This window comes from Pristis pectinata, chromosome 15, assembly GCF_009764475.1.
Source record: "Pristis pectinata isolate sPriPec2 chromosome 15, sPriPec2.1.pri, whole genome shotgun sequence".
Classification (NCBI taxonomy): Eukaryota; Metazoa; Chordata; class Chondrichthyes; order Rhinopristiformes; family Pristidae; genus Pristis; species Pristis pectinata.
In genome coordinates this window covers 45,329,386-45,400,813 of record NC_067419.1, presented here as the reverse complement: position 1 = coordinate 45,400,813, position 71,428 = coordinate 45,329,386, and the positions used below count along the sequence as shown (strand labels likewise).

Below are 71,428 nucleotides of genomic sequence, written 5' to 3'. Positions count from 1 at the left end.
AGGACACTTGGGAAAACTGCCCAGTTCTTCTGGGTTCCTTTACATTCACTCAACCATCAACATAACCTCACAGCTGAGAGGTCGGACATCTGATAGTGCAGCACTCTCTCTCAGTGTCACAGAGTCATACAGCTTGGAAACAGGCCCTTCAGCCCAACCGGTCCATACTAACCAAGATTTCCATCTAAGCTAGTTTTATTTGCCTATGTTTGACCCATATCCCTCCAAACCTTTCCCATCCATGGACCTGTCCAAATTTCTTTTAAATGTTGTTAATGTACCTGCCTCAACCACTTCCTCTGGCAGCTCGTTCCACATACAGACCACCAACTGGGTGAAAAAGTTGCCCCTCAGGTTCCTATTAAATCTTTCCCCTCTCACTTTAAACCTAATCCTTGATTCCACCACTTTAGGAAAAAGACTATGTGCATTCACCCTATCCATGCCCCTCATGATTTTATACACCTCTATAAGGACACCCCTCAGTCTTCTATGCTCCAAGGAATAAAGTCCTAGCCTGCCGAATCTCTCCCTATAAACCCAGTCCCTCGAGTCCTGGCAACATCCTCGTGAAACCCCTCTGCACTCTTTCCAGCTCAATGGCATCTTTCCTACAGCAGGGTGACCAAAACTGAACACAATATTCCAAGTGCGGCTTCGCCAACGTCTCGTAGAACTGCAACATAACGTCCCAACTTCTCGACTCAATGCCCTGATGAAGGCCAGCGTGCCACATCATGTGCAGTGTTAGTCTCCTTATTTAAGGAAAGGTGTTAATGCATCAGAAGTGGCTCAGAGAAGGTTTACTGGACTGATAGTTGGAATGGGTGGCTTGTCTCATAGGAAAGGCTGACAGACCAGTCATGTGTCTGCCGGAGTTCAGAAGAGTGGGTGGGAACTTTATTGAAAGGCAGAGATCTTGGCAGGGTGAATGTGGAGAGAAATTCTCCCTCTTGTGGGAGGATCTACAACTACAGTTGATTATTTAAAATCGGGAGTCGCCCATTTTGGACAGGGTTGGGGTGAATTATCTTCCCCCTCAGAGGGTTGTCTTTGGGACCCTCTTCCTCAAACGGAAGTGGAGGCAAGTCTCTGAAGACTGTTAAGACAAAGGTGGTTAGATACTTGTTAAGTAAGGGGTGAAAGTTTCCTGGGGCGGGCAGAAATGCAGAGTTGAGGTTACAATCAGATCAGTGATAATCTTTTTGAGTGGCAGAGTAGGCTTGGAGGGCCCAGTGCTTTCCCCCGCACCTAATTCCGAGGTTTATATGTGAGTGATGATGCTTTTCACCTGCTGCCTTTGTAGTCATTCAGTCACACAGCACGGAAATGGGCCCTTCAGCCCATCGAGTCCATTCTGACTATCAAGCACCCATTTCCACTAATCCCATTTTAATCTCCCCACATTCCCATCAACAACCACCCCTCCCCCCCCCAAGATTGTACCCCTCACCCACACACCAGAGACAATTTACAGCAGCCAATTAACCTACCAACCTGCATGTTTTTGGGATATGGCAGGAAACTGGAGCATCCGGGGGGGGGGGGAGCGGGCGGAACCCATGCAGTCACAGGGAGGACGTGCAAACTCCACACAGACAGCAGAGGAGGTCAGGATTGAACCCAGGTCTCTGGAGCTGTGAGGCAGCTGCTCTACTCGTGGACAAAGTGGATGAGGCAGGTACATTAACAACATTTAAAAAACACTTGGACAGGTCCACGGATAGGAAAGGTTTAGTGAGGTATTGGTATTGGTATTGGTTTATTATTGTCACTTGTACCGAGGTACAGTGAAAAACTTGTCTTACGTACCATAGAAACCATAGAAAAATACAGCACAATACAGGCCCTTTGGCTCACCATGTTGTGCCGACCTTTAAACCATGCCTAAGTCTATCTAACCCCTTCCTCCCACATATCCCCCTATTTTAAATTCCTCCATATGCTTATCTAACAATCTCTTGAACTTGACCAACGTATCTGCCTCCCACCATCATACAGGTCAATTCATTACACAGTGCAGTTACATTGGGTTAGTACAGAGTGCATTGAGGTAGTGCAGGTAAAAACAATAACAGTACAGAGTAAAGTGTCACAGCTACAGAGAAAGTGCAGTGCAATAAGGTGCAAGGTCACAACAAGGTAGATCGTGAGGTCAGAGTCCATCTCATCGCATAAGGGAACCGTTCAATAGTTTTATCACAGTGGGATAGAAACTGTCCTTAAGCCTGGTGGTACGTGCCCTCAGGCTCCTGTATCCTCTAACCGATGGAAGAGGACAGAAGAGAGAATGACCCGGGTAGGTGGGGTCTTTGATTATGCCGGCTGCTTCACCAAGACAATGAGAGGTAAAGACAGAGTCCACGGAGGGGAGGCTGGTTTCCATGACACGCTGGGCTGTGACCACAACTCTGTGAAGTTTCTTGCGGTCCTGGGCAGAGCAGTTGCCGTACCAAGCCGTGGTGCATCCAGATAGGATGCTTTCTATGGTGCATCGATAAAAGTTGGTGAGTGTCAAAAGAGACATGCCGAATTTCTTTAGCCTCCTGAGGAAGTAGAGGCGCTGATGAGCTTTCCTGGCCGAGGCAGCTATGTGATTTGACGTAAATGCGGGAAATTGGGACTAGCTCAGATGGGCATCTTGGTCAACATTGAACAGTTGGGTGGAAAAGCCTGTTTCCTTCCTGTTCCAATTTAAGACTCTATGTGGTGTCAACAATGCCCTATATAACTGAAACATAACCTCTCATTTTTGTATTCAATCCCCGAGCAATAAATGATAACATTCTGCGAGCTTTCTTAATTACATACTGAACTGCCTGGTACGGAGGTTCCAATGCACAGGATCGCAAGCGGGTGCAGAGGGTTGTAGACTCAGCCAGCTCCATCACGGGCACAACCCACCCCACCATCGAGGACATCTTCAAGGGGCGGTGCCTCAATCACTCAGGACCTTCACCACCCAGGACATACCCTCTATATTATTACATGTTATTATGTAGTTATAATAAAGAACTACAGTTCCCAGTAGGCAATGCAAGGGGTCACAGGTGGGAACAGGAAGTGGCTGTTAAAAGAGAGGGAAAGCAAGCCAGTCTGGTGTTGGTTAATAAAATGTTCAGATGTAAGAACAAACATAACACCCTCTTCACGTTACTACCATCGGGGAGGAGGTACAAGAGCCTGAAGACCCACACTCAACAATTCAGGAACAGCTTCTTCCCCTCCACCATCAGTTTTCTGAACAGTCCATGAGCATCATCTCGTTATTCCTTTTTTTTTGCACTATTTATTTACTTTTGTAACTTACAGTAATTTTATGTCTTTACACTATACTGCTGCCGCAAAACAAATTTCATGTCGTAAAAGTCAGTGATAATAAATCTGATTCTGATTCTGCAGACTAGCATTGTGAATCATACGCTAGAACACCCAGATCCCTCTGCATCGCAGAGCTCTGCAACTTTCACCGTTGAGATAATATACTACTTTTATTGCCAAATTGGACAATCTGATATTTTTTCCACAAATTACTCCATTTGTCAGATGTTTGCCCACTTACTAAGCCTATCTATATCCCTTTGTAGCCTCCGTAAATCCTTGGGAATATACTGCCATTCCTTCATTGGCATAGGGCCTAAATCCTGGAACTCCCCACTCAACTGCTCTCTGGAAGCAGCGTCACCGCACACACTGCAAAGTTCAGGGAGGTAGCTCACAACAACCTGTTGAAGGGCCAAAAAAGGATAGGCAATAAATGCTGGCCTTGTCATTGATGCAACTTCCAATGAATCCATAAATATCAATATACATGGGGGGCAAACCAACGTGACTGAGTTCTAAAATCATCAGATGTCGGTCAGGGAGGAGGAGAGAGGAAGAGTAAACTGTGCTGAAGAGTTGGAAGATAAGATATCTTTATTAGTCACATGTACATCAAAACACACAGTGAAATGTATCTTTTGCATAGAGTGTTCTGGGAGCCGCCCGAAAGTGTCACCACGCTTCCGGTGCCAAGATAGCATGCCTACAACTTCCTAACCCGTACGTCTTTGGAATGTGGGAGGAAACCGGAGCACCCGGAGGAAACCCACGCAGACACGGGGAGAACGTACAAACTGCTTATGGACAGTGGCCAGAATTGAACCCGGGTCGCTGGCACCGTAATAGCGTTACGCTAACCACTACACTACCTGCCAGATGAGACCCAGTCCAGATGAAGGGTCTCGACCTGAAACGTCGGCTGTCCATTTCCCTCCATAGATGCTGCCTGACCCGCTGAGTTCCTCCAACAGATTGTGTGTTGCTCCAGATTCCAGCTTCTGTGGTCTCTGGTGACTCCGTTAAGATAAACACAGGCTGGCAAAGATTTTGAATGAATCCCTCATCCAACTATTCACAAGGGAAGGCAGAAGTAAAATTTCAGCTATTCAAGGTAAAATTAATGACTCCTATAAGAATTAGGGCAGAAATTCCAGGCTCCCAGCTCACAAAACAATAAATCCCCAGTGAGAATCATCTCTTAAATGGATGCAAGCACCTCCAGCTACATAACTCTTCCATCAACTCTGCAATCCTGGTCTCCGGACCACCCATCATTTCCCTTGTCCCAGCACTGATATGGAACGAGAGCCTTCAGCTGCCATGGGCTTCCACTCTGGGACTCCCTCTTCAACCCTCTCTGTCAGGAGGATGGAACCCAACGCAGGAGTTCTGGTACGGCAACTGCTGTGCTCTGCACCAACAGAACCTACAGAGAGCAGTGACCACTGCCCAGTCCGTCACAGGCTCGTCACTTCCACCCAGTCCATCAGTGGGTGGACTGAGTGGATTATGTTGGCTCCTTTTCCAAGGCAGAGAGAAGTGTAGACAGAGTCCATGAAGGGGAGGCTGGTTTCCGTGCATTGCATGAGGAAGGCTGACAGTATCGTCAAGGATTCCTGGCACTCTGGGCCATTCCTTTTTCCCTCTTCTGCCTTCTGGGAGAAGATACGGGAGTTTGAAAGCCCTGATGTCCAGACTCAAGGACAGCTTCTTCCCCACTGCTGTCGGATTTCTGAACCAATCACCTCTACCACATCCCCTTCCCGGTGGCGCTGCCATATTCTCAGACACTTAAACCTACCTCGCTCGGTTATTGATATTGGCATTGGTTTATGATTGTCACACATACAGAGGTACAGTGAAAAACTTAGTTCTGCAAGCCATCCACACAGATCATTTCAAAACATTAGTACTTTGAGGTAGTATAAGGGCAAAGCAATGAGAGAATGCAGAATATAGTGTTAAAGTTACAGAGAAAGTGCAGTGCAGGTAAGACAATAAGGTGTAAGGGCCACGATGAGGTAGATTGTGAGGCCAAGAGTTCACCTTTATGGTACAAGAGATACCACAATGGGTATACTGCCTTGGCGAAGCAGCCGGCATAATCAAAGACCCACCCACCCACCCGGGTCATTCTCTCTGTTCTCGTCTTCCATCAGGTAGAAGATACAGGAGCCTGAGGGCACATACCACCAGGCTCAACGACAGCTTCTATCCCACTGTGATAAGACTATTAAACGGTTCCCTTATACGATGAGATGGACTCTGACCTCACGATCTACCTTGTTGTGACCTTGCACCTTATTGCACTGCACTTTCTCTGTAGCTGTGACACTTTACTCTGTACTGTTATTGTTTTTACCTGTACTACCTCAATGCACTCTGTACTAACTCACTGTAACTGCACTGTGTAATGAATTGACCTGTACGATCGGTATGCAAGACAAGTTCTTCACTGGACCAATACCAATAAGAGGGCCATTCAAGAGTCTTATAACAGCAGGATAAAAGCTGTCCTTGAGCCTGGTGGTCTGTGCTTTCAAGCTTTTGTATCTTCTACCTGATGGGAGGGGGGTGAAGAGAAAATGTCCGGGGTGGGAGGCATCCTGGATTATGTTGGCTCCTTTTCCAAGGCAGAGAGAAGTGTAGACAGAGTCCATGAAGGGGAGGCTGGTTTCCATGATGTGCTGAGATATGTCTGCAGTTTCTTGAGGTCCCGGGCAGAGCGGTTGCCATACCAGTACCACACCATACCAAGAAATTGCAGAGAGTTGAGAACACAGCCCAGTCCATCACAAAAACCAGCCTCCCCTCCAGTGACTCCATCTACACTTCCAGCTGCCTCGGGAAAACAGCCGACACATTCAAAGACCCCTCCCACTCTGGTCATTCTCTCTCCTCCCCCCTTCCACCGAGAAGAAGATACAAAAGCTTGAAAACACGTACCACCAGGCTCAAGGACAACTTCTATCCCGCCATTGTGCGACTCTTGTACAATAAAGACGAACTCCTGACCTCACAATTAACCTCATTGTAGCCCTTACACCTCATTGTCTGCCTGCACTGCACTTTCTCTGTAACTTTAACACTTTATTCTGCATTCTGTTATTGCTTTTCCTTCGGTACGCTCTCGATGTACTTATGTATGGAATGATCGGTCTGGATGACAGGCAAACAAAAGCTTTTCACCCTATCTCAGTACATGCAACAATAATAACCCAATTACCATTCCAGTTTGTGGGATCTCACTGTGCACAAGTTGGCTGCTGCATTCCCTGTCCTACTGCATTCTCTGCTTTGAGTACCTCATTAGATATACATTGGATGTTCCAAAAAAAAACAGGGAGAATAATACAAAGAAATAATATGTTCTTCTATTCTTAATTTTGCTCTTGATACCTTTTGCCCTCAGTTGAAGTGATGGAGGCTGTGGGTTTGAGAGAGGTTCCTGAAGAATCTCTGGCAGGTAATTGGAGATGGTACACACTGCAGGGACTCCTGATGTTTAGCTTGGTAAATCCATCTCCAGATTTTCAAGTGCCTAAGTGTCTGGTGCTGTGATAAGAGCACTGGTGTGTTATTCAAGATAATGTATACAGCTTGACTGAATCCGCAGATAAAAATCACTGGCTGGCATTGTGCAGCTGAAATGACAAAGCAAACAGACAACCGTCCTTTGTGAAGTAGACATTGGTTCCAGTGTCCCTACATGGCGGAAGTTGCCTTGTTTAACACGTTTCATACAGGCAGCTGCGATCTCTTTCCTGGAGCTAGCTCACTTGGAATCACAGATGTTGGGGACCAATCTTCTGTCTCATTCAGGAGTTAAGGAGGGCAATGACCAGCCAGCCCTAGGCTTTGCTGTCAGAGGAATAAACAAAATGCTGGCAGAACTCAATGGGTCAGCCAGCAGCTGTGGAGGGAAATAAGATGAGATATCTTTATTAGTCACATGTACATCGAAACACACAGTGAAATGCATCTTTTGCGTAGAGTGTTCTGGGGGCAGCCCACAAGTGTCGCCACACTTCCGGCGCCAACATAGCATGCCCACAACTTCCTAACCTGTACGTCTTTGGAATGTGGGAGGAAACCGGAGCACCCGGAGGAAACCCACACAGACATGGGGAGAACGTACAAACTCCTTACGGACAGCGGCTGGAATTGAACCCGGGTCGCTGGCGCTGTAATAGCGTTACGCTAACCGCTACACTACCATGCCTGCCCTCAACTCCACGCAGAGGGTGGTGTGTACATGGAAGAGCTGCTGGAGGAAGTGGTTGAGGTGGGTACAATAACAATATTTAAAAGATACTTGGACAGGTACATAGATAGGAAAGGTTTAGAGGGATATGAGCCAAATGTGGGCAAATGGGACTACCTTCGATGGGCATCTTGGTCGGCATGGACCTGTTGGGCCGAAGGGCCTGTTTCCGTGCTGTATTACTCTGTGATTCATGGTGGCAAGAAAGATTGACAGAAGTGTCAGGGCCGTGACATATCTCTTATATTGTGAGCACAACTAGTAAAGCAGCTTGGAATATGAAAGAGAGAGACACAGGAGACTTCAAATGCTGGAATCTGGAGCAACACACAAAGCGCTGGGGGAACTCAGCGGGTCAGGCAGCATCCGTGGAGGGAAATGGACAGTCGATATTTTGGGTCAAGACCCTTCATCAGGCTGAAACGTTGACTGTCCATTTCCCTCCATAGATGCTGCCTGACCCATTGAGTTCCTCCAGCACTTCATGTGGAATGTGAAAGATACGGTTAAACATGTGTCTTCCTTTGACTTCAGTCAATGGGCAGTGAAAATCTGGGACTCTCCCCCTCAATTGGCTGTTAAGGCTGAAGGGACCAATTGAGTGTTTCAGAACTGGCATTGATAAAACCTTGGAGAAACCAGAGGCTGCAGATGCTGGAACTTGGAGCAAATAAAAACAAACTGCTGGAGGGACTCAGCAGGTCAGGCAGCATCTGTGGAGGGAAATGGACAGTCAATGTTTCAGGTCAAGGCCCTTCTTCTAAACTATTAAATCTTTATTTGGCAAGAACATTAAACAGCAAGGCTTGTCAGTGAACTTAAGATGGAGATTGGTGATGGATTTTTGGATATTGGTATTGGTTTATTATTGTCACTTGTACTGAGGTGCAGTGAAAAACTTGTCTTGCATACCGATCGTACAGGTCAATTCATTACATAGTGCAGTTACATTGAGTCAGTACAGAGTGCATTGAGGTAGTACAGGTAAAAACAATAACAGTACAGAGAAAAGTGTCACAGGTACAGAGAAAGTGCAGTGCAATAACGTGCAAGGTCACAACAAGGTAGATCGTGAGGTCAGAGTCCATCTCATCGTATAATTTGATTATGCTGGCTGCTTCATCAAGACAGCAAGAGGTAAAGACAGAGTCCAAGAAGGGAAGGCTGGTTTCTGTGATTTGATGGGCTATGTCCACAACTCTCTGCAACATCTTCGAGTCCTGGGCAGAGCAGTTGCCATACCAAGCGTGATACATCCAGATAGGATGCTTTCTATGGTGCATCGATAAAAGTTGGTGAGAGTTAAAGGGAACAAACCGAATTTCTTTTGGTTTTTAGAGTTCTTTCGGTTCTTTCGGATATTAGAGGAAACAGACAACATGGGATAACTGTAGGGTAATCACAATGAGGGTACATGATCTGCTGTGATCTTACTGAACTATCCTACTCCTCCTTCAAGTTCTTATGTTCTTATCTGTGGTCTAATTGAAGGCAGAACACTTGATATGAAGAATGGCCTCATCAGTTGACTCCAAGCTTTAGGCTGGATCTGAGACTTCTACGTTGTACGATGTTGTATTTTCACCTGCTGGTGCCATCATACTGAATTAGTACATGGTCCTCATCAACAAATTTAATGATTGGAGGTGCTCCTGTTGATCAGACAGGCACCCTACTGTTGCAACCTGTTTGAAATGTATTAGGTGATACTTAAAAATGTCTTTAAAATTGGCTATGTAGTGTCATAATGGGATATGAGATTCTGAAATTTATTCTAACAGCTGGATGGAATTGAAATTGCCTGAATTGAATATACAGATGTTAAATACAACCAATTACAGATAAGACTCATTTTCTAATTTTCAGACGCCATCCTTGTGTGTAAATGGACAAGTCATAAGTACTGTGATAATAAGAACCACAACTGCAAAGAAGGCCTGTTGATGACGAATTTTTACTTTGTTTAACTGCAGCTTCTCTACACAGCTACTTCAGTTCTAACCCATTAATGTGCTCTGTTTAAGAGCGCAAAGCTGGAAGTACATCACATAGAACATAGAACATTACAGCACAGTACAGGCCCTTTGGCCCACAATGTTGTGCCAACATTTTATCCTGCTCTAAGATCTATAAAACCCTTCCCTCCCACGTAGCCCCCTATTTCTCTATCATTCATGTGTCTATCTAAGAGTCTCTTAAACGTCCCTGATGTATCTGCCCCCACAACCTCTGCCGGCAGTGCGTTCCACACACCCACCACTCTCTGCGTAAAAAACTTACCCTGACATCCCCCTTATACCTTCCTCCAATCACCTTAAAATTATGCCCCCTCACGTTAGCAATTGTCGCCCTGGGAAAAAGTCTCTGACTGTCCACTCGATCTATGCCTCTTATCATCTTGTGCACCTCTATCAAGTCTCCTCGCATCCTCCTTCTCTCCAAAGAGAAAAGCCTCAGCTCACTCAACCTATCCTCATAAGACATGCTCTCCAATCCAGGCAGCATCCTGGTAAATCTCCTCTGCACCCTCTCTAAAGCTTCCACATCCTTCCTATAATGAGGCGACCAGAACTGAACACAATTCTCCAAGTGTGGTCTGACCAGAGTTCTACAGAGCTGCAATGTTACATGGTGGGATTTCATATCTGTTTTACTTGTCAGTGCCTGGCTTTGAAGCCAGCAGTGAAGCAATGGTGCTTCTCTGTTGACCAACAGAACGTAAGAAAATGGAGCAGGATTAGGCTATTCAGCTCCTTGAAACTGCTCCTTTTAATTCATTTTTTTGTGATCTGGCATCACTGCCAAGGGCAGTACTTATTGCCCATCATTTGAACTGCTCTACATAGACCAGAGTGAGTAAGATATTACCCTCTGAAAGACATTAGTGAACTAGGTTTGATAAGATCAAGGAACTCAGTGGGTCAGGTATTGGTATTGGTTTATTATTGTCACTTGTACCGAGGTACAGTGAAAAACTTGTCTTGCATGCCGATCGTACAGGTCAATTCATTATGCAATGCAGTTACATTGGGTTAGTACAGAGTTCATTGAGGTAGTACAGGTAAAAACAATAACAGTACAGAGTAAAGTGTCACAGCTACAGAGAAAGTGCAGTGCAATAAGGTGCAAGGTCACAACAAAGTAGATTGTGAGGTCAGAGTCCATTTCGTCATATAAGGGAACCGTTCAATAGTCTTATCACAGTGGGGTAGGTAGCATCCATTGTAGGGAAATAGACAGTCAACGTTTCGGGTCGAGACCTTTCCCAGTCCCGATGAAGGGTCTTAACCCAAGACATCAACTGTCCATTTCCTCCCACAGAATCTGCCCAACCCGCTGAGTTCCTGCAGCAGTTTGTGTGTGTTGCTCCAGACTTCAAGCATCTGCAGTCTCTTCTGTCTCTATCTTGATAAGATCAAGTTCCCTCTCCTAAACTCCAGTGGATACAAGACCAACCTGTCTGATCTTTCCTAATAAGACAAATCACAATTTCCGGCTACGTCTAATAAGCTCTTCTGAATAACTTCCAGTGCATTGAATATATCTCCTAAAGTAAAGGAGCCACTACTATACACAGTACCATGGATGTGCTCTCACCAATGCCTTATACAAACAAAGTACAATCTCCCTACTTCAGCTTCTGTACAAATGCAAGCATTGTCTTCTTTTTATTTTTCTTTATCATTCTCTTTCTTCCGCCCCTCTTCTTATTTTTCCTTTTAGAGTCATAGACTCATCGAGCAATACAGCACGGATACAGGCCCTTCAGCCCAACCAGTCTATGCCGACCATGGTCCCCACCCAGCTAGTCCCAATGTCCCTTTCATCTCTCACTTTCTCGACAGTTCTACGCAGTAACTCATTGTCATTATCTCTCAGAGAAGTAAGTGGGAATCTATTGATTATAGCACTGATTCCAGACTTCAGCGAGATTCACCTGTATTTCCGACACCGTCATTTTCCTTCCAAAAGAGCAATGGATTTTTGACAACATCTGTTCTCAATCTCTGTGTAAATGTCACTGGCTCCCGCAATTACTGAAGCTTTATTGTTAATTGAAAAGTAGAGGAAAACAGCAGCATAACTTGTAGCAGAATAAGAAATGTCAATTATATTTTCAGCTTCTCGTTAAAAAGGGAAAAGTAATTACATTTACCTTCATGCACTATTATCTGTGGTGCATATATTCGCAGAACCATTATGTTCAATGAGAAACGTCTTGCTCTCCTGAAAAGGCTGATGCGCTTTAGTAGTGAGTAGGCTGTCAAAAAAAATTAAAGTTGTTATTTTTATGGAATATTTCAAAACAATCAGAAGAAAGATCCATAAATAAACACACTATGGGAATAGCATTCTGTGGCAGGGAACAGATGCATTTGCACACTGTGTGGCTTTGCTTTCTATTCGTTCTGTCATTCAGTCTAATGATCTGATTGTAACCAAATACCCAAACACCCCCTGTAACCTCCCAAATACCCCCTGTAACCTCCCAAATACCCCCATAACCTCCCACCTCCTTGCTCATCAAGAATCTATCCACCTCCTCCTTAAAAATATCCAAAGACTCTTCTTCCACTTAGAACATAGAACACTGCAGCACAGTACATGCCCTTTGGCCCAAAATGTTGTGCCGACATTTTATCCTACTCCAAGATCTATCTAACCCTTCCCTCCCACATAGCCCCCTATTTTTCTGTCATTCATGTGTCTAAGAGTCTTTTAAATGTCCCTAATGTATCTGCCCCCACCACCTCTGCCAGCAGTGTGTTCCACGCACCCACCACTCTCTGTGCAAAAAAAACTTATCCCTGACATACCCCTTATATCTTCCTCCAATCACCTTAAAATTATGTCCCCTCGTGTGAGCCATTTTTGCCCTGGGAAAAAGTCTCTGACTGTCCACTCGATCTATGCCTCTTATCATCTTGTACACCTCTATCAAGTCACCTCTCATCCTCCTTCTCTCCAAAGAGAAAAGCCCTAGCTCGCTCAACCTATCCTCACAAGACATGCTCTCCAATCCAGGCAGCATCCTGGTAGACCTCCTCTGCACCCTCTCTAAAGCTTCCACATCCTTCCTATAATGAGGCGACCCGAACTTCCGAGAGTTCCTTATCTTTGTCTTAAATGCGTTACCCGTTTTTTTAAAAAAGCAGATTCCTTGTTCTACGTTCTTCCGCAAGGACACCAGACAAAATCTGAGACTGTGACGCATGAGATACCAAAGCAAGTGATCAAAAAACGGACGTCAGTTTTGAAGAGCCAATTTGAAGGTAAGAGAGATGGACTGGTCCAGGGAAGGAATTCCAGAGCTTAGGACCTTGTCAGCTGAAGCCATGACTGGCAGTGATGGAATAATTAACTATTTCTGGGGACGATGAAGGTGAGACCGTGCATTTTAAAATCTAGAATTTTAAAATGTTTTACTTCTTAGGCAGTCACTCGGAATTAAAGGTGACTTACTTCCACACAGGTTCAGGGGGTTTTTGAGGTCGATGTTGGAACCACAGGTGGGGCAGGAGATGTCTGATGGGATGGGTGGGTAGTTTGTGAGGTGCCCAGGGTTTCTGTGTTCTCCCAGTGCCATGGACTCCAGGTTCTCAATACATCCCAAACACTCTCTCCACTTTAAGCTGTCATCGCCAGAAACTCCCGTGAGTCAGTGGGGATGCTGCATTTCGTCAAGGAGGTTTGGAGCACTTGCAGTAAAGTGGTTGGTGCTTAAATACAAGCCACTCAGTTCAAGGGAAGTCAGGAGTGGGCAATAAATGCTGGTCTTGCCATCGATGCCCATACCCCAATAAATGAATTAATTCAGACGACATATCATCCCCAACACACACTGCCCTCGGGACGGCTGCGGTGGAGAGGAGACGGTCACCCACCTCTGTGGATTTGCTGAGAGGGTGCGGAGACGGATGTAAGGGTCTGTGTCCCGGTTCATCCCCAGCAACTGCGTGACAGAGGACTCTCTGATCTACAGGCTGTTCCCGGGGACACACACCGAGACAGACATCAAGTGCTGCTGGAAGGTCATCAACTCGGTGAAGGACGCCCTTTGGTCTGCCTGAAACCTGTTGGTCTTCCAGCACAGCGAGATGTCCGTCAGGGAATGCTGCCGACTGGTGTAGTCCAGGCCGCAGGAGTACGTGCTGAGGGACACACTGAAGCTCGGTGCAGCCAATGCAAAGGCTCTGTGAGGAAGGACCACAGTCTGGGCTCCTTCCGCTACCACACACGGAGGGGCTGCGTTGGATGGGGAAGCCCCTCAAGCAATGAAAGGGTGCATCACCCCAGTGGGGCACATAAGTGACAATGGTGCTATGGTTTTCAAAAATAAGCTAACTGAATGTATTGACGATGAATGTAAAAGTTTTGCACTGTTTCTTCTTTTGTATATATTTTACATTAAGAATAAAGTTTATTTGTGAAATTAAAAAAAGCCCAACAAACTAATTAATTAACATACAAGGAGAGGAGAGTTCATCCACATTCCTTTGAGGAGCAGGCATGTATTTTCCTACATTGCAAACTCTTCCAGAGTGCTGGCATTCAGAGACTGCATTCATATCCCTGGAGTAACCTCCCTGCCAGGAGGGTCTGTCCATGGTCACCCTCACACACAACAAACGTGCCTCCTGCAGACAAAGCTCTTCTCCAGCCTGATGCAATTGTCTGTCACACTCCCTGCAGCTGGGAGTGTTGCTTGGACAGTGGCACGTCCCCGTTAGAACCGGCTGCTGGCATCGCAGCTGCCATGTTACGGTGTTAACTGCGAGAACTGGTGTCACATCAAGAGAGACTGAAGCTGACAATTTCAGTTCCAGGGATACCTGACAACTCTGGACAGACTTGGGTTGTTTTCTCTGAAGCGTCGGAGGCTGAGGGGACACCTGATAGAGGTCTATCAAATGATGAGAGGCTTACATAGGGTAGGTAGTCAAAATCTTTTTCCCAGGGTGGAAATGTCAAACACTAGAGGGGATAGCTTTAAGGTGAGAGGGGGAAAATTCAACGGAGATGGGTGAGGCACTTTTTTTTATACAGAGAGTGGTAGGTGCCTGGAACACGCTGCTGGGGGAAGTAGTGGATGCAGATACGGTAGTAACATTTAAGAGGCTTTTAGACAGGCACAAGAACATGCCGGGGATGGAGGGATATGGACCATGTGCAGGCAGATGGGACTGGTGTATATTGGTATCATGTACAGCACAGATGTTGTGGACTGAAGGGCCTGTTCTTGTGCTTTACTCTTCTATGACACTGTTTATAATCAGTTATAGAGTCATACAGTACAGAAACAGGTCCTTCAGCCCAACTGGTCCTTGTTAACCAAAATGCCCATCCAAGCTAGTCCCATTTGCCTGCATTTGGCCTGTAACCTTCTAAACCTTCCCAATCCGTGTACCTGTCCAACTGTCTTTTAAAAGTTGCTATTGTGCCTGCCTCAACCACTTCCTCTGACAGCTCGTTCCATAAACCTACCACTCTTCGTGTAAAAAAAGTTGCCCCTCAGGTTCCAATTAAATCTCACGCCTCTCACCTTAAACCTACTCCCTCTAGTTCTTGATTCCCCAACCCCGGGAAAAAAGACTGAGTGAATTCACCTTATCTATGCCTGTTTTGTGAAACTTAAGTTTGAAGTTCTCTCTTCCTGTGACTTAGAACATCGAACATAGTACGGCATAGGAACAGACCCTTCAGCCCACAATAGCTGTACTAATACACATAATGCTTAAAAAAAATGGGGTAGAAAAATCTTTGGTATCATGGTGTTTATTCATATTTCCTTACAATGTTGAAGGCAGCCATTTCCCATTGTCCAAAGCAGCTCAGAGCAATTCCATTCCCTGCTAATTTTTGACATTTTCCCCATTAGTCCTCCTGCATTTAGGTAGGTAGGTAGGTAGGTAGGTAGGTAGGTAGGTAGGTAGGTAGGTAGGTAGGTAGAGAGAGAGAGTACGGGGAGAACGTACAAACTCCTTACAGACAGCAGCTGGAATTGAACCCAGGTCTCTGGCACTGTTATAGTGTTATGCTAACCGCCTGCCTATCGTGCATTTGGCATTATGGGTATGGGTATTTTGAGAGTCACATCAGAGGGTAGCTGAGAGTTAACAATTCTGGACTGCAAAAAAAAAGGCCAGACCACGTAACAGAGGCAGATTTCCCTTTACCAACAGATTTCAGTGTAGCAGATGGATTTTAACAGCCAGACAGTAATTCTACAATCAGCTTTACTAAAACCAGCTTAAATCGGTACCATGGTAGGATTTGAACTGATATCTCCAGATCATTGGTCCCAGCTATTGGTCGTTTGTGCTACCACACATTGGATTGGAATGAGGTGTGTTCTTTCTGCTTGGGCTGCAGTAGTGTATCAAGTCCAAACAATCCCAAGTTAGATGGAAAAAACCAGAGAGCCAACAAAGAGAAAAAAGTTAGGACACACATTGAGAATTATACATAAAGCATCATAAGGGCTGGTATGTAAACTGGAAAACATTGTGGTGTGCCTTTGTTTTATTTATTCTTCATTCTTGGTGCAGTGGCATTACCAGCTGGACTGGCATTTATCGCTCATCCTTAATTGCCCTGAAATAAAAATATAGGGAGTTGCTGGGGCACAGCAGAGGACAATTAGAACCTCATTCAGCAAGGGAATGGAATCTTGTTAAGACCCAAACTGGATTTGGAAGGCAAGTTTGTTAAAAAAGGAGTTGAGTTATTTAAGTCACAATTCAAATGCTCAAACTGCTCTCGTGGGATTTGAAATCGTGTCATGTTAGATTATTAAGCAATGGATTACCAGTTCAGGGACATAACCACGAAACTACCTTGCTCTAATTGCGTTATGATAAAGGAGACTTTGTACCTGACATTGGTGCTGATCTCAGTCTCTGCACTCTCCTCTGGAGATGTTACATACTGCAGAATCTACAAGAAAGGCCAGTCAACTTAGCACTTCATCAATTCCCAACCGAGGCAGTGCTTAATCTTATGATTGCTTCACCTAAATCTGATTTTTAAGACGGTATCTACCCATCTGCAGAAATACCGATACTCGGCGTGCAAGTGTGTTCCTCAGGGAGGTTAGGACCAATGTTACCAAGGACGAAGCCCCAACTTCCAGGATACTACCCCCACTATTAAATTGGCCCTTGTAATGGAGTTGAAAATTCAGAAGACTCAGCTTCTCTCCTTTCTTGGGAAGATCTCTCTCTCTCTCTCTCTCTCTCTCTCCCCCCCCCCCCTCCCTCTCTCTCCTCACCCAGATCTGATGATCTCCAGCCTGAAACATTAACTATTTCTCTTCCCACAGACGCTGCCTGACCTGCTGAATGTTTCCAGCATTTTCTGTATTTCAAATTTCCAACACCTGCAGCTTTTTGATTCTTGTTCCACAACACATTTAAAACACAGCATAAAGAGTATCTTGTTGTTTGTGTAGTAATTTACATAAAAGTAAACTGAACAGTTCGTCTAGATTGGGAGAGCTGTTTGAATAGGCAGTAGTCTTGGCTAATTGGGTGGCACTATCATCTGAGTCATTCGATACAGATTCCCTTCACTTCCAGCACAGTATTTATACCACTACCTGCATTATGTTTCTGGTCAACACTGAACCACCAGAATATTAATGTGGATGACCAAAATTGGTTAGACTCTCTCTTGAGGTCACAGTATTTATGTGGCTAAGCTTCGTCAACGGTGACCTCCAGCTTGTTGATAGTGGAGGATTCGGTGGTGGTAATGCCATCGAATATCAAAGGGAGATGGTTAGACTCTCTCTTGTTGGAGGTAATCATTGCCATTTATTGGTATTCAGTTATTATTGTCACATGTACCGAGATACAGTGAAAGGCTTTTGTTTGCGTGCCATCCAGACACAAGTAAATCGAGGTAGTACAAAAGGAAAACAGAATGCAGAAAATAGTGTGTTTTTCAGGCTACTCTCCCAGTGAACATGGATTCCTTCATTACCTCAAGAGAAGACAGGTACACAGGCATACCTAATCTGTGAGATTCTCTAATTTATTTCATTAGCTGCATGTTGTAAGAACTCACAAAGTGGCTGGGGAATTAGAATCTTAGAAAATTCACGACCCAGAAAGAGGCCCTTTGACCCAACAATTCATCCTTGTAAATCTCCTCTGCAACCTCTCCAATGTAATCACTTCTTTCCGGTAATGTGGTCACAAGATTTGTATACAGCACTCAAGCTGTGGTCTAACTGGCCTTGCATACTACTCTAGCATAACTTCCCTGTTCTTATATTCTATGCCTCGGCTAATAAAGGAAAGCCTCCTAACTGTCTTTGTAACTACTTTATTGACCTGTCCAGCTGCCTTTAAGAAGTTGTGGACAAAGTTCCAAGATTGCACTGCCCCTCCACACCTCTCAAAGCCCTCCTATTCCTTTGAGCATTCTCTTACCTTGTTGCTTCTTCCGAAATGCATAGCTCACACTTCCCTGGATTATACTTCACTTGCCTCCCAACTGACGAGACCATTTATATCTTCCATATTTCAAAAGGACATAAAAGATGGCCATTCAGCCTATCGAATCTATGGCAGCAAGCAGAACAATCTCATTGCCCACAGATTACCCAATACGTTGATGTAATCATGAAGAAGGCACATCAGTGGCTCTACTTCATCAGGAGCTTGATGAGATTCGGTACGTCACCAAAGACTCTTACTAATTTCTACAGATGTACGGTGGAGAGCATTCTGACCGGTTGCATCACCGCCTGGTATGGAGCTTCCAATGCACAGGAACGTAGGAGGCTGCAGAGGGTTGTAGACTCAGCCAGCTCCATCATAGACACAACCCTCCTCAGCATTGAGGACATTTTCAAGAGGCGGTACCTCAAGAAGGTGACATCCATCACTAAGGACCCTCACTATCCGGGACATGCCCTCTTCTTGTTACTACCATCAGGGAGGAGGTACAGGAGCCTGAAGACCCACACTTAACGATTCAGGAACAGCTCCTTCCCCTCCGCCATTAGATTTCTGAATGGTCCATGAACACTACCTCGTTATTCCTTATTTATCTTTGTACTTCATATTAATTTTATGTCTTTGCACTGTACTCCTGCAGTAAAATTTCACGTCATCTAGGTCAGTGAAAATAAATCTGATTCTGATTCTGAAATGTTTCCCATAACTTCTCACCACATCATTTCTTCCACAATAGGGCCAATTTCCCATGGCAATTAACCCCCTAACCCATGTGCATTTGGGATGTGGGAGGAAACCCACACAATCCCATGCAAACTCCACACAGCACAGACATGAAAAACATAAGTTAGCGTAAACTTAACACATTAACATAACCTACCTTTATGCTAACTTATGTTTGTCGTGCTGCAAAAAGCTAATTTTCATGGCATTTATACCCTGTGTATGTATGCTCGTGACAATAAACTTGAACCAGAGGTCAAAATCAAACCCAGGTCGCTGGAAGTGTACTAGCTGCACCACTGTGCTGCTCTTCCTGAATAAAGCTTTCCTCCTCTCTCTCAGCCACACAGCCAGCCTTTGCATCATCTGCAGTCTTCTTTATTAAGTATAAATTGTTAATATCTATTGCAATTCACCCACATAATCATTGTAACTGCCGTTCAATGTCTTTCAATATGTTCTGAGAGCCATAATACAGGACAATATTAGTTCAGAATCTTTCTTACTGTGTAACTAAGTTGAAATGACCTCTTTTGTACTCTTTGCCTTTCTAAGCAGCAGCCATGTAGTACCTCTCCTGGAATGAAGAATCAGATTATTAATTTATTAGAACACAAGAATATAGGAAGCAGGCAACAACGTTCATCTCATTACTGTCCAGCTCTTCTATCAGGATCAAACCTGACTATTTTTATTTCTGAGCTAAACAAATCTATATTCCTCTCCTCTTTGCTGGATTAGGAATTGATTCAATTCCTTCTCAATGGCCTCAATTAAACCAACAGCTCTTGCATTAGGTGGTAAGGTACCCCATGCATCAATAATCCAAGGCAGACAGAAGTTCTGCTCCAGGCTAAATTTAGCTTCTGGTTCTTTCACTTATAATAAAGACCTTTTTTGCTCTTAGCTCGGGTGGATTTGGTTTCTTTCCACGGTCGAGCGTGGTGCTGAATAACCAGGATTGTAGAGCGTCGAATGTGAACTGGTGCCCAGTCAATTACCCAAACACGTTTTTGCATTATGTTCAAGGGATCATTTTAACTGCATCCATTGCAGGAGAGGCTGTTGAGTTTGGGTCAGGTTCCTGTTTTACAATGCTCAGAGGGCTTTCCAACAGGTCAGAATCAGAATTATTATCACTGATTTAGATGATGTGAAATTTGTTGTTTTGCGGCAGCAGTACAGTGCAAAGACATAAAATTACCATAAATTACAAAAATAAGTAAATAGTGCAAAAACAAGGAATAATGAGGTAGTGTTCATGGATTCATGGACCGTTCAGAAATCCGATGGCGGAAGGGAAGAAGCTGTTCCTGAATCGTTCGGTGTGGGTCTTCAGGCTCCTGTACCTCCTCCCCAACGGTAGTAACGAGAAGCGGGCATGTCACAGATGCTGGTAGTCCTTCGTGATGGATGACGCCTTCTTGAGGCACCACCTCTTGAAGATGTCCTCAATAGTGGGGCAGGTTGTGCCTGCAATGGCTGAGTCTACAACCCTCTTGCAACCCTGTGCATTGGAGCCTCCACACTGGTCAAGACTAAAGACTAGTCCCCAGAGAGGAAAGGACAGGATGGCTGCCCAAAGTGTTAGCAGATCAAAGCCAAGAGGAATGGGTCCCATCAAGGATGGATTATCCAACAGGTTCAATTTCTCACATTTCCCTATTACATAGGAGGCCATTTGGCCCATCCAGTATATGCAAGCCCTATCAGTCCCATTCCCTACTTATTTCTGTGTAACCTACTCTTCTCACATGCTCCACCCGGATTTGCCTACCACCTGCCTACACTAAGGGGTCATTTACATTGAACCTACCCACACATCTTTAGGATGTGGGAGGTAAATGGAGCAGCCAGGGGAAACCCACCCACAACAGACCACATTGGGGATCAGGGCTGAACCCACCCAATGTAAATTTGCTTCAAGATCGAAAGAAACATAGCAAGATGGCTTTTTTGTTTGACAACGGCTCGTGTGTTTCTGCATGAGGCGGTAGAGAGATGGCAATGCTCTGCAGAGCTTCCAGTGATGTTGTAACAGTAGATATTGACAATATCCAGATACTGCAGGCATACAGAGCAAAATGCAACTTAAAACGTAACCTGACCGTGGAGCAGAGATGTGTCGGGGAACTATCTCAACCTTCCACATAACAGAAGGCTCTCATCCCTGGAACCATTCCAGCTATTCCTTACATACTCTCTACAAACTCTTCATGTCCTTTCTATGGTGCAGTAGGCAGAAATGGGCACAATGCTACAACTGAGACCTGATTTTTTTTTATTAATAACTTACTGTATTTTTTTTAAGTTATTCACTTTTTGGTATGTGGGCATTGCTGGCAAGACCAATATTTATTGCGTATGCTTGACCTCACAATCTACCTTGTCATGGCCTTGCACCTTACTGTCTGCCTGCACTGCACTTTCTCTGTAACTGTAACTCCTTATTTTGCATTCTGTTATTGAAGGCAACATCCACGATCAAGGATCCCCACCATCTGGGCCATGCCATCTTCTCGCAACTACCATCGGGCAGGAGGTACAGAAGCCTGACGTCCCACACCACCAGGTTGAAGAACAGCTACTTCCCTTCAACCATTCAGTTCTTGAACCAACCGGCACAACCCTACTCATTACAGTTCAGCAACACTATGACCACTTTGCACTAAAATTAACTTTTTTTTGTTCTAATTGTGTTCTTTCTTGTAAAAATTGTGTATAATTTAAGTTTTTTCTTGTGAATGCTGCTTATCTGATGCTCTGTGCCTGTGATGCTGCTGCAAGTGAGTTTTTCATTGCACCTATGCACACATGGACTTGTGTAGATGACAATAAACTTGAGTTTGTCTTATTATCTCACCGCACTGATGTGATGAAATGATCTGTATGGATGGTATGCAAAACAAAGTTTTTCACTGTACCTTGGTACATGTGACAATAATAAACCAATTTACCATCCCCAATTGCCCTTGATAAAGTGGTGATGAGCTGCCTTCTTCAGCTGCTGCAGTCTTCTGGTGAAGGTTCTCCCACTGTGCTGTAGGGGAGAGAGTTCCAGGATTCAGGTCCAACAGTGAAGAAAAAAATGACAATATATTTCTGGGTCATGATGGTGTGTGACTTTGAAGCAGCAGAATTCAGTCCAGATGAAGGGTTTCAAACCGAAACGGCGACTGTCCACAGATGCTGCCTGACCTGCAGATTTCCTCCAGCATTTCGTGTATCGCTGCAGTATTCAAAGTCTGAATTAAATTCCCTAAATTTCAAGCCCATCTCTTATCCATCTACATCTGGATTTTGACAGAGAATACGCAAGCAGCAGATCTGTGTTGGTACATGAATATTTTAAAAAGGTTCTGAGCCTCTGATTTAGCTTGCTTTGCAAGTCCTGGGAAACAGAGCAGTTGAAGAGAGAAAGTAATTGTCTCTCCAACACTGGCTGTGAGTCACGTGCAGGGGGAGTGGCACTTTCCCTGATAACCCCATCAGATCGATGAGAAGAAACAAGAGGCTGCAGTGAATAGTGGACACGGCCCGCATCAGAGGCACAGCCCTCCCCACCACTGATGGCATCTACAAGAGGCACTGCCTCAAGAAGGTGGCAACTATCATCAAGGATCCCCACCATATGGGTCATGCCATCTTCTCACAGCTCCCATCGGGCAGGAGGTACAGAAGCCTGAAGTCCCACACCACCAGGTTCAGGAACAGCTACTTCCCTTCAACCATTTGATTCTTGAACCAACCTGCACAACCCTAATCACTACCTCAGTATAGCAACATTATGACCACTTTGCACTAAAATGGACTTTGTTTCTTTTTGTTCTAATTCTTTTCTTTCTTGTAAAAATTGTGTATAATTTATGTTTAATTTATGTTTTTCTTGTGAATGCTGCTTATCTAAATGCTATTTGCCTGTGATGCTGCTGCAAGTTTTTCATTGCACCTGTGCACACATGTACTAGTGCAGGTGACAATAAACTCGACTTTGAAAGATCCCCACAAAATATTTCCCCATATTTCCAACATTACCAATGATAACAGTTCATTGGATGTAGAGCAACTTGGCAGCTGCAGAGATCATGAAGGCCACCTATAAAAATCTAGGTCTCTCATTACAAAGATGTGAAAACACAGCGGTCTCATGAACCAAGCATTGTAAACACTACATCTTTTAGACAGTTTGCCCACGTAAACCTTTTCTCTCTGCTCATTTGTTCCCCATTAAAGATGGGGAAACTTCTATAATTAAATGGGGAAGCTGGCATTTTTGCTACCCAATGGGACGGCGTTACCCTGTGATGCTGTGGGTTGTCGTATTAGGGAGGGCGAGGGGGAAAGGGCAGAGGTAGGGTGAGAATGGATGGGGGGGGTGAAGCAAAGAGCAGGGGAGGGAGGAGAGAGCGGGACGGGGGAGGAAAGCCACGAGGGAAGAGGGAATCAGAGTCATACAGCACAGAAACAGGCCCTTCAGCCCAACTCATCCATGACAACCAAGTTCGTCCAATTTGCCCGCGTTTGGCCCAAACCTTTCCTATCCATGTACCTGTCCAAGTGTCTTTTAAATTTTGTAATTGGACTCGCCTCAACCACTTCTTCTGGCAGCTTGTTCCAGAAACCCACCACCTCCTATATGAAAAACCTGCACCTCAGGTCGCCTTTAAATCTTTCCCCTCTCACCTTAAATGTATGACCTTTAGTTATAGACTCCCCTGCCCTGGGGAAAAGCCTGTGACCATCCACCTTATCTAAGCCCCTCATCATTTTATAAACCTCTGTAAGGTCACTCCTCAATCTCCTTCACTCCAGGGAAAACAGTGCCGGTCTCTCCAGTCTCTCCTTATAACTCAAGCCCTCCAGTCTCAGCAACATTCTTCACCCTCCCTAGCTTAGTCCTTCCTACAGCTGGGCCAACACAAATGCACACAATACTGCAAGTGCATTTTCACCAACATCTTGTGCAGCCTTAACACGACATCCCAACTCTTGTGCTCAATGCCCCAATCAGGAATGTGATGGAAAACGCCTCACTTGCCTGATTACTCATTCGGGCTGCTCTGACGGCACCTCCCAAAACCCACAACCTGTCCCACTGAGGACAAGCGCAGCAGGCACAAGGGAACATCACCACCTGGAGGTTGCTATCAAAGTTGCACACCATCCTAACATGGAGATATTTTATGGGTCTCTCATTGTCATTGGGTCTAAATCCTGCAGCTCCTTTCCCAAAAGCACAATGGGAGCACTGTCACCACACAGTGGTTGAAGGGAGTTCGCCACCAGCTTCTCAACAGCTGGTGGGGACGGGAATTATTGCCCACATCCCAGGAGTTAAATCAGAAAGAGAGAGAGGGGGAATAGGCAGAGTGGGAAAGGGTTTTCATTGGGAGGGGAGGGGTCAAAGGAAGGGAAGGAGAGGGTCAGGGAGAGGTCAAGGTAAGAGGGTCGAGGAGGGAAGGAAGGGGGGAGGGGAGGGGGGGAGGGGAGGGGAGGGGAGGGGGGAAGGAGGGGAGGGGAGGGGGGGAGGGGAGGGGAGGGGGGGAGGAGGGGAGGGGAGGGGAGGGGGGAAGGGGGGGAGGGGGGGAAGGGGGGGAGGGGGGGAAGGGGGGGAAGGGGGGGAGGGGGGGGGAGGGGGAGGGGGGGGGAGGGGGAGGGGGGGAAGGGGGGGAAGGGGGGGGAGGGGGGAGGGGGGGAAGGGGGGGGAAGGGGGGGGAAGGGGGGGAGGGGGGAGGGGGGGAAGGGGGGGAGGGGGGAGGGGGGGAAGGGGGGGGAGGGGGGAGGGGGGGGGAGGGTGGGGGGGGGGAGGGGGGGAGGGTGGGGGGAGGGAGGGGGAGGGAGGGGGAGGGAGGGGGAGGAAGGGAGGGGGAGGGAGGGGGAGGAAGGGAGGGGGAGGGAGGGGGAGGAAGGGAGGGGGAGGGAGGGGGAGGAAGGGAGGGGGAGGGAGGGGGAGGAAGGGAGGGGGAGGGAGGGGGAGGAGGGGAGGAAGGGAGGGGGAGGAGGGGAGGAAGGGAGGGGGAGGGAGGGGGAGGAAGGGAGGGGGAGGGAGGGGGAGGAAGGGAGGGGAGGGAGGGAAGGGAGGGGAGGGAGGGAAGGAGGGGAGGGAGGGAAGGAGGGGAGGGAGGGGAAGGGAAGGAGGGGAGGGAGGGGAAGGGAAGGAGGGGAAGGGAAGGAGGGGGGAGGGGGAGGGGGAAGGGGGGGAGGGGGAGGGGGAAGGGAAGGAGGGAGGGGGGAAGGGAAGGAGGGAGGGGGGGAGGGAAGGAGGGGGGAGGGGGGAAGGGGGGAGGGAGGGAGGGGGAGGGGGGGAGGGAGGGAAGGAGGGGGGGAGGGGGAAGGAGGGGGGGAGGGAGAGGGGGGTGGGAGGAAGGGTCAAGGTAAGAGGGTCGAGGAGGGAGCAAGGAGGTTGAGGCAGAGGGAACAAGGATCTGTGGGGGGGAGGGTGGGGGGGAGGGAGGGGGAGGAAGGGAAGGGGAGGGAGGGGGAGGAAGGGAGGGGAGGGAGGGAAGGAGGGGAGGGAGGGAAGGAGGGGAGGGAGGGAAGGAGGGGAGGGAGGGGAAGGGAAGGAGGGGAGGGAGGGGAAGGGAAGGAGGGGAAGGGAAGGAGGGGGGGAGGGGGAGGGGGAAGGGAAGGAGGGAGGAGGGGGAAGGGAAGGAGGGGGGAGGGGGGAAGGGGGGAGGGGGAGGGAGGGAGGGGGAGGGGGGGAGGGAGGGGGGGAGGGGGAAGGAGGGAGAGGGGGGGAGGGGGGAGAGGGGGGGAGGGGGGAGGGGAGGGGGAGGGAAGGAGGGGGGGGGGAGGAAGGAGGGGGGGGGAGGAAGGAGGGGGGGAGGAGGAAGGAGGGGGGGAGGAGGAAGGAGGGGGGGAGGGGGGGGAGGGAGGGGGAGGGGGGAAGGGGGGGAAGGGGGGAGGGGGAGGGGGAAGGAGGGAGGGGGCGGCGTTCACCTCCTCTCTCCCCGATGCGCGCCGAGCGCCGCGCCAAAGCAACCCCGGAAGCGGGCGAGCGGCCGGCGCCTGATTGGCCGCCTCCCGCAGTGTATCCACCCTGCGGCGGCGCGCCATTGGCCGGCGGCGCCGTGACGTCTCCGGGAATGTTGGAGGGCGCCAGAATCGCAGATTTCGCGGGTTGGCGGGGCGGCGGCCGGGGTCCCGGGAGGGAGGGTGGGGAGAGCTGGAGGCAGAGGGAGGGGACGGTGCCCGCTCTCCGCGCCCCGCCAGATGCAGCAACTTGCAGCTGCTCTACTTTAACGCCGAGTTAATAACGCTTGCACACTGAAACCAGCCCCTGCTCCAAGGTGAGTCGACTTCCATTCATTCATTCAAACCTTCCGTTACTGCAACAAAGTTTGTAAAACTTAACGTGAAACTTTCATTAAACTTCTTTCCAGATGTTGTCCTGAATTTTTTCCAGCGGCTTGTGTGTCTGCTCCAGATTTTCAGTACTATTTGTGCTTTCAGCAGTTTTTTTCTATTGAATTTCCAATTTTTTTTATATTACGTCCGTATACTGTAACTTCCCACGTTAATCTCTTTCCACAATCATTCTTCTCCTGCTTTTTAACGAGTGTTTGTTCAATAACCGGCTGCCTGTGGAGAGGTTCATGTCAAAATGTGATGTCCACCTTTTTTGCGCCAATTTTCAAAACGAATTAACGGAATAATTAACATCAGATTTCAAAATCCTCTACGAATTGATTAAATGATTTGCAGTGAAATGCAGCCCCGAGTTTTCGTTTTAAAATTCTACTTGTGCGAGGGGTTTTGTAAGACAGTAGTTCTTCAAGGTGATCTCCAACTCGGAGGCATTGCTTGGCGCTCAGAAACCTTGCAGTTGATTTTCGCAATAGTGTGTGTCCAGTTCAGTACTCGCGCCCGTTAAAGTGTCCCTATACTGTATTGCATCGTAGGGAGGATGTATTGGTTATTCTGTGATATCGATTACAAAAATCGTTTATTACCGACGCGTTTGCTTTCTGCAAGAAATCTGCCGCAATGTATTTATTTGCTTTTTCTTTAGATGGAGTGTTTGAAATTGAGGGATCTCCTGAGCTTTCGAATAGGAAAATGTGATGTCGCCCCGCACGCCCTCAATGATGGAGACCAAAATGCGCAGAAGGTAAACTGAGTTGCTTTCTTCTTCTAAAAGTAATTATAGAGGATGCCAATATTCCACGGAGAGTATTGGCTGCTTTGTAGGAGCACAAAGGAATAATCTTGAACGGGCAGCTGCAAATCAGAGTGACACTTTCCCCTCTTGGAGGGGAGGTTGTGGATTCAAATCCCACCCCACTTTGGGCTTCAAACCCGGGGTGAGCGATGGAGCGAGCACTGCAATGTTGAAGGTGCTGACTTTGTAAGTGGGAGGTGAGACACACTCAGCAGGCCAGGCAGCATCTACAGAGAGAGAAGCAGTTAACATTTCAGGTTAATATGTTCTTCCTCTCGATACTATTGAAGGAGAGTGGTAGAATTCTTTCTGATGGATATTTACTGAACCTAATTAGTCTTCTGGTCATACAGCAGACAACAGTGACAGCCATCAACACATTAATCTGACACTAATCCCATTTTATTTCCATCCACATCTGCCAGATTCTACTGCTCACTAACACATTGGAGGCAATTTACAGTGACCACAGCTTTGGGATGTGAGAGGAAACCGGAGCACCCGGGGGAAACCCATGCGGTCACAGAGAGAACGTACAAACTCCACACAGACAGCACCCGAGTTCAGGATTGAACCTGGGTTGCTGGAGCTGTGAGACAGCTGCTCTGCTAGGGTAGCCATTTTGGTTATCTAGTCATTATTATGTTTGAGGGGACTTCCTATACACCCAATTGCATATGCATTACCATTGCAGTCATACTCACAAGTACAGCCCTGGCTTTGAAGCATTTTCCAATGGTTTTATTAACAAAAGAATGTTCTGGTTATGCTGATATTTTAAAAATCCAGATTACATTAGATAGTTCCATTATAACTTAATTAGCAACCTAAAAGGTCCCACACCACCAGATTCAAGAACAGCAACTTCCCTTCAACCATTCAGTTCTTGAACCAGAACCCTAATCGCTACAGGTTAGCAACACTATGATCACTTTGCACTAAAATGGGCTTTGATTTTTTTTTGTTCTAACTACATTCTTTCTTGTAAAAATTGTGTGTAATTTGTTTTTCTTATCTGATGCTATGTGCCTGTGATGCTGCTGCAAGTAAGCTTTTCATTGCACATGTGCATGTGACAATAAACTCGACTTTGACTTTGAACCTCTTTCTGGAATGCATTTAATACTTGTCCTCCAAGGATTCAGTTGTGATTTTCTTTTTGTCTTCTGCTTTGCTTTATTTCAACAGAAGCCACTCTGCCCCTCAAGCCTGTTCCATCCCTATAGAACATAGTACAGTACAGCACAGAACAGGCCCTTCACCCCACAATGTTGTGCCGACATAGCTAATCCCTCCTACCTAAAGAATGCCCATATCCCTCCATTCTCCTCTCATTCATGTGCCCATCCAAGCCCCTCCGAAAAGTCCTCAATGAATTTGCCTCCACCACCCTATTAGGCAACACTATAGATTGGGGATAGATCAATGTGACAGCTCCTTTGTTGCAGTTTCCTCAACAATTTTCCCTAATGAAGATCTGTCACTGTCGAATCCTCCAGTCTCCTCGCTGCCTGCGTGGGTGTCGAGGGGAAGGAGTTCCCGATTTCAGTCTCTCTTTGTACAAAAATGTGCTTCCTGTTTTCTTTCTTCTTTGCTGTCTGCTGTTTTGGGAGCTGTTCCAACCTTGCACAACTGCAAGTCAGTCAGTTAATATTAGAATAACGATGCTTGTTGCGCTGAATAATTGCTCATCCTGAGGGGTGTAGACAGGTGAATCATCAGTCTTTTTCTTAGGGTAGGGGAGTCTAAAACCAGAGGACATAGGTTTAAGGTGACGGGGAAAAGTTTAAAGATGATCTGAGGGGCAAGTTTTTTTTACGTGGAGGGTGGTGGGGATATGGAACTGACTGAAGTGGTAGTCAGGTACAATTACAATGTTTAAAATCAGAGTCAGATTTATTATCACTGTCTTGTGTCGTGAAATTTGTTTTGCGGCAGCAGCACAGCACAAAATTACTATAAATTACGAAATAGTGCAACGAAAAAAAGGAATAATTAGGTCATGTTCATTGGTCCATGGACCGTTTAGAAATCTGATGATGGGAAGAAGCTGTTCCTGAGTTGTTGAGTGTGGGTCTTCAGGCTCCCGTACCACCTCCCCGATGGTAGTAATGAGAAGAGGGCATGTCCCGGCTAGTGAGGGTCCTTAGTGATGGATGCCACCTTCAGGAGACTGCGTCTTCAAGATGTCCATCTTCAAGAGGCAGTGCCTCGAAGAAGATAAATAGACGGGTACATGGATAGGAAAGGTTTAGAAGTATATGGGCCAAATGCAGGCAAATGGGACTAGCTCAGGTAGACACCTTGGTCGGCACGGCGAGTTGGGCTGAAGGGCCTGTTTCTGTGCTGTATGACTTGAGTCATTTGTTTGACTCTGAGTCACTATAAAAATGTATCATGGCTTGAAACATCTGCAGTGAGGGGTCTCAACAGCATGGGTGCGAGAGAATCTAGAGCTAGAATCTAGAGTTTAAAAACATGGAAGGTCACTGAATTAAGTCAGAAATGAGACACTTTTCTGAGTCACGAGTCTTTGGAACTCTCTTCCTCAAAAGGCAGTGGAAACAGTCTTTGAATATTTTTAAGGCATAAATTGGTATATTCTTGACAAGTAAAAGAGTGAAAGGTTATTGGGGGTAGATGAGAATGTGGGGTTGAGGTTAAATCTGCTCTGATAATTGAATGATGGCGAAGGCTCGAAGATCCTCCTAATTCAGGTGTTCATGTCAATTTAACGTCTGTTCAGTAGGTTGGATTTATTACCTGGCCTCGACCGGGATATTTTAGCACACCCATCGGAGACTGTCAGAAGGACACAGATGCAGTGGTTTGGCCAGTGACTCACGGCACCAAGCCTCACTTGCTGTTGTGTGCCAGCCATCCTCTTCCTCCTGGGGTGGTGCCCGGAGAACGTTTGTGTGGGGGTGGGGGGAGGTAGTTGGCTCGTCTTAGTGTGAGGGGTTGGGATGGATGGGGTCAAGAATATAGATGAAATTGGTTTATTATTGTCACTTGTACCGAGGTGCAGTGAAAAACTTGTCTTGCAAACTGATCGTACAGGTCAATTCATTACACAGTGCAGTTACATTGGGTTAGTACAGAGTGCATTGATGTAGTACAGGTAAAAACAGTAACAGTACAGAGTAAAGTGTCACAGCTACAGAGAAAGTGCAGTGCAATAAGGTGCAAGGTCGCAACAAGGTGGATCGTGAGGTCAGAGTCCATCTCATTGTGTAAGGGAACCATCCAATCGTCGTATCACAGTGGGGTAGAAGCTGTCCTTCAGTCTGGTGGTACATGCCCTCAGGCTCCTGTATCTTCTACCTGATGGAAGAGGACACGAGACTGCAGATGCTGGAATCTGGAGCAAAAGACTACTAGCGGAACAGTGGGTCGAGCAGCATCTGTGGGGGTGGAAAGAATCGTTGATGTTTTCGGGTTGAGTCCCTACGTCAGGATGTAGGTGAATCCTTTATTCCCTTGGCTTCCCTGTTCAGCGCTACATTGGGAAGACAAATGACACATTCCGCTACAGTCCTCCAAAGAATGGTTGCACAGGAGGGAACATCAACAACTCCCGTGGAGTTTGCACCTTCTCCCTGTGACCCGGGGGTTTCCCCCCAAGTGCTCCAGTTTCCTCCTGCATCCCAAAGACGTGGTTTAAATTTTCCAAGTGATGTGAAACACCCCCAGAAGTAGTTGTAGGCTTCCTGCCGTTGGAAAAATAAAACAATTTTCCGTTACCTCCTTAAAAAGGTCAATGTGATGTTGCAGAAATTCAAGGTGCCTGTTTACTGAACTACAACAACCACCTGTATTTCAGAATCGGGTTTATTATCACTGACTTCTATGTCATGAAATTTGTTGTTTTGTAGCAGCAGTACAGTGCAAAGACACAAAATTACTAGAAATTACAAAATAAATAGTGCAAACAAAAAAAAAGAACAATGAGATGATATTCATGCAGATGAGAAGAAGCTGTTTCTGAACAGCTCAGCTTTAAAGTAAGAGGGCATGGCTTTAAAGTAATGGGTGGGAAGTTCAAGAGAGATATCAGAGGAAGGTTTTTTTTACCCAGAGAGTGGTTGGGGCATGGAATGCGCTGCCTGGGGTGGTAGTCGAGGCAGGTACATTGGTCAAGTTCAAGAGATTACTAGATAAGTATATGGAGGAGTTTAAAATATGGGATATGTGGGAGGAAGGGGTTAGATTTAGGCGAGGTTTAAAGGTCGGCACAACATGATGGGCTGAAGGGTCTGTATTGTGTTGTACTGTTCTGTTCTATGAGTCATTGAGTGAGGGTCTCAACCGGTGCACTGGTTTCCTTCAGAAAAGGAAATGTCCCACAGCAAAGTGGTTGATCCTGAATCCTGCTTGGATTGGGTGCAGTACACTAGAAGGTCCTTCACACTGTCTGTGGTGGTTTAAGATGGAGGTTCATCATCCTTTGTAGGGACAGTTGGGATGGACAATAAACGCTGCCCTTGCTAAGACTTTCTACCCCCTCATACAGTTGTACAGCATAGAAACAGGCCCTTATGTTCATGCCAACCTGTTTGCTCATCTACTTTTTCCCTGGAACACAGGAGATTGAAGGGTAACCTGATAGAGAGGCATAGACAAGGTGAAAGCGATCTTTTTCCCAGGGAGGGGGTGCTAAAAACAAAGGGGCATAGGTTTAAGATCAGAGGTGAGGGGTTTAAAAGGGACATCAGGGGCAGCTTCTTCACGCAAAGGGTGGTGTGTATTTGGAATGAGCTGCGCGGGCACATTAACAACATTTAAAAGCCATCTAGATAAGTCCATGGATAGGAGCGGTTTAGAGGGCTATGGGCCAAACGCGGGCAGATGGGACTAGCTCGCTGGGGAAGAGAGTTGGCAAGGATGAGTTGGGCTGAAGGGCCTGTTTCCATGCTGTAAGACTGACTAATCCCATTTGCCCACATTTTGACTCGCGATGCACAACAACAGCCAACACTCCACTCCGTCGTCTCCCCCAGATGTTGTTGAATCTGCAAACCTGATTGGGGTGTGGGGGGGGGGGTGCAGGGGGAGAAAAATATAATCACAACTCTCTCAATCTGCAAAAAGAAAAGCTGCAGATTTTGGAAATCTGAAATAGACAGCAAATTCTGGAAGTACCAGCAAAGTCTGATAGCATCTCCTGCAGTTAGGCAGCACAGATGTAAACCAGGTCATCCCCCAGCAAGCTGTAGGATGTTCTGACGTTCCCCTGTGAATGAACAGAAAAAAATTGCAACAAGTGCACTTTGAAGTGGTACTTCCAAAAAGTCCCTCAAAAGTTTGCATTCAAGAGGTACCATCGATGTAACACAGTCCCTCTTGAAAGTGTCAGATAAAATTTGACTCTGAGCCACCTAGAGAGATATTGGGAGAGGTGACCAAAAGCTTGGTGGAAGTTAGAATTGTACAGCATAGAAACAGGACCTTCGGCCCACTATGTATTGACCATACTAATCCCATTTGCCTGCATTAATTCCATATCCCTCTGTGCCCTGCTTGTTCAAGTACCTGTCCAGATGCCTCTTAAATGTTGTTACTGTTCCTGCCTCTACCTCCTCCTCTGGCAGCTCATTCTAGATACCAACTGCTGGCTGTGCTGGGGGGAGAAATTACCCCTCAGATCTCTCTGCTAAAACATTTCCAGCCCAAAGTGTTTCCACTGATTGGGGGTGGTAGAGCTGCCCACAACCTGAGGTCCCAGTCCCCAGGTGACCAAAGATGGGGTGAAGAAGCATTTTGTTATGTGGTGATCTGGAATTTGTTCCTGAGAGGACTATAGAAGTAGATCCAACGGGAACTTTCTTGAAAGTTCTTGGGGGAGGAGAGGGGCTCACGGATTTTTGGGGGAATTCTGGAGCTTAAAGGAAAAGGTTCTTTTCCCACCTCCTGTCATATCCTCATGTGATGTTCCATGGCACTTTGTGGCCAAAGCTGTACTTCTGAGAAGCTGCAGAGAGTCGTGGACTCTGCCCAATACATCACGGGCACATCCCTCCCCACCGTCGGTAGTATCTACAGGAGGTGCTGCCTCAAGAAGGCAACATCCATCGTCAAAGATCCCCACCATCCGGGCCGTGCCATCTTCTCACAGCTACCGTCGGGCAGGAGGTACAGAAGCCTGAAGTCCCACACCACCAGGTTCAGGAACAGCTACTTCCCTTCAACCATTTGGTTCTTGAATCAACCTGCACAACCCTCATCACTACCTCAGTTTCGCAACACTGTGACCACTTTGCACTGCAATAGACTTCTTTGGTTTATTATTGTCACATGTACCAAGGTACAGTGGAAAACTTTGTTTTATATGCCATCCATACAGATCATTTCATTACATCAGTGCATTGAGGTAGTACAGGGGAAAACAATAACAGAATGCAGAATAAAGTGTTACAGTTACAGAGAACGTGCAGTGCAGGCAGACAATAAGGTGCAAGGCTATGATGACGTAGATTGTAGCTCAAGAGTCCATCTAATCAAACTGGGGGACCGTTCAATAGTCTTAGAACAGCAGGATAGAAGCTGTTTGTTCTAATTGTTTTTTGTTCTAATTGTGTTCTTGTATAATTTTGTATGATGTATTTAATTTGTGGTTTTTCTTGGGGATGTTGTGTCTAATGCTATGTGCCTGTGATGCTGCTTCAAGTAAGTTTTTCATTGCATCTGTGCACACATGTACTCGTGCATGTGACAATAAACTCGACTTTGAAGTGTCATTGCTACGGTAGTATCTTAAATGCAGAAGCAATCTGCTTGGCGAGCCCCCTCAAGCAGTGATGAGGACTGTCCATTTCCCTCCATAGATGCTGCCCTACCCGCTGAGTTCCTCCAGCATTTTGTGTGTTGCACAATGATCAGTTAATCTGTTTTGGTCATGCCATTAAATGTTGGCTGGGACTCCCCTTGCAACGTGGGATCTTTTAAATCAATCAAAAAAGGGAAAAGCCTCTTTCCCATTGAATCCAAAGGATGGCATCCCTGACAATGCAGCACTCCCCCCAGTGCAATCTGAGGGGGAACTTCTTCACTCAGAGGGTAGTGCGAGTGTGGAACGAGCTGCCAGTGGAAGTGGTGGATGTGGGATCAATTGTAACATTCAAGAGAAGTTTGGATAGGTACATGGATGGGAGGGGTTTGGAGGGATATGGTCCGGGTTCAGGTAGATGGGACTAGGCAGAAAATCAGGTAGGCATGGACTAGATGGGCCGAAGGGCCTGTTTCTGTGCTGTAGTACTCTGACTGAACCAATTGGCTGAGTGGCCTCTGCCATAACAACTTGAGGATGGAGCAGGGTTCTGGGAGGGTGAAGATTATGGAATGGGATTTGGACTTGCAACCTGTGCTGAGAGAGATGTAAAGTGCACTACTGGTCATCACACAACTGACAGCAGTCTGTGTGACTGAGGGGGCTGCCCAGTAGAACAGTGCTGTTCCTCCAGGTATAAGTGGAATACCGCTGTCATTTTCCCCCCACCGACCCAGCTGAATCCCTGACTTGTGATCTCACCGTTCCTCTTCCTTGTCTCCGGTTCAGGAAAACCGGTTCAGAAGCACTCCCAAAACCCCGGTGAAGACGGAACTGGCGCCGAGCGCTGTCTCCAGGCGCAAGTCTTGTACTCCAGATCGGATCCAGGTGACGCCGAATAAACTCCCTGACAAGTCGTCTCCTGAGCCCTGGTCACCCACGGCAAACCTGAGGATGCTGATCAGCGCCGCCAGCCCTGACATCCGCGACCGGGAGAAGAAGAAGGAACTCTTCAGGCAGATTGAAAACGAGAGGGTCGGAAGTGCTCCTGACGTTATTCAGGTAACAGTCTCTCCTGTTAATAGAACATCGAACAGTACAGCACAATACAGGCCCTTCGGCCCACAATGTTGTGCCGACCCTTAAACCTCAACTGACTACCTAACCCCTTCCTCCCACATATCCCTCTTTTAAATTCCTCCATATGCCTATCTAGTAATCTCTTGAATTTGACCAATGTACCTGCCTCTGCCACAGCCCCAGGCAGCGCATTCCATGCCCCAAACATTCTCTGGGTAAAAAACCTCCCTCTGATATCTCCCTTGAACTTTCCACCCACTACTTTAAAGCTATGCCCTCTTGTATTGAGCATTGGTGCCCTGGGAAAGAGGTGCTGGCTGTCCACTCTATCTATTCCTCTTAATATAAAATGACCCCACTTGTACAGCCTCTGGTTTTAAGCTGCTCCTGTCCTACTGCATCAGCATCAACAAGGCTGACGACTTGTTTTTTCTCTGCAGATGCTGCCTGACTAGCTGGGCTTTGCCACTAGTTTCTGTTTTGACCTTTGTCCAGAGATTTAGGGAAGTCATGAGATATAGGAGCAGATTTAGACCATTCAGCCCATCGAGTCTGCTCTGCCATTCAGGGCTGATTTTTCTTTTTCATCCCCATTCTCCCACCTCCCCATAACCCTCAACTCCCTTACCAATCAACAACTTATCAATCTGCCTTAACTAAACCCACTGACTTGGCCTCCACAGCCCTCCGTGGCAATGAATTCCACAGATTCACAGCCCTCTGGCTGAAGAAATTCCTCTTGGTCTCAGTTTTAAAGGGATGTCCCATTAATCTGAGGCTGTGCCCTCGGATCCTAGACTCCCCTACTAATGGATCTGCTCTCCCCTCCTCCCCCGCACCTGCCTATCACTATCTCTTACCTGCATCTACCTATCACCACCCCGTGCCCACCCCACCTCCCCTCTTTTGTCCACCTATCACTGCTCTGCTTTTCCCTCCTATATATTGGGCTTCCCCTTTTCCTATCTTCAGTCATGCATAGATAATGTCAGGAATTATAAATTAACATTAAATCACTTACAGGAAACAAAGTAAAGATGGGAAAAATAATGTTAAGAGGAAAATAGCAGTTGAACAGAAAGTTAAAGCAATACATCCCCAATAATAAGTTATGAAGGAATGCAACTCCGTACTTGTAAATGAAAAACACTACGCTGGAGGAACTCAGCAGACCAGGCAGCATCCGTGGAGAAAAGCAGGCAGTCAGTGTTTCGGGTCAGAACCCTTCATGAGATACAAAAGTCTGAAGGCACGTACCACCAGGCTCAAGAACAGCTTCTATCCCGCTGTTATAAGATTATCGAATGGTTCCCTGGTACGATAAGATGGACTCTTGACCTCTCAATCTACCTTGTTATGACCCTGCACCTTATTGTCTACCTGCAATGCACTTTCTCTATAGCTGTGACACTTTACTCTGCATTCTGTTATTGTTTTACCCTGTACTACCTCAATGCACTGTGTAATGAATTGATCTGTATGAACCGTATGCAAGACAAATTTTTCACTGTACCTTGGTACATGCGACAATAATAGACCAATTCCAATTACATATCCCTCCATTCTCTGCACATTCATGTGTCAACCTAAGAGCCTCTTTAACACATCTATCATATCTGCCTCCACCACCACCCCTGGCAGCGCATTCCAGGCACCCACAACTGTGTATTTTTAAAAAAAAAACTTGCCCCGTACATTGGCTTTGATCTTACCCACTCTAACCTTAAATGCAGTGCTCAAGTGTTGGACATTTCGACCCTGGGAAAAAGATACTGGCTGTCTGCTCTATCTATGCCTCTCATAATCTATCAGGTCTCCCCAGAACAAACTTGAATGTAATGAGCAATCCCACTCTTTTTCAGCTTTCGACAATCGATGACGGTGCCACCGATGAATTTGAACAACAGCGGCCCAGCAGGAAGCAGAAAAGTCTGGGACTTCTCTGCCAGAAATTCCTGGCCCGCTATCCCAATTATCCCATTTCCACCGAGAAAACGGAAATCTCCCTGGATGAAGTGGCAACAGAGCTTGGTGAGTTGTGGAAATGAGAGAGAGTTGAGTGTGTCTTGTGCAGGTTAAGACCAGAGGGGGCTGGTGTTTCTGTGGCATGACACAGGAAGTCATTCAGCCCATCGTGTCCGTGCTGCCCAATGGTGGTCCAAAGACTCAACCTGTTCCTCACCTTGAGTCTGTAGCCCTGCAGTTCATATCTCCAAGTATTGGTTTATTATTGTCACTTGTACTGAGGTACAGTGAAAAACTTGTCTTGCATACCGATCGTACAGATCAATTCATTACACAGTGCATTGAGGTAGTACAGGGTAAAAACAATAACAGAATACAGAGTAAAGTGTCACAGCTACAGGGAAGTGCATTGCAGGTAGACAATAAGGTGCAAGGTCATAACTAGGTAGATTGTGAGGTCAAAAGTCCATCTCATATAAGGGAAGCTTTCAGTAGACATCACCGTGGGATAGAAGCTGTTCTTGAGCCTGGTGGTACGTGCCCTCAGGCTCCTGTATCTTCTGCCTGAGGGGAGAAGAGAATGACCCGGGTGGGTGAGGTCTTTGATTATGCCGGCTGCTTCACCAAGGCAGCAAGAGGTATAGACAGTCCGTGGAGGGGAGGCTGGGTTTCTGTGATGTGCTGGGCTGTATCCGCAACTCACTGCAGTTTCTTGCGGTCCTGGGCAGAGCAGTCACCGTACCAAGCCGTGATGCATCCAGATAGGATGCTTCCTATGATGCATCAATAAAAGTTGGTGAGCGTCAAAGGGACATACTGAATTCCTTTAGCCTCCTGAGGAAGTAGAGGCGCTGGTGAGCCTTCTTGGCCGTGGCGTCTATGTTGTTGGACCAGGACAGGCTATTGGTGTTCATCCACCTACATTTTAAATGTTGAGGTCACCTCCCTCCTCAGATGGTGAGTTCCAGACCTCCCTCACTGCCTGAGGAAAATAATTTGTACCTCCAATCCTTCCATTGATTAAATTCATTTGATAACCCCAAGCTACTGATGCCTCTACTCGTGGAACTAGTCCGTTTTTACGGAGACACGAGACTGCGGATACTGGAATCTGGAGCAAAGTGCTGGAAGGACTCAGCGGGTCAGGCAGCATCTGTGGAGGGAAATGGACAGTCAACGTTTCAGGTCGAGACCCTTTGTGTTCGGTCCAGACGAAGGGTCTCGACCCGAAACGTTGACTGTCCATTTTCCTCCACAGATGCTGCCTGATCCAATGAGTTCCTCCAGCGCTTTTTTTGTGCTCCGTTTATTTTTGCCCTTTTTAGACAATATTGAACACCTCAATTAAATATCCCCTCTGTTTCAAAATGAGACAAACCCAGCTTAGCCAGTCTCGCCTTGTGACTAATCCTTCAGCCCTGACAGATACACCGTGTTAGCCCTTCCCCTTGCTGCTGAACTGAGTTCTGCCCAGAGTTGTTGGAAATGCAAGTCTGATACTGGTGGACAGGGAGTCCCGGGACCTGGGAAGGCTAAAAGGGGAGCCAACAGTTTACCTCCTTAACCAACAGGGTTAAAGGCTTGATTAGCACGTGCGTATTGTGGGCAGGGCCTCGGCTGTGGGCGGGGTAAGTATCTCAACCCAACACTTATTGCTCAACCACGTGAACAAAGCCTGGATTATCAGGTCCGCCTTAGGGAGTGTTGTAGAACAGACGGACCTGGGAGTACAAGTGCGTTGTTCCCTGGAGGTGGCATCGCAGGTAGACAGGGTGGTGAAGAAGGCTTTTGGCACGCTGGCTTCATCATGGTGTATAGAAGCTGGGATGTTACGTTGCAGTTGTACAAGACATTGGTGAGACACAAACAATCTGCTGGAAGAACTCAGCAGGTCAAGCAGCATCTGTGGGAGGAAAAGAATTGTCGACGCTTCGACCCAAAACATCAGTAGTTCCTTTCCTCCTGCCGATGCTGCTCAACCTGCTGAGTTCCTCCAGCAGATTGTTTTATTGCTCCAGATTTCAGCAGCTGCTGTCTCTTGCGTCTCCAAGACGTTGGTGAGGCCGCATTTGGAATATTATGCTCACTTTCGGTCACCCTGATATAGGAAAGATGCCATTAAGCTGGAAAGAGTGCAGAAAAGGTTTACGAGGATGTTGCCGGGACTTGAGGGACTGAGTTGTAGAGAGAGGTTGATCAGGTTGGGACTTTTTTCATTGGAGCGCAGGAGAATGAGGGGTGATCTTATAGAGGTGTATAAAATCATGAGGGGCATGGACAGGATGAATGCACAGTGTTTTTCCCAGGGTTGGGGAATCAAACTAAAAGGCTTAGGTTTCGAGTGAGAGGGGAGAGATTGAACCTGAGGAACATCTTTGTCACCCAGAGGGTGGTCAATATGTGGAGTGAGCTGCTGGAGGAAGTGGTCTATTAACAACATTTAAGAGGTATTTGGACAGGTATGTGGATAGGAAAGGTTTAGAGGGATGTGGGCCAAATGCAGGCAAAAGAGTCATACAGCACAGAAACAGGCCTTTCGGCCCAACTGGTCCATGCCGACCATGTTGCTTACCTCAGCTAGACCCACTCACTTGTGTTTGGCCCGTATCCCTCCTAAACCTTCCCAATCCACGTACCTGTCTGGATGTCTTTTAAACATTGTAACTGTATCCACCTCTGCCCCTTCCTCTGGCGGCTCGTTCCATATACCCACCACCCTCTGTGTGAAAACATTGCCCCTCAGGCGCCCTTTAAATCTTTCCCCTCTCACCAATCTGTACCCTCTAGTTTGGACTCCCCTAACCTGGGGAAAAGCTGTGACCATTCACCTTATTTATGCCCCTCGTGATTTTATTCACCTCTGAGGTCACCCTTCAACCTCCTACGCTCCAGGGAATAAATCCCCAGCCTACCCAGTCTCTCCTTATAAACTCAAGCCATCCAGTCCTGGTAACAAGTGGACTAGTTTAGATGGGAATCTTGGTTGGCATGGACCAGTTGGACCGAAGGGCCTGTTTCCGTGTCCTGTTACCCTATTAGTGGGGGGGGGGGGGGGGGCTTGCTGTGCACAAATTGGCTGATGTTTATCGTACATTACAGCGGAGACTGACTTAAGAACTTCAAAGTCATTTATTGTCATCAGCACAAGTACATGTCTGCTCAGGTGCAATGAAAAACTTACTTGCAGCAGCATCACAGGCACATAGCATCAGATATGCAGCATTCACAAGAAAAACATAAATTGAACATATTATACACAATTTTTACAAGAGAAAAAACACAATTAGAACAAAAAACAAAGTGCATTGTAGTGCAAAGTGGTCATAGTGTTGCTATACTGAAGTATTAGGGTGTGTAGGTTGGTTCAAGAACTGAATGGTTGAAGGGAAGTACCTTTTCTTGAACCTGGTGGTGTGGGACTACAGGCTTCTGTACCTCCGGCCCGATGGTAGCTGTGAGAAGATGGCATGGCCCGGATGGTGGGGATCTGTGATGACGGATGTTGTCGTCTTGAGGTGGCAGCATCTGTAGGTACTACCGATGGTGGGGAGGGATGTGCCCGTGATATATTGTGCTGAGTCCACTACTCTCTGCAGCTGATGTTCCTGCACATTCGATTTGCCCTTCCAGACCATGATGTAACCAGTCAGTGCATTACAATGCAAACGTACGTAACAGCAGAGGACTTCACGGTGTACGCTGTGTAAATGAGTAATTCTTTCTCCAAGGGGTGGAGCGCAGACGTATCTATGACATTGTGAATGTCCTGGAGTCTCTCCAGCTCGTCAGTCGCGTGGCGAAGAACCAGTACTCCTGGCACGGGCTCCTGGGGCTCAGGCAGACACTGGCCACCCTGAAGAGCAAGGGAGAGCAGCTCGGGTACGCGGAGCAGCTGGCTCACGTCCGCCACCGGGACCCGGAGCTGGAGCTCGACGGAGAGGGGGAGGAGAAGAGGGACAGTCCCCAGGAGAACTGGGCCGGCTGCCAGGAACCAGCCGGGGAGTCGACGTCTCCCGAAGCCAAGAATAAAGCAGGTAGACATTACTGAACGCCTAATGCAATCTGCGCAAGGCACGGGCTTCTTTTAGACACCATTACAACAGCACTACGTAGAGAGCTGTATTTATGCAGTCATAGAGCAACACAGCATGGATTATGCTGCTTGAGATTTTATTTCAACTATGATAAAAATCTAATACAAATACCAAGTACTAATCAATATTCTTTTTAAAGAAATACCCAGTATTAATCAATATTTTAAACAAATACTGTTGTTATTTTGTATGTCCAAGTAAAGATACATTTACACTTAACTTTCAATATACCAAGAGAGATTCAGCATAGGAGGCGGCCCTTCGGCCCACCCAGTCCATACTGACCATCAACTATCCATTTAGATTAATCCTGCATTAAACTATTTTTTATTCTTATCACCGTCCCCCAGATTGCACCCCTCACCCACACACTAGGGGCAATTCACAGCAGCCAGTTAACCTACCAACCCCCACGATTTTTTGGGAGGTCGGAGGAAACCAGAGCAGCAGGGGAGACCCATGCGGTCACAGGCTCTGCACAGACGGCACCCGGGGTCGGGTTTGAACCTGGGTCTCTGGGGATGTACTAGTTTATCATTGTCACTTGTACCGAGGTACAGTGGAAAAATTTGTCTTGCATACCGATCGTACAGGTCAATTCATTACACAGTGCAGTTACATTGCGTTAGTACAGAATGGATTGAGGTAGTACAGGTAAAAACAATAACGGTACAGTAAAGTGTCACAGCTACAGAGGAAGTAGTGCAGTAAGGTGCAAGGTCACAACAAGGTAGATTGTGAGGTCAGAGTCCATCTCATTGTCTAAGGGAATCGTTCAGTAGTCTTATCACAGTGGGGTAGAAGCTGTCCTTAAGTCTGGTGGTACGTGCACTCAGGCTCCTGTATCTTCTACCCGATGGGAGAGGAGAGAAGAGAGAATGTCCTGGGTGGGTGGGGTCTTTGATTATGCTGGCTGCTTCACCAAGACAGTGAGAGGTATAGTCCAAGGAGGGGAGGCTGGTGTCCATGATGTGCTGGGCTGTGTCCAGAGGCAGTGGCTCTACCAACCGCGCCACTGCGTTTGTTCTGTGGCCTCTGTGTAAGGAGATGGGGAAGAGGTTATTCAACCTCTTGATCCTTGTCTGCTGTTTATTAAGACCATGGTTGATCCCTGACACCGTCCACATTCCCTTTCCTTAACAAACCAGAAATACATTGATTCCAATCCTGGTAATTCTCCATTCAGCAAGTGGGATTAACCGGCTACCATGGATGGAATAGCCCTTGCCATAAATATCTAGTATTCTTCTGACTGCATATTCATGGCGGTTGAGAATTCCAAAGTTCTGATTCATTTCTTGAGGGGAAAAGGGTCAGGAATTATTAAGTGAGAACATTCTATGAAGTTAGCCAGCACTAAATGGGTTAATTGATCATAATCTCATTGATGTGCTTGAGCGCTTGCTGTGTGCCGCTGGTTACAAGAGCGGTGTGCACTTCAAAAACTCCAGCACTGGGGTGGTGAGAAGTCTGATTTGAAATGCAAGTCCTTTTCTTTTAAAAAAAATGCTTGAAGGTAACGGGTGATCATACAGTTTTGTGTCCCAGATATCTGGGATGGGTATCAAAGATACCTGGTACCAGTTCGGCTGTGACTGTGTTAACTGGAGGGTGGGACGGGGTGGGGGAGGAAAGGGGCAGGGAGTGCTGCACAACCTCTTCGCATCAGTTGTGTTTAGGGCTGGATTCTGGTGCCCCCTCCTGGCTGTTCAGTTAGTGCTCTTGCCAGCAGTGGAGGGAGTTCTACCCCGGAATGTAAAAATACTTTAAACAAGCAAAGCCCTCTCCCTGCTGCCCCCTCCTCGTCCCACCATCTCCTTTCCCTCCCTCTCTTCAACTTCCCTCCTTCTCTTGGTAACCAGTTTATTATTGTCACATGTACCAAGATACAGTGACGAACATTTGTTTGCCTGCCATCCAGACAGATCATCCCATACATAAGTACATTGAGGTAGTAAAAAGAAAAGCAGAATGCAGAATATTACGCTACAGTTACAGAGTGCAGTGCAGGTAGACAATAAGGTGCAAGGGCCATGACGAGGTAGTTTGGGAGATCATGAGTTCTTAGTGCAAGAGAGGTCCTTTCAAGAGAGTGATAACAGCAAGATAGAATAAGATAAGACATCTTTGTTAGTCACATGTACATCGAAACACACAGTGAAATGCATCTTTTGCACAGAGTGTTCTGGGGGCAGCCTGCAAGTGTCGCCACGCTTCTGGCGCCAACATAGCACGCCCACAACTTCCTAACCCGTACGTCTTTGGAATGTGGGAGGAAACCGGAGCACCCGGAGGAAACCCACGCAGACACGGGGAGAACGTACAAACTCCTTACAGACAGCAGCCGGAATTGAACTCCGGTCGCTGGCGCTGTAAAGCGTCTTTGAGCCTGGTGGTACGTGCTCTCAGGCTTTTGTATCTGCTGTCTGACGGGAGGGGGGAGAAGAGAGAGTGTCCGGGGTGGATGGGGGTCTTTGATTATGTTGGCTGCTTTCCCGAGGTAGAGGAAAGTGTGGACGGAGTCAATGGAGGGGAGGTTGGCTGCGTTCACAACTCTCTGCAGTGTCTTTCAGTCTTGAGCAACGTAGTTGCAATTACCAAGCTGTGATTCTCTCCTCCACCCCCCCCCACAGTGTCCATGAACAGCAGGAAGGACAAGTCCCTTCGCATCATGAGTGAGAAATTTGTGATGCTTTTTCTCGTCGCGGAGCCCAGAACAATTGCCCTCGACGCTGCTGCCAAAATTCTCATCGAGGAAGGTCAGCCGGAGGCCGTGGACAACAGCAAATTCAAGAGTAAGTGTGCAGACCCATCAGAAATTGTGTGGTTAAAGTAACCTATACCAAAGTGTTCTGTGGCAGCAGTGTGGAGAGAGGCTCTCTTGTCTCTGTGACAGAAGGTCGTCGACTTCCTCGTTTTGAAAGATCGGGGAACTCAGGGCTCTGGAGAAGTGGAGACACTGCGGAAGCTGGAATCTGGAGCAAAAATCAAACTTTCAACCCACAACGTTGACTATCCCTCTGCCTCCACAGATGCTGCCTGTCCCGCTGAGTTCCTCCTGCAGTTTGTTTTCTGGTATAGAAGAGGAGTTGAGACCAGTGTAGGTCAATCATCATACTGAATGGTGGGGTAGTCTTGAGGGCCGAGTGGCCTACTCCTATTTTCTTGTGTTTCAAAGTAGTTTATTGTCATACGCACAAGTACATGTACGCACAGGTGCAATGAAAAACTTATTTGCAATAGCATCAGATAAGCAGCATTCACAAGAAAAACATAAATTAAACATAAATTATACACAATTTTTACAAGAATGAACACAATTAGAACAAAAAAGTTGTGCAAAGTGGTTGCAGTGTTGCTATACTGAGGTGGTGATTAGGGTTGTGCAGGTTGGTTCAAGAACCGAATGGTTGAAGTGAAGTAGATGTTCTTGAACCTGGTGGTGTGGGACTTCAGGCTTTTGTACCTCCTGCCTGATGGGAGCTGTGAGAAGATGGTGTGGCCCAGATGGTGGGGATCTGAGCATCTGCTGCAGTTTTTATTTTGATTTACTGTACAGTAGAATTTCCAGTCGTTTTGCATGTCAGTGACTGGGGAGCACTTCTTTAAGACAAAGGCTTTATTTAAACCAATCGATGACCGTGAAAGTTCCTTCCTGTGGGAGATTAGTGAACCTGCTGTCCTTCTACAGCCTGGAGCTTTTGTGGTTAATTCACCCAGGAGACTAATACACACAACATCAGCATGTATTCAGTTCATTCTCACGGCGGGGATTTGAACTAACTGTTCACCCAGACCCTCACGAGGAGGCAGAAGGGCACATGGATGCAGAATGAGAGAGAGAGAGAGGAGGGAGTGACATGGTCACTTGTATGTACAGGAGAGACATGCTGGGGGGGTTGGGGGGGAGAGAGGGGGACAGGCTGAGGTGGGTGGTGGGGAAGTGGAACAGTGTGTGTGGAGAAAGGGGGACACTCACTGGAAGGGGAGTGGAGGTGGGGAGAGTGAAGGAGGGACTTGGGGCTGGGTGGGAGAGAGGGGATGGATCGGGGAGTGGGGGGGAAGAGAAGGTGACGGATGGGGCTGAGGTTAGAGTGGGGGGGGCAGAGAAGGAGGTAGATGAGGGGGGATAGGGATGGAGAGAAGGGGATGGACGCGGGGGGTGGAGAGAAGGGGATGAATGCAGGGGGGTGGTGAGGGGGACGGACGTGGGGGGGGAGAGGGGGGATGGACGGGGAGAAAGAAGCGGACAGGGACAAACGGTGAGGGAGAGGACTGGGTGGAATGGGACGGAGTGGGGGAAGGAGATTTGAAGCGGTGAACCTGTGGAGTTGTGGGGGCAATGTTGGGGAAGGCAAGGAGTAACGAGGGGAGTTGGATCTGATGGTTACAGAGATGCAACACTACTGACCGGTGGGTCGACTGTTGACGGGCCTCCCATTGTACTCTCCCCAGCCTCTCACTCTCCCCTCTCCTTCCTCAGCCAAGATCCGCAGGCTCTACGACATCGCCAACGTGTTGACCAGTTTGGGACTCATCAAGAAGGTCCACGTGAACGAGCGTGGCCGGAAGCCGGCGTTCAAATGGGTTGGACCGGTCCACCAGAACTTTCCTGATGGTGAGATTGTTGGGTGATGCACTAAAGTGGTGGCATGGGCTCCTTGGTGTGAAATCAGCCAAGGGGTGTTACCAAGGCCACCCTGGTGACCTCAGTGTACAATAGTGAAGATTGGGGGACCTCGGTGTACAATAGTGAAGATTGGGTGCGGAGAATGTAAAAAAAAAATTGGGAATTAGTGTAAATGTGCACAATGACTAGTACGGATCTGGTCGACTGAAGGACCTGTTTCTGTGCTGGTTAACCCTCTAACACTGGCTCAATCAACTGAGGAGATGGTTAAGAGTCAACCACATTGGTGAGTGTGGCCAATGTAGGCCCAAGTAGTCAAGGATAGCAGATGCCTTCCCCGATCCAGATGTTTCATCATCCAGTTACTGAAACTGGCTTGCAACATTCCAGATACATTTATTTATGTGAATTTAAACCCTCCAGCTGCCTCTGGAATTTGAACTCCTGTGTCTGGGTCAATGTAGTCCAGTAACCTGAGTGCCTTGCGCATTACGTCAGAATCAGATTTACTATCGCTGACGTGAAATTTGTTGTTTTGCGGCAAAGACTCAAAATTACATAAATAAATAGTGCAAAGAAATAAGGAATAATGAGGTTGGGTTCATGGGCCGTTGAGAAGTCTGATGGCAGATGGGAAGAAGCTGTTGCTGAATTGCTGAGTGTGGGTCTTCAGGCTCCTGTACCACCTCCCTGATGGTAGTCAAGAGAAGAGGGGCGTGTCCCGGATAGGTTGGGGTTTTGTGTATTAATTCAGTGGCTGCTTTGTGAGCGGCTGTTGGAGTGAAGCACTCTTTTGATTCGCTGCACAGGTTCGGCGAGTCACTCTGCTGCCTTATCCACATCGACTGGTGCCACAGAGGTGACCACCCCAGTTGCAGTGAACAGAGAGGGGAGACTGGTCTGCCAAGGTTCAATCAGTTCTCTAAACTGTGTCCCAGCCAAACAGTTCAAACCTCAGTCGTCACTCTGCAGCCCTCAAAGAGTTGGAAAAGGTGCGTCTTCTGTTCAGGGATTGTTGGTGTTGGTATTGGTTTATTATTGTCACCTGTACCGAGGTACAGTGAAAAACTTGTCTTGCATACTGATCGTACAGGTCAATTCATTGCACAGTGCAGTTACATTGAGTTAGTACAGAGTGCATTGAGGTAGTACAGGTAAAAACAATAACAGTACAGAGTAAAGTGTCACAGCTACAGAGAAAGTGCAGTGCAATAAGGTGCAAGGTCACAACATGCTAGATCGTGAGGTCAGAATCCATCTCCTTGTACAAGGGAACTGTTCAATAGTCTTATCATAGTGGGGTAGAAGCTGTCCTTAAGTCCGGTGGTACGTGCCCTCAGGCTCCTGTATCTTCTACCCGATGGAAGAGGAGAGAAGTGGGAAGCAACCTGTTTCAGCTTTCCCTAGTAAATGGGCTTCAAACTTGCCTGTGGTGATGCTTGAGGTTATTTGATATCTTGTCAAAAATTCCTGCTGTTATCAAGTCTCTCGACCTCTGAACTTGCCACGTTCAGGAGATACCACACAGCAGAAGGCAGACCTGGAGCACTGCACGATCTTGGTTCCCCTTTAGGATATACTGATATTGGAAGCTGTCCCCAATAGAGATTCATTAGGATAATTCCTGGGATCAGAAGATGGTCCTACCACAAGCAGCAAAAGAAATTAGATCTATATTCCTTGGAGTTTAGAAGAATGAGGGGTGATCTGATTGAAACATGTAAAATCCTGGGGGAGCTTAACGGGACAGATATTGAGATGTTTCCACAAGAGCGAGACTCTTGAACAAGGGGACATGGTTACAAAATAATGGGGGTGATCATTTAAGACTGAGGTGAATGGGAACTTCTCACTGGGGGTGGCAAACCTGGTAGCTGCGGAGGCCAGATCACGGGGTACTTAGAGGTAAATACTCGAAAGATTGTGGTATTGAGGGCTATGGGGATCTAGCACAGAAGAGGAGATGAAACCAGCATAGATTGCCCATGAACGGTAGGGCAGGCTCGAGGGGTCAAGTGGACTACTGTTATTTCCTTGTGCTCCTAGGCAGTGCTCGAGCAAGAGTCGGCTGTTCAGAGACACTTGTACACAGCAATTATAGGGGCTACTGGGACAGAAAAGGATCTTGTTTGAAGGAATCAGCTGGTCTAGTCCCATTCTTCAGTGCTCTGTGTCTCTTTAATAATTTTCATAAACAATAACCCCTTTCCAAAGTAAAACCAGAAAATGCTGAAAGTAGTTCGAACTGAACTATTGACTATTTCTTTTTCTACAGTTGATACCTGAGTGTCTCCAGCATTTTCTGATTTTGGTTTGGATTTGCAGCATCCGGTTTTTTGAAATCTATTCAGACATTGTTTAGATGCACATGGGATGGTTAGACTGTAGAATTCCCCGTGGAAGCAAAGTATTTTTTTTCTAGTTCCCCATCCTAAATGTTTGTCACTGTTGGCTGAGAGTTTACCTTTAAGTTCATGCGATGTATTTCTCCAGCAGCAAGAAGTTTGGATGCAGAAGAGTCATCTGGTAAAATGGCACAGCTCGCTGCAGCTTGCAGGCTCCAGTTTGAGGAAGACATTAAGTAAGTTTTCCTTGTGGTGTTTGTCCTTCCCTCTCTGATCTCTGTATCCAGTGGGGCAGGTTACAACTTGGAATCCAACTGATTTTGGATGGGCAGCAAAGTGGCGCAGCAGGTAGACCCGCCGCTTCACATCGTCAGAGACCCGGGTTCGATCCTGACCTCCGGTCCTGTCTGTATGTGGAGTTTGCACGTTCTCCCTGTGACTTGTGGGGGGGGCTTCCCCCGGGTGCTCCAGTTTCCTCCCACATCCCAAAGATGTGCGGGTCAGTGGGTTAATTGGCTGCTGTAGTTTGCCCCTGGTGTGTAGGAAAGGGGTAGAATCTGGAGGGAGTTGATGGGGATGTGGGAAGAATAAAATGGGATTAGTGTAGGACTAGAGTAAATGGGTTGGCATGGAATGATGGGCCAAAGGGCCTGTTTCCATGCTGTAGCTTTGACTAATTTGTATTGGCTTATTGAAACTGAAATGTAAGTGCCTCTTTTCTTGGACATACAAGAAATAACATAGTATTTAATTACTATTTTTAACAAAGATTAGATTTTTGTCATAGTAAAACAAAAATACATTGGGGACATTTAAGAGACTCTTGGACACATGAATGAGAGAGAAATGGGGGGCTATGTGGGAGGGAAGGGTTAGATAGATCGTAGAGCAGGATAAAATGTCGGCACAACATTGTGGGCCGAAGGGCCTGCACTGTGCTGTAATGTTCTGCGATCTAAATCCCAAAATGGATAATTAGAAAAGAAATTGATACCCATCTGTGGGAGGAGATGTTAAGGCTGGTGATAAGGAGCTGGTTCGAAGAGTTCTGGTTTAACTGCTGTTTAGAGGAGGAGGGGGAGGTTGAGGAAGGGAAACCTTGGGTCCAGTCAACTGGAGGCATGGCCAGACTACGGAACTCAACGTCCTGTGCAAGTTGGGTTTAGATGCAAAGGTGTTCAGATGAGTGTTGGGTGAAACACTTTGTTTCGTTTCCTCTGGATTTCCAACTGCAAGGACAAATTGGGAAGGAGAAGGGGTCATGAGGCTTTTGGACCTGGGCTGAAGTAGCAGTGGTTAATTTGGCTGGTTCTCTCCGGGTGGGAAGGTGGCTGATGTTCTGAGTTGCTCCTACTGAAGGCGCTCTCCTTTATCCCTCCCCTGACTTCCCAGGGACTTGGAATCTCGCCCAGGTGATGGTGTTAGCAGACCAGAGGCTGCTCCCTCGGCAGTTACCACCATGGCCACTGCTGTTGCCTCCCTCACGAAGCCCCCAGCCCAGACCGACCAACCGTGGACGTTCTGCCTTCCCAACGGCGGGAAGGGTACTGTCTTGCCCCCGGCTGCTGCCCCGGGCTCGGACGAAGGCTACTCCGGTTTCCACAGGAATCAGCCCTTCGTGCTGCTGCAGAGTCTGCCCTCGACACCCGTCCTCGTGATGTACGGCAACATGGACCCCGTCACTGAGTCCCGGCCGTCTGAGCGAGAAGAAGCATCGCCGCTCAGATCCGGAGAGCAGAAGGCTGGAAACTCCCGTAAGCGCAGTCCAGTGGAACAACACCCAGTCCCTTATGGACAAGCAGAGGACGGCAAACCAAGCACAAAGCGACGGAAAACTCTTTGTCGTCCTGAGTGTGACTCGGGTGGGAGCGTTCCTTCAGTGCTATCTGCGGATAAGGTAAGTACCTGAGATGGGAAGTTACTGATCCTGTACAAAAATCCTCGATTTGCAACTGTTCAATTTACACATTTTCCCTATAATGCCGTGGATTTTTTGGGTCACATATCTTTGATTTACGGATCTCTTTTTTTTGCTGTGTTCCATTGGAATGCACTAAAGCACACAATGCATTTCATCCAGACCTTCTGATTTAAAGTTCCCTGATCTTTCAAAAATTTATCTATCTCTACATTGAATGCCCTAATGATCTAACCTCTACAACTCTCTAGGGCAAGAGAATTCTTTCTACCAGAAGAAATTTCGACATACCTCCGTTTTAAATGAGCAGCCCTTTTATAGGGTCATAGAGTCATACAGCACAGAAACAGGCCCTTCAGCCCAACTGGTCCATACTGACCAAGATGCCCCATCCAAGATGGTCCCTTTTGCTAGCATTTGGCCCATAACTTTCCAAACCTTTCCTATCCATGTACCTGTCCGTGCGTTTTAAAAGTTGATATTGTACCTGCCTCAACCACTTCCTCTGGTAGCTCATTCCACATAGATACCACCATTTGTGTAAAAGAAGTTGCCCCTCTGATCCTTCTTAAATCTTTCCCCTCTCTCCAAACCTTTGCCCTCTAGTTCTTGATTTCCCAACCCTGGGTTAAAAGGACTGAGTGCATTCACCCTATCTAAGCCCCTCATGATTTTATACACCTCCATAAGATCACCTCTCATTCTCACGCTCCAAGGAATAAAGTCCAAGCCTGCTCAACGCCTCTCTAAAGTGGAGTTTCAACTTGGTCCCCTTGTTCAAGATGTACCACTGATGAAAACATCTGTGTGTACCTTGTCCAGCACCCTTAGGATCTTGCATGTCTCAGTGAGATCTTCTACAGACTCCCAAGTGCAGGGGGGACAGAATGTGGCATCACTAGTCACCACCTTTCGGATGTTGCGTTAAACAGAGATCCCACCCTGCCCCTCAAGGGGAGATTTGTCTCACCACTACACTTTGAAGAAGTTGTTAGTTCTCCATCACATCCTAGTCAGTGTTTCTACCTCGGCCAAGCCTCAGTCATATTACAAGACATCTTTATTAGTCACATGTACATTGAAACACACAGTGAAATGCATCTTTTGCGTAGAGTGTGCTGGGGGCAGCCTACAAGTGTCGCCGCGCTTCCAGTGCCAACATAGCATGCCCACAACTTCCTAACTGGTACGTCTTTGGAATGTGGGAGGAAACTGGAGGAAACCCACGCAGACATGGGGAGAACGTACGAACTCCTTACAGACAGCGGCCGGAATTGAACCCGGGTCTCTGACGCTGTAAAGTGTTGCGGTAACACTACACTACCTTGCCTGCTTTACAGGGTTAAAACAAAATGGCTGTTGAGTTTCCCACATGGTAATTGTGATTTTTACTTTCCTTATTTATATCTTCATGAGATTTGATCATCTCAAATTTCCCCCAGGTCAAGTGGTCATTTTGGAGGCCAGTTAAGAGTCAACCATGTTGAGTATGGAGTTACATAAATCCAATTCAGTGCTGGAAGATTCCCTGCCATGAATGAAATTAGTGAACTTGTTGGTTTTAAGAACAGTCCAGTACTTTTGTGGGTACTATTTCTACATTTTTTGTCTCAAATTCCAAAACTTGTTAATTTAAATTACCCAGCTGCCTCAGTGGGATTTGAACTTGTGTCTCCAGTAACTTCGTTACCATACCCAAAAGGCTTTAAGTGACATTACTTACAACAGTGTGTTACTGGCTGTGAAATTCCTCAGGTGCCCCTGAGGCTGGGAAAAGTACAACAGCAATGTGCCATATTTCTTTTTCCCTGGCTTTGACTCCATTTTCCTTGAGTGAGTCAGGGAACATGAGGCCATGGACCTGGGGGAAACAGATCATCGGGAACAGGAAATTGGCACCCAGTGGGGGGACCCCGACTAATAGAGAAGCTCCAACTATGCAAAGAACGGAAAATTACTTGTTGGCCAACACCACACAAGAAATGATTAGAAATCTGTTCCTGTCTTGCTGTTCAATAAAATGGACTTTGATTGCTTTATCTGTGTGTGCTTTGTTCACAAGGGTACTCAAGTCTCCTTAAATCCCATGCTTTTACCAGCTAACCACCGCGTAAAAATAATCTGCGTTGGCCACACTTACTCCATCTTTCAGACACAATATTAAACTGAGGTTCCACCCTCACCCTCTTGTGGAGAAGAAAGATCCCATGGCTCCACTGTGAAGGAGATAAGGCGCGTTCTCCACAGAAGATTTGGAGAATAAGGGGTTAATGAGGGAGAGCGGTGCTGAGGCAGAAGTTTGGCCATGGTGAATGGTGGAGCAGATAGAGGGCGGAATGGCCTCCTGCCAGATGGGATGAGTGGGGAGGAGAGAGTTCCAACGGAAGAGGCAGTCAGGCCTTGGATGGATGCTGGAGGAACATTACGTTGTAGGGCGGTGGGGAAAGAGTCGGGGTGTAACGGGGTTGCTTACATTCCTGACAAGGTTACTGGCAGACCGATCAGCCTCTTGTGCTGTAACAACTTTGATTTGAAGTTAATTTGCATCTTTCTCATTTTCTTATGACGTAGGTGTCCCTTCAGCCAATCCAGTCTATACCAGCTCTTGGAGCAATCCCATGAGTCCTATTCCCTCATTTATTTCTGTGTAACTAGTTCCCTCTCACATGCCTATCAAATTAAGAGTGACACAGTGGCGCAATGGGTAGAGCCGCTGTCTCATGGCGCCAGCGACTCAGGTTCAATCCTGACCTCGGGCACTGTCTGTGTGGAGTTTGCACGTTCTCCCTGTGACTGCGTGGGCTTTCTCCGGGTGCTCCGGTTTCCTCCCACATCCGAAAGATGTGCGGGTTGGTATGTTAAGTGGCTACTGTACATTGCCCTTTGTGTGGGTAAGGGGTAGAGAGTTGATGGGAATATTGGGGGGGGGGGGGGGGGGGGGGGGGGAGGTTAAAAGGAAAATTAGTGCGGATTGGAGCTGCTCTGTGAGCCGGGATAGATTGGATGGACCAAAATAGCCGCCTTGTATGTGGAATGGAAATGTAAACAAGGAAATATTTACAGGAAGGATGTGAAGGATTTGGAAAGGGTACAGAACAGGTTTACCAGGATGCTGCCAGCATCAGAGGGTATGAGCTCTAAGGAGAGGTTGGACAACCTTGGGATATTTTCTCTGGAGAGTCAGAGGCTGAGGGGAGACCTGATAGAAGTTTATAAAATTATCAGAGGCATAGATAAGGCAGACACAATCTTTTTCCAGGGTAGAAATGTCAAGTACTAGAGGACATGGTGGTGGAAAGTTTAAAGGAGATGTGTGGGGCAAGTTTTTTTTTACACAGAGTGGTGGGTGCCTGGAATGAGCTGCTGGTGGTGGAAGCAGATACACTAGTGGTGTTTAAGAGACTCTTAGCCACATGAATATGCAGGGAATAGAGGGATATGGATCGTGTGCAGGTAGAAGAGATTTAGTTTAATTCTGCATCCTGCTCAGCACAGATATTGTGGGCCGAAGGGCCTGTTCCTGTGTTGTACTGTTCTACATTCTATGAAACACCCCCTGATCACCCAACACCTATCCACTCTAGGAGTAACTTACAATAACCAAACTATCAACCAGATGTTGTATGAAAGGAGAGAAAGTTAGCACTCCCCTTGATACGGATGGAAGGGGCCTTAGGTGGTCTTGCAGCACACAAATGATTAAGGCATTGCCATCTACTTAATGGCATCTAACCATGTTTTTAGGGCAGGCACGGTAGTGTAGCAGTTAGTGTAACGCTATTACAGTGCCAGCGACCCAGGTTCAATTCCGGCCTCTGTCAGTAAGGAGTTTGTACGTTCTCCCTATGTCTGCATGGTTTTCCTCTCACATTCCAAAGACGTACGGGTTAGGAAGCTGTGGGCATGCTATGTTGGCGCCAGAAGAGTGGCGACACTTGTGGGTTGCCCCCAGAACACAAAATATATATTTCACTGTGTGTTTCGATGTACATGTGACTAATAAAGATATCTTAAGATGTTCTTGGATGCAGGAGGAAGTTGGAACACCTGGGGTAAACCCTCGCAGTCACAAGGAGAACGTGGGGATGAACTCCACACAGACCGTACCGGAGGCCAGGATTGAACCTGGGTCTCTGGAGCTGTGAGGTAGGGTCTCTACCAGTTACACCACTAAGCTGCCCACCCAGTGAGTCTTGTGACATCTGGTGCTATATCAATGCAAACTTATTGCAAGGCCACACCAAGAACACAAAATTTAGTTCAATAAAAAATTTGCTGAAACTCAACGGTACTGGTTTTTTTTTGGATGTGTAACCCAGTTCTGTATTTATCTCGTAAAGGAAATGTCATCCCAGCGCAAAGCTCTGGGAAATATCACCGAGTGCTCGAACGTGGTTACTGGGACCTCTGCTCAGTCCCCAACTCGCGGTGATGATGTGGACCTGGGGGTAATTTCTCTCTCGACTGGGACGCAGACGGAGGAGATGCAGAACCACTCCGCGACGCTGGAGAACGGCCCCACAGAACTGTCCTCGGCAACACCTCGAGTGAACGAGGGAAATCAGGCGGTGGGTTTGGGAAACCTCAAACAGGGACCTGGTATGGCTTGGGGTTGGAGTCTAGTTGGGTGGGGTGGGCGGGGAAGGGAAAACTAATGGCCACTGTCTTTTTCCTGGGATGGGGGGGGATCTAAAACTAGAGGGCGTGGTTCAAATTCAGAGAGGGTTTAATGCAGGAAAGTGTGAATTGAAGCATTTTAACCTGAAGAATAAGGGGAAGCAATCTCAACTAAATTTTGGAATGAAACTGGGTTGTATAACCGGCGGAATAGATGAGAAAAACGAGGACTTGCTGCATTTCAAATCTTCCTTCATTCCCATCCCTCTTGTAGAAATAGTTCCTTGTCCCAATGTCTAACTGGAGTGCTCAAGTCCAAGCTGACACCCAATGGAGTGACAGTCCGAGGAGTCCAAGCTGATTGGCTAAGAAGCTCTGTGCTGATGAATGTTCCTTCCTTCTGAAGGAAGGTTAAACCAAAGCATGATTCCAAAGTAATACCCTCATTTTTCTGGCCAATTATTTTCCCTCAACTAACACACAAACTGTTTGCCATGGTGTTGCTTTTTATAGATCTCGCTCCCTGTAAATTGGATGCCATTTCCTTTGTTACAGCAGATCCCACCTCCCCGCACCCCCTCCCACCCAGGTCACGGGGAGATTCTGTTCCTGTGAACTGTTTGTAGCCCGGACAGTTTGCAAGTTGGAATTGTGGCCACGGACAGAGTTCCCACATGGCAGAAGACAATGTAGCAGCTGGCAAATCCATCCCGCCGGTCTCCCGAATGCCCGCTCGTACGTACGGGCTGTACACAAGTCGGGCGTTCGTAACCTGGGGAGGATCTGTACAAAAACAGTTGGTTGTGAATCAGATTGAGTAACGTACAAGGAGCATTTGGCTCTGGGCCTGTACTCACTGGAGTTTAGAGGGATGAGGGGGATCTCACTGAAACCTACCGAATATTGAAAGGCCTGAATAGAGTGAATGTGGAGAGGATGTTTCCAGTGGTGGGGGGGAGTCCAGGACCAGAGGGCACAGCCTCAAAATAGAAGGGCATCCCTTTAGAACAGAGATGAGGAAGAATTTCTTTAGCCAGAGGGTGGTGAATCTGTGGAATTCATTGCCACAGACTGCTGTGGAGGCCAAGTCATTGGGTACATTTAAGGCGGAGGTTGATAGGTTATTGATTAGTGAGGGTGTCAAAGGTTACGGGGAGAAGGTGTGAGAATGGGGTTGAGAGGGAAAAATAAATCAGCCATGATCGAATGGTGGAACAGACTCGATGGGCTGAATGGCCTAATTCTGCTCCCATGTCTTATGGTCTCTGAAAAGTCTTGGAAGGGGCTGAGAAATTACTACAAACTGGCAAGTGTTCCTGATCTTCACCCACCCCCCTGCTGAATCAGCATTTCTTTTCCCCATTCAGCAAACGTGGGTGTTGCTGGCATTTATTGTACGTCCCCGAACACCCTCAGACTGAGTAACTCACCGGGCCACTTCAGAGGGCAGTTCAGGGTCTGGAGTCACCCACAGGCCAGACTGGGGAAGGGCAACAGATCCTTCCCTTTTTACCATTTCTGGCACCAGCTTTTTAAATCCAGCATGTTTGTTTTAATTAATTGAATCTAAATTCCCTGGGGAAGGGGAGGATTGTAAACTCATCTCCTGGATTATTCATCGTCCTGTTCCTATTTCCCACTGTGCTGCTGTTACTGGAAACCACCTGGTTTTCAGAACGGGTCATGCAGCGGGTAGAGCCGCCGCCTCGCAGTTCCAGAGTCCCGGGTTCGATCCTAACCTCGGGTGCTGTCTGTGTGGAGTTTGCACGTTCTCCCTGTGACCGCGTGGGTTTCCTCCCACATTCCTAAAGACGTGCAGGTCGGCGGGTTAATCGGCCGCTGTAAATTGTCCCTAGTGTGTAGGAGAGCAGTAGAACCTGGGGAGATTTGATAGGAATGTGGGGAGAATAAAATGGGATCAGTGTAACAATGGGTGAATATAAGGCACAGAACAGTTGAACACTGGACAGGCCGTTCGGCCCACAATGTTGTGCCGATCATAATGCCAAGTTATACTAAATCTCCTCCTCCTGTGTATCATCTATATCCCCTCTGTATTCATGTGTCTATCTAAACTCCACCAACCTACCTGCTTCCACTCCTACCCATTCCAGGCACCTACCACTGTGTTTAAAAAAAAATTGCCCCCTCAACCTTAAAAGCATATCCTCTGGTGTTTGAGATGTCTACCCTGGGGAAAAGATTCTGACTGTCTACCCTATTAAAAGCCTCTCGTGATATTAAAAGCCTCTCGTGATATTAAAAGCCTCTGTCAGGTCTCCCCTCAGCCTCTAACACTCTAGGGAGAACAACCCAAGTTTGTCCAACCTTGGTGCTTAATGGTCAGTGTGCACGTGGTATTGGTATTGTCACATCTGATGCAATTCAGTGAAAAGCAGTACCATCCAGACAGATCGTACCACACATACGTATATGGAGGTAGTAAAAAGGAAACAGAATGTAGTGTTGCATCTATAGAGAGAGTACAGCACAGGCAGAAAAATAAAGTGCAAGGGCCATGACGAGGTAGATTGAGAGATCAAGAGTTGACTGAAGAGCCTGTGTGTGCTGATCACTAACTGTGGGAATTGTCACGAAGTTTTGGGCTGAGGGAGGGAGACCGTTTGTGCCACTGGGCTGGAATGCTGATACTCCCGTATCTCCCTCAGCCTCTGTCGTCCCACAGTCCCGGGCCTCCCTCGTTTGTGACCACCAGTGGATTAGCCGAAAACAGCCGATGCTACTGCCTGCCTGCTGCCTCTGGTGAGTGATGAAACTTTCTACGTTGGCACGTTTTCCCCTGGGGGAGGGGGGGTGGGAGGGGTGAGTCCAAGGCTAGAGGGCAGAGGTTCAAGGTGAGAGGGGAAAGATTTAAAGGGGACCTGAGGGGCAAGTTTTTCCACAGAGGGTGGTGGGTATGTGGAAGGAGCTGCCAGAGGCGGGTACAATTCCAATGTTTTAAAGACATTTGGACAGGAAAGGTTTAGAGGGACATGGGACTAGCTTAGATGGGTATCTTGGTCAGCATGGACGATTTGGGCCAAAAGGCCTGTTACTGTGCTGTATGACCTTTGCTCTATGACTTGGCAGGTTCTTTTCCTCTGCAAGGTATTGCCGAACCCGCTAGGTTTCTGGAACAGTCCGGAAGTTTCCTCTCTGGTACACGGATAGAACATAGAACGCTGTCGGATGCTGAAGGATGATAGGTGTCGGTTGTGCTCCTTTACACAATTAGCCGAAGCGGTTAAATTCCATTTGAGTTGACTGGGAGACAGTTTGCTGGTGTGACTGGTGCCCGAGTTACTAGGTCACTCCTGTGACCAAGTCTGCCGCATCAGAACTCGATTGAATAGCTTGCCGCTGAGCTTCGAGTGGGTGACCTCTGGATTGCAACCCCTGTGTTGTGACCCAGCAGCAGAGGAAATGCAGTACCAACTCCGCTCAGTCCTGTGCCCAAGGCAGTAAATCCTGTGCTTTATTTACTTCCCAATGACGTAGAGACCATTCAGCCCATTGAGTGTATACCCATTCTGAGGGAGCCAGAGTCCCATGCCCTCATTTATTCCCTTTTAGCCTATTCTCTCTCCCATGCCCATGAGCCAACTGCTTAAACTTGGGTCAATTAACCACCAACCCACACGGTCATGGTTTGACCCTGACCTGTCTGGAGTCTCCCTGAGGTTGCTGGATTACCTGCTGCATTGCTGCCTCATCACATGTTGCTTAATGATCCTCTGCCCTCTGATATTGAAAGACACCGTGAATAGTGGTGTGGGAGCTTGTTAATGTGCAAGGTATGGGAGCAGTGGACGATCAGATCCAGTCTTCTAGAAGAGACGTTAACCAAGGTCCCGTCTGTCCCCCTCGGTGTGAAAGACCCAGTGGCATTACTTCAAAGGGAAGGACCAATATTTCAGAATCAGGTTTATCATCACTGAGATATGTCATGAAATTTGTTTTGTGTCAGCAGTACAGTGCAAGTCGTAAAATTACTATAAGTTACAAAAATAGTGTAAAAGAGAAATAATGAGGTAGTGTTCATGGACCATTCAGAAATCTGATGGCGGAGGGGAAGGAGCTATTCCTAAACTGTTGAATGTGGGTCTTCAGGCTCCTGTACCTCCTCCCCAATGGTAGTAACAAGAAGAGGGCATGTCCCGGGTGGTGAGGGTCCTTAATGATGAACGCTGCCTTCTGAAGGTGCTACCTTCTTGAGGCACAGCCTCTTGAAGATGTCCTCTACGGTGGGGAGGGTTGTGCCCGTGATGGAGCTGGCTGAGTCTACAACCCTCTGCAGCCTCAGTGATGCAACCAGTCAGAATGCTCTCCACCATACATCTGTAGAAATTTGCAAGAGTCTTTGGTGACGTACCGAATCTCCTCAAACTCCTAGCGAAGTAGAGCCACTGGCGTGCCTTCTTCATGATTGCATCAATGTGTTGGGCCCAGGACAGATCCTCTGAGATGTTGATGCCCAGGAACTTGAAGCTGCTCACCCTTTCCACCGCTGACCCCTCAATGAGGACTGGTGTGTGTTCTCCTGACTTCCCCTTCCTGAAGTCCACAATCAGTTCCTTGGTCTTGCTGACGTTGAGTGCGAGGTTGTTGTTGCGACACTGCTCACCCAGCCGATCCACCTCACTCCTGTACGCCTCCTTGTCGCTGCCTGAGATGTTTATCCCTAAATAAACATCAGTAACAATAAACAGGAGACCCAAAAAATAAAATCCCTCAGTGGGTCGGGCAGCATCCGTGGAGGCAGATGGTCAATGTTTCAGCTCAAGATCTTGATCATCTGCTCGTTATTACTTTGTGTTTGTGGAACTTGCTGTGCACAAATGGGCTGCTGTGTTTCCTGTATTACCACAGGGAGTGCACTTCTAAAATACTTCATCGGCTATTAAGTGCTGGGATATCCTGTAGGTTTTCTAGTCAAGGGGTGTGGGCTTTACAGACTGAGCCAGCATTTAATTGTCCATCCCTAGTTGCCCTTAAGAAGGTGGTGGTGAGCTGCCACCTTGAACCGCTGCAGTCCCTGAGGTGTGGGTACACCCACAATGCTGTTAGGGAGGGAGTTCCAGGGTTTTGACCCAGTGATGGAGAAGGAACAGCGATTATATTTCCAAGTCAGAATGGTGTGTGGCTTGGAGGGCAACTTCCAGGGGGTGGTGTTCCCTGTGCTTTGTGTAGGGCAGGCACGGTAGTGTAGTGGTTAGTGTAACGCTATTACAGCGCCAGCGACACAGGTTCAATTCCGGCCACTGTCTGTAAGGAGTTTGTACGTTCTCCCCGTGTCTGCGTCGGTTTCCTCCGGGTGCTCCGGTTTCCTCCCACATTCCAAAGACGTACAGGTTAGGAAGTTGTGGGCATGCTATGTTGAGGGATATGGATCGTGTGCAGGCAGAAGAGATTGTTTAATTCAGCATCGTGTTCAGCACAGACATGGTGGGCCGAAGGGCCTATCCCTGTGCTGTACTGTTCTGTGTGTTGCTGAAGCTGTATTCTTTTCTCTCACCCACTTTGTACCTCCAGGGCGGAGTGACGTGAACCTGCTTCTCTCCGCTGCTCCTGGGCAGGGTGGATTTGCCATCCCCCTCGGGCACCTGGCCCCGACCAGCCTTCCCTACCAGGTGATGGTGCCAGTCTTCTGCCAGACGCTTCCCACCACAACGTCCGCAGGGGGCTCCCTGCACCTTGGCCTGCCCAGCCTCGGACTCCTTCCGGCCGCCCAGCTCCTGATGGGCGGCGTTCCCATCTCACCGCCGGGCAGCCCTGCCGCTGGATGCCCCTCGCCGGAACGCCAGGTCTACTCTGCCATGCTCGCTCCGTCTTCTGGGGAAAGCCCTCCCACCAAGGCAGACCCCCCAACGCTCCAGCCCGTCACGGTCCTCAAACTGCCGCAGCAGGTACGCGGGGTTGGTGAGCGGGGAGGGCGGGAGATGTTGATTAGGGGATCAGTCTCGAGTCGATTTCGTTGTCGTGTGCCTCCGAGTACGGTGAGGTACAGGTACAATGAAAAATCTGCTTGCAGCAGCATCACAGGCACCTAGGTACAGACAACACACATTATACATAAAGTATATAAGACAGTGAAGAAAAAGACTTTTATTTTTGCACTAATGTCCACTTTTGCACAATCAGAGACAAGTCCACAGTAGTGCAAGAGGTGGTGCGTAGAGTTCCGTTGCTGAGGTGGGTTTAGGGTTGTGCAGCTCGGTTCAAGAACCTGATGGTTGTAGGAAAGTAGCTGTTCCTGAACCTGGTGGTGTGAGACTTCAGGCTTCTGTACCTCCTGCCCGATGGTAGCAGCGAGAAGAGGGCATGAAAATCGGTTCTGATGAAGGGTCTTGGTCCGAAACGACAACTTGACCTGCTGAGTTCCTCCAGCATTTTATGTGTATTGCTCCAGATTCCAGCATCTGCAGAAGTTCCTGTGTCTCAAGGTGGCATGGCCCGGATGGTGGGGATCCTTGATGATGGATGACGCCTTCTTGAGGCAGCACCTCCTGTAGATGCTGTCAGTGGTGGGGAGGGCTGTGCCCATGATGGACTGTCCTCTGCAAGAAGTTGCTGCCATCAGTTTTAAATGACTGCTCCCTGACCTGGTAACCATGTCCCCTCGTTTGAGGCTCTCTCACTAGTGGAAACATCTCGACGTTCTACCCTGTCACAAGCAGCATGCAAAATGCTGGAGGAACTCAGCAGGTCAGACAGCATCTGTGGAGGGAAATGAACAGCAGACGTTTCAGGCCGAGACCCTTCATCGTCTCACCTGCTGCACCCCCTAGGATCACTCCTCTAAGTTTTCTGTCCAGTAAAAGTCAGCTACACTGTTTCATTGACAAGGTTAAGCTTATGATGGTGCTGGATTGACACCAAATCATGTCTATTCCCTAATTCTTGCTTCCTCAAAGACGCTGTGAAAACCACTCCCTTGCCTTGCAGTCTCCGTGTACGTCAGCAACATTTAATGTAATTTCTGCTTTACCTGTGACTACTCGAAACACAAATCCATTCACAGGTCACTCTACATATAAAGTTGTGAATTCATGGCTATGCAAATACGAGTATTGAATATCTGTTTTAAATACACTCCAGCAAATCATCCAATGTTTGCACTCCCTCCGTTTTAATTCTCCATCATTGGTTACAATGCCTTCATTTGCCAGATTCCTAAACTATGGAGTTCTGTCCTTGCCCATTCACGTAGTCTGTCTGTATCCCCCTGAAGCCTGATAACGTCCTCACAACTGACACCCAGCTTTGTATTAATAGCAAACTTGGATATATTACACTTGATCCTCTCAATCAAATCATTGATATGGGTTATGAAACAGTTGTGACCTCAGCACTGATTTCCTTTGAACCTGCCTCACTATCTGCCCCATTTATCCCCCTTGTACTTTTATATACAGTCAGATCTCTGCTCCCAGTCTCTCTTGACTGAAATGCTCCATCCCAGGCAACACCCTGATGAATCTCCTCTGGACCCGCTCCTGTACAATGGAGGGACCAGAACTGCACACAGGTTGTGATTTCACTTGGAATACTAACTTCCCTGCTCTGTATTCTGTGCCCCAGCTAATGAAGACAAGTATCTTGTGTGCCTTCTGAACCAACATCTACCTGTGCTGCTGCCTTCAAAGATCTGTGTGCCTGTGCACCAAGGTCCCTCAGTACTTCCTCGGGCCCTACCAGTCGCTCTATATGATTCCAAGTAATGAAAGGCTTAACCTACGAAGAGCATTTGATGTCTCTGGGCCTGTACTCGGTGGAGCTCAGAAGGACGAGGGGGGATCTCATTGAAACCTACCGGATACTGAAAGGACCGGATAGAGTGGATGTGGAGAGAATGTTTCCATTAGTAGTGGGGGTCTACGGTCTAAGGGAACAACCTCAAAATAAAGGGATGTCCCTTTAAAACTGAAACGAGAAGGAATTTCCTCAGCCAGAGGGCGGTGAATCTGTGGAATTTGTTGCCACAGAGGGCTGTGGAGGCCAAGTCATTAGGTGCATTTAAAGCAGAGATTGATAGGTTCTTGATTGCTAAGGGGGTTAAGGGTTACGGGGAGAATGGGGTTTTAAAAAAAATCAGTCATGATCGAATGGTGAAGCAGACTTGATGGGCTGAATGGCCTCATTCTGCTCTTCACCTTGTCAGACCTAACGTGCAATACCTCACGTTTTCAGGATTAAATTCCATCTGCTATTTCTCACCCCATCTTACCAACTCAATGCTGTTCTTTACTGAAGATGGCTCTCCTCACTCTCAACTACACCACCAATCTTCCTGTCACCTGACTGTCAAAACAGACGATTGTGAAGTGATTGAGTAGCTGAATTTTCAATTCTGAAAGAGCTGAGGATTACAATTAAAAGGGATCCCACAAAATTAGAGCAACATTTTGGATAGAGAGAGGCTTGTATCAGCCCACCATATCTGTGGCAGTCAAAGAAAGGGCAACCCAGCCTAAACCCACCTTCCAGCACTGAGTCCTTAGCCCTGTAGGTCGTGGCTCTTTAAGTACACCTCCACGTTCAATATTAATGTGCTGAGTGTTTCTGCTTCTAACAACCTTTTTAGACAGTGCGTTCAAGACCTCACCAGAGGCACAGGATCACACATGATCTCACTGAAGGTTGGGACCTTATGTTGCATTTGTACAAGACGTTGGTGAGGCCACAGTTGGAGTATTGTGTTCAATTTTGTTCACCCTGCCATAGGAAAGATGCCATTAAGCTGGAAAGAGTGCAGAAAAGATTTATGAGGATTTTGCTGGGACTTGAGGGACTGAGTTATGGAGAGAGGTTGATCAGGTTGGGACTTTTTTCACTGGAGCATAGGAGAATGAGAGGTGATCTTACAGAGGTGTATAAAATCATGAGGGGCATAGATAGGGTGAATGCACTCAGTCTTTTTGCAAGAGTTGGTTAGTTTAATTAACAAGGAAGGAATTAGTTTAATTAGGCATCATTAGCTTAATTATTTTGTCCCAAAATCATGGGTTGAAGGGCCTTTTCCTGGGACGTATTGTTCTGCGTTCTGCAAGATTAATGAGGCTCTTGCCAGGACTCGAGGGACTGGGTTATGGAGAAGTTGAACAGGTTGGGGCTTCGTTCTTTGGAGAGTAGGAGAATGAGGGGTGATCTTATAGAGGTGTACAAAATCATGAATGCACACAGTCTTTTTCCTGGGGTTGGGGAATCATTGGTTTAAGACAACCTTAAGATATAGGAGCAGAATTAGGCCATTCAGCCCATCAAGTCTGCTCCACCATTCAATCATGGCTGTTTTCTTTCCCCCAACCCCATTCTCCCACCTTCTCCCTGTAACTCTTAACCCCCTCACCAATCAAGAACCTATGAGGGGAGGGACTTAGTAGGAACCTGAGAGGCAACTTTTCCATGCAGAGCATGGTCTGTATATGGAAAGAGCTGCCGGAGGAAGTGGTTGAGGCAGGTATATGGATGGGAAAGATTTAGGGGGACGTGGGCAAATGAGACTCACTCAGATGGGCATCTCGGTTGGGCCGAAGGGCCTGTTTCCGTGCTGTATGGATGGCAGAGCAGGTTGGATGGCCTCCTGTTTCTCAGTATTGCGCGGGAGGTGTTCGGGAACACACTTGTGCACACTGTTGCTCTTTTTTTCAGTCTTCGGTTGCAGTGGCTCCCAAGGATATCCAGCAGGCGTACACGGAGAAGTTCTTCCACACACCTGTTCCCATGGCTCAAGGCAAGCAGTTGGAAGGAGTGCAGATCAAGACTGCATCACCCGCCCAACGCAAGTTGGAAATTGAGAACAGTCTCTCCAAGTAAATTCACCAAATACACCGACATCTCTCTATCGTGGAGTTTCATTGCCGGTGGAACATTAACTGCTGTTGCCTGTATCTCCACTGGTGTTGGGAATTAAAATTCCCAACTGTTCCTCAGTCTGCTCTGCCATTCACCAATCTGCTGATTCCGCACTGAACCATTAAGTGCATGTGGTCACTGGTTGAGTGGATGTGAAACAAGCAAGGCATCACTAAGGATTTTTAAGCATCATTTTCTTTTCGCAGTTTATTGGGAGAGCTTTTATCATAACGCTATGATTTACATTTTAATATATTAAAGATTGCTGGAAATATTTCCAGTGGCAAATTGGAGCCATCTTCCCCTCTAGGTACCAAAAAGAGTAACTTAAAACGGTCCTTGAGTGTGGAAGGTTGAGAACTCCCAAGGGCAGGGAATGTACAATGAGCCACACCTCTCAGGAGCTTTTAGAAGTATGTGTAGTGTTACCTATTTTCCTGAGATAATTTTGTCTTTGCATTTGATGTCCACCACCGTAACGGTGTGGGTTAGGAATGTGAATGTATTATTTGACTGCAGAATACTGTGACATTTATCATTGTGCTGGGTGTTCATACAGAGATGTCTCCCCTCTCCTCACAAAAAGATATCACATAGGAAGAGCTGAGGGTTATTTTATCATCATCGTAAAGGATACCTCTGCTCCGATTGGATGGGATTTCCTTTTATCACCACCACTTGTATATAATTTTGGTTCAGTGAATGTGGGTGGAATTCGACACCTCCTGCTCCTTCCAGACCTCCTGGTCAGACACAAGTTCGAATCCCACTATGGCTGGAATATGAATTTGGATAATTAGATCTGTTAGAGAGCCGGTGATCATCGGCAAAGGTGCCAAGGAAAGTGGAGCAAATGCAGGAAGATGTGTGGAGGTGCTTGATCCGACGGAAGAGCCTACTTTTTTAAAAAAAATTCATTTACAGGACGAGAGTGTTGCTAGCAAAGCCACCACTTACTCCCCATCTAAAATAAATGACTCTCTCTCTCTCTCTCTCCTCCCCCCCCCCCCCCCCTCTCTCTCTCTCTCTCTCTCTCTCTCTCTCTCTCTCTCTCTCTCTCTCAAACCTATTACTGTTCCAATCAACACACGGTTCCCATATTTTCCAGTGCCCTTGTCAACTCCTTCCTCCTGCAAGGCTTATTTCCAACAAGTCTTGCAATAATGCTTGTTTTGAGTTAATATTCTCAGGCAGTTGGATGTATTGTTGTTAATGCTCTCTGGTCTAAAGCTTGGGCGTTGTTCATTAGTCTGGGTGCGGTAAAGTTGGAAGAGGGGTGTGATTATAAAACCCAACACTTGTCTGTAATGTGGTTGGGAGAGGAGAGAGAATAAAATCTCTGAACTACAAGACATGGGAAAATCAAAGAAGGTTTGAGCACTTCTGCAGATGTCTGACCTTTAGTTTAAGAGTCGTACAGCACAGAAGCAGACCCCTTGTGTCCTTGCTCCCTATCAATTACCTACCACACATCCCATTGACCAACATTTGGTCCATAGTCTTCTATACCTTGACGATTGACGTGCCTGCCCAGATGCTGCTTAAATGTAAAAATCTCTGCCTCCTCCGCCTCAGGCAGCACGTTCCAGGTTCCATCCACCGTCTGGGTGAAAAGATTCTGCCTCAAATCCCCTTTTAACCTTCCCCTAAACCTTTGCCCTCTAGTTTTAGACACCTCCTGCTATGGGGAAAAGTTTCCCACTGTGTACCCTGTCTGTGCCCTTCATAGTTTTGTATGTCTCTATCAGGTCTTTCCCTTTGCTCCAAAAATAGAAACAAACTCAGCTTATCTGGTCTCTCCTCAAAACTGAAAGACTCCATCCCAGGTAAATCCCCTCTCCTGTGCAATTGTGTCCTTCCTATTGTGTGGCAACCAGAACTGTACACGATACTCCAGCTGTGGCCCAACCAATATCTTATAAAGCTGTACTATAATCTCCCTGCTCTTATGACTGACTAATAAACCATATACCTTCTTCACCAGCTTATCTATCTGTGCCTCCTCCTGGAATTGTACACTGAGGGCCCTAGGGGAGTACTCCTCAATACCATCATTTATTGTGTACGTCCTACCCTTGCTAGTCCTCCCAAGGTGCATCGCCTTGCACTTATCAGGATTAAATTCCATCTGCCATTGCTATGCCCATTTTCGCCCTGGTTGGCTAAGGGTTGTTGTTGATGTGGTCGTTGTCTTTGCCTTGTCAGTGGGCAGTGTCTTTATTCGTCTCTGAGGCCCCAGTAATTTGTTATCAACTGCTGAGAGGTCTGAAATGTTGCTTTTGGATTTACTGACAATTTGCATTCATTCAGTTGCTGAAATTGTCAAGAACTGACTAGAAAGTAGTGATGAAGTATGGTGGGCAAATTATTCCGGTGTATAATCCACCAAGTGCTGTCGCAATGTTAGTATGAAGAACGATTTCATTTTGCCTATTGTTCTAGCCTCGCGGTTTAATTATGGAGAGAGCTGTTGTGATCGTTGATTAGATGGGGATCAAAAGGATAGGTGATTTGATCAAAGTTCTCAAAAAATTCTCAGTACAGAGAGGCGCAGCAGGTAGTGCTGCTGCCTCACAGCTCCAGAGACCCGGGTTCAATCCTGACCTCGGTGTGGAGTTTGCACGTTCTCCCTGTGACTGCTTGGGTTTCCACTGGGTGCTCCGGTTTCCTCCCACATCCCAAAAACGTGCTGGTCAGTAGGTTGGAGAGACGAGATTGCAGATGCTGGAACCTGGAGCACCACACAATCTGCTGGAGGAACTCAGTGGGTCGAGCAACATCTGTGGGGGGAGACGGGAATTGTTGGTGTTTCAGGTTCATAAATGTCGACAATTCCTGCCCTCCCACAGATGCTGCTCGACCTGCTGAGTTCCTCTGGCAGTTTATCTAGTTGGTAGGTTAATTGGCTGCTGTAAATTGCCCCTAGTGTGTGGGTGAGGGGTAGAATCTGGGGGGAGTTGATGGGAACGTGGGGAGAGGGTAGGCTGCAGGGAGATAACTGGGGGGGTTGGGTCTGAGAGCTGGCACACACTCCGGCCAAGTGTCATCGTCCCACATGGTAAGAATATATAAACCTAACGGGATAGACAGAAACGATTCCCAGTGGGTGTGGGTGGAGGTAGACTGAGTCCAGGACTAGAGTGCAGAGCTTCAGGGTGAAGTCGGGGAAACCTCCACTCGCAGAAGGCGGCGGAGATTTGGAACTCTTATCCAGACAGCAACTGAGCCTGGGCCAGTTCATTTCAAATTTGCGATTGATGGCATTTTGATACCTAAAGATATTAAAAGATAGAGGGCAAAGGATGGGTGTGTGGATCTCAGTGAACAGCAGAACAGGCTCAAGGGGCTGAACATCCTCCTGTTCACAAAGCTCTCGCTGTCTGAAAGTATCACAAGCGCAACAGCATTTCTTCATCAACAGTACAGAATAATAGTGCTTCAGTGTGAAGCAATGTCCTAATGTGGCTTCCTTCTGTGCTGTAAGTTTCTGTAACATTTGCTCATCTGCATTACTCTCCAGTTCTCTGTTCCTGGGTAGAAGGGCACACTGAATGGAGCCCCAAAGTAGGAACTGTTGGAGGACTATTGAACACAAGCTCTGTTTACACCCTATCCTGGCCTGGTCAATGCTGACCATCCATCAACCTTCTCCCCAGCTGAGGAACAGTCACTGGGGTTGGGGGGGTGGGGGGCGGGCGCGGAGAGATGTTGGCGAGTTGCTCTACCAGTGCGGGTCAGGATTCTAGGGGAGAGGAACGCAAACAACAGTCCACCCAACTGCCTCTCGAGCACCCCCAAACTAATAAATAATTTCTCAACTGTTTCCATAGTTCCAAAAGAGCCATCAGTCTCAGCCTTTCCAATATTCAACTGGTGCCTTTAGAGTTCCAAGGTTTCACAGTCTTTGAAATGAAGAGATATTTTCTTCCTAAATGGTCAACCGTTTGCCCGTGACTGGTTGTGTGACCGAGGTTGAATTGGGAGGTGTGAGCTTAAGGAGATGGTCTTCATAAACAGTAAGTGCTTTGCCCCCAGCAGGGCAAGTGTGGGTTGGTAAAGGCCCCGAAAGTATCTTGCTTTTAGTTGGTGGAACCTCGTGCAAATCTCTGCACCACCATTCTGGTCTCTTACTTGCCCCCTGAATCTAATTGCCCTACCCCTGGTGGCCATGCTGAGGCTCTGTGTTCTGGAATTCCCACCCCCCCCCCCCAAACTCCTCCAGCACCTCTCCTCCATTCTGCTTCTCCCCACTCTTTGACCGAGCTTTTGATCACCTGCCCAATACCTCTGTGGCCCAGTGCAAATATTTGCTATCACCCATTAAGTACCTTGGGATGCTTTGTTACCCTGTAGCTTGGCACAAACGGAAAGTGTTACAATTAAATCTGAACTGCTGTACCAGGCACAACGAGAATATTGAATTATGATACTTGACAATTTGTTAAACTTGTTTACATTATAGTTACGAATGTGGTGCTAATTTTTGTCTTCAGAATGCTGGATTCTCTTCCTTCCAATGGTGCTTGAATGGACTGTACATATTGGGTGGATCTGTGTAGCTGGTCTATTGAATTAGTTTTTGCGTTGCTCTTCTGGTACCCTGAAACATTTTCTATCTGATGGCTGGTCTTCATGCTTCAAGTACCAGAGATCAAGTCGTTGCTTCAACTATGATGCAGGCTTCAGAATTGCCCCCTGAAATTCCGAGAGGGTTGTGACCTCTTTATCTGGGTCAAAACCAAAACCCCCCTCTTGATTTGTAGGTATGCCTTCGGCAAGGAGTAGTTTATATAATTGCAGCTGGACACCCACACTGTATCTTGGGGTTGTTCTCGGATGCGAGGAGTATATACACATTTGATAGCAACGTCCTTTTGACGGGTGAGACTTGCATTTGTACAGAGCTGGAGGAACAGCACCTTGTATTCTGCCTGGGTAGTCTTCAACACAACAGCATGAATAATTGGGTTCTCCAAATTCAGGTGAACTACCCCCACCTGGTCTCTTTTCTTCTGATCTACCCAGTTCTTCCTACACCAACCCCAGCCCCCAATCCCCCGTTTCTTTCCCCTCCTCCATCTACACAACACCCACACACTCTGCCCGCTGTTCCCATCTGTCCATCCCACCTCCCCCCACTTTATTCCATGCTCCACTCCCTCTCCTGTCAGATTCCACCATCTTGCAGCCTTTTGTTCCTCTCCCTCTCACCTCTCAGCCTCTGTCAGCATTCCCACTCTCCCCTCTGCCACCTGCCTATCACCACTCACCTACCTACCTGGATCCACCCACCACCTCTTCCCCTCACCTCTTTTATACTGGTTGTCTCCCCTCTTAACCTGAAGCGTCGACTGTGCGTTTCCCTCCACAGATGCTGCCTGACCCGTTGGGTTCCTCCAGCATCTTGCTTTTTGTACAGAGCTGTTCACAACTTTGGGACATGCCTGATGCCTTGCAGCCAATTAAGTACTGACTGTTGTAGTCTGTCCTATTGGAAACAAGGCAGCTGATTTGCACACACCAATGTGGCAATGACCAGTGTTTGTTGCTATGGTACCCGAACAATAGGAAGTGCATCATGCGCCTTATACCCCCTCCTTTCTCTGGTGTCCAAACATGGTCCCCAGTGGTGCATCATGTAACTCCCTGATCAATGGTGGAAGTCTTGATCGGTGGGGAAGTATGCAAGCACTTGGTCCAGAAGGATCACCTTGAATGTTTCCCTATGTCTCCTTGGATAAATCTGTTTTCCTGCACTCTGGAATTTCAAGCCTCTTGCTTCTGCTTAAATTGTCTGTAAAATAATGGAATAAAAAGTAAACAAGACATTTCTGCTTATTTCTTCTTCGCACAGTTTAGTTTTAAGTTTGTTGTGGGCATATGTGCTGTATTAAGATATAGGAGCAGAACTGGGCCATTTGGCCCATCGTGTCTGCTCTGCTGTTCAATCATGGCTGATTCAGGGTATAAATGGTATGAAAATTGGCTCTTTGCAGCAGCGTCAAGAATACGTTACAATCATAAATTAACAAACTAAGACTCTAGTTGGAGCAGTATATATGCATTTCAGTTGTAACCATATGCAGAAACTAGACAAGCATGTAGGCAGGTTGGTTTTGATGGTAGTCCTTGTGACAGCCAAGTCTCTGTAGTGGCCACAACGTCATAGTTTCATGTACTGACCCATGCTCTAAGTTCATCACCCTTGTTCCTGATGCTTCTCATATTAAATTAGACACATTTCAGCCCATCCAGCTGACTGCAATTCTGCCCTTTCAACTGCCCATCCTTCCTCAGTCTTTCTACACGCTGCATCTACTTGTGCACTAAATGCACTACCTCAGTCTATTTTTTTCTCTTGTACTAATGTCATTACGTTTATTTTGTCATGTATAATATGTTAATAGTTTATTTTTTTTATTTGTATGTCTAGCTGTAGCCTTCACTCAACCTTCCTGCTCTTCTCTAAAGTTGTCGAGGTAATTTCAAAGAACATGAGAAGCATTTGGTCCTTTGCACTTATTCTGGCATTCCTTGAGACATTGGCTGATCTTTTTACTTCAGTGCCATTTTCTAGCGTGCACAGTTAGCACAACGCTATGACCCGGGTTCAAATCCCGCCGCTGTCTGTAAGGAGTTTGTACGTTCTCCCCGTGTCTGCGTGGGTTTCCTCCGGGTGCTCCGGTTTCCTCCCACATTCCAAAGACGTACGGGTTAGGAAGTTGTGGGCATGCTACGTTGGCGCTGGAAGCGTGGCGACACTTGCGGACTGCCCCCAGAACACGACGCAAAAGATGCATTTCACTGTGTGTTTCGATGTACATGTGACTAATAAAGAGATCTTCAGATGTTTCAAAAGGGTTAGAGATGGAGGTGGGGGAGTGGCTTTGCTGATCAGGGACGGTGTCACAGCTGTAGGAAGGGAGGATGTCCTGGAGGGATCATCTACTGAGTCAGTGTAGGTGGAAGTCAGAAACAGGAAGGGAGCAATCACTATTGGGAGTATTCTACAGACCCCCCCCAATAGCAGCAGAGACACTGAGGAGCAGATCAGGAGGCAGATTTTGGAGAGGTGCAAAAATAACAGGGTCGTTGTTATGGGTGATTTCAACTTACCTAATATTGATTGGCACCTCCTTAGTGTAAAGGGGATAGATGGGGCAGAGTTTGTTTGGTGTGTACAGGAAGGATTCCTGACACAGTTTGTGGACAGGCTGACT

The 71,428-nt window shown here is 47.2% G+C and overlaps 1 protein-coding gene, 1 long non-coding RNA gene and 1 other non-coding gene across 5 annotated transcripts in view; 2 read left to right on the top strand and 1 right to left on the bottom strand.

Moving 5' to 3' along the window:
* The first annotated feature begins 25,949 nt into the window (after nt 1-25,949).
* e2f7 (E2F transcription factor 7) lies at nt 25,950-65,198 on the top strand. Of its 3 annotated transcripts, none has more exons than XM_052029906.1 (14): nt 25,950-26,066; nt 26,789-26,887; nt 34,494-34,766; nt 36,647-36,815; nt 40,478-40,783; nt 43,477-43,638; nt 45,327-45,461; nt 46,283-46,465; nt 47,970-48,054; nt 49,211-49,715; nt 54,077-54,304; nt 57,023-57,116; nt 59,886-60,259; nt 64,005-65,198. In XM_052029906.1, the coding sequence occupies exons 2-14, from the start codon at nt 26,789-26,791 to the stop codon at nt 64,167-64,169; spliced, it is 2,778 nt and encodes a 925-aa protein (XP_051885866.1). In that variant the 5' UTR covers nt 25,950-26,066; the 3' UTR covers nt 64,170-65,198. The 3 variants fall into 3 exon arrangements, with proteins under 3 accessions (XP_051885866.1, XP_051885865.1, XP_051885867.1); XM_052029905.1 differs by having other exon boundaries at nt 47,967-48,054; XM_052029907.1 differs by lacking the exon at nt 34,494-34,766 and having other exon boundaries at nt 47,967-48,054.
* Nucleotides 53,353-53,480, top strand: LOC127578659 (U6atac minor spliceosomal RNA). Its single transcript, XR_007957553.1, has one exon. It is a non-coding gene; the product is annotated as a U6atac minor spliceosomal RNA (small nuclear RNA).
* Nucleotides 65,199-67,895: 2,697 nt separating the features above from the next.
* Nucleotides 67,896-71,428, bottom strand: part of LOC127578200 (uncharacterized) — a 17,705-nt gene continuing 14,172 nt past the window's right edge. The window contains exon 5 of the long non-coding RNA XR_007957491.1: nt 67,896-70,002. This is a non-coding gene — a long non-coding RNA (uncharacterized LOC127578200). The remainder of the gene's footprint in view (nt 70,003-71,428) is intronic.

Bases quoted from the DNA above. Each gene is read 5' to 3' on its own strand.
- e2f7 (XM_052029905.1), top strand. From the start codon at position 26,789: ATGGAGTGTTTGAAATTGAGGGATCTCCTGAGCTTTCGAATAGGAAAA. The intron at 36,816-40,477 runs GTGAGTTGTGGA...TCTTTCTCCAAG, and splicing joins TGAAGTGGCAACAGAGCTTG to GGGTGGAGCGCAGACGTATC. The intron at 57,117-59,885 runs GTGAGTGATGAA...TTGTACCTCCAG, and splicing joins CTGCCTGCCTGCTGCCTCTG to GGCGGAGTGACGTGAACCTG.